This window comes from Hibiscus syriacus, unplaced genomic scaffold, assembly GCF_006381635.1.
Source record: "Hibiscus syriacus cultivar Baekdansim isolate YM2019G1 unplaced genomic scaffold, ASM638163v2 tig00110429_pilon, whole genome shotgun sequence".
Classification (NCBI taxonomy): domain Eukaryota; kingdom Viridiplantae; phylum Streptophyta; class Magnoliopsida; order Malvales; family Malvaceae; genus Hibiscus; species Hibiscus syriacus.
This window is the reverse complement of record NW_024062733.1, coordinates 11871784-11937975: the sequence shown is the minus strand read 5'-3', so window position 1 is coordinate 11937975 and position 66192 is coordinate 11871784. Positions and strand designations below refer to the sequence as shown.

At 35.0% G+C, this 66192-nt stretch overlaps 2 protein-coding genes and 1 pseudogene across 4 annotated transcripts; 1 reads left to right on the top strand and 2 right to left on the bottom strand.

The window, feature by feature from the left end:
• Positions 1-5913: 5913 nt before the first annotated feature.
• On the bottom strand, positions 5914-13079 carry LOC120124935 (annotated as a pseudogene).
• Positions 13080-22407: 9328 nt separating this feature from the next.
• Positions 22408-22794, bottom strand: LOC120125059. The gene has a single exon (XM_039143562.1). It carries the CDS (start codon positions 22792-22794, stop codon positions 22408-22410), a length of 387 nt encoding a protein of 128 aa, XP_038999493.1.
• An 11781-nt stretch (positions 22795-34575) lies between these two features.
• On the top strand, positions 34576-36586 carry LOC120124965 (heavy metal-associated isoprenylated plant protein 37-like). Of its 3 annotated transcripts, none has more exons than XM_039143508.1 (4): positions 34576-34706; positions 34801-34858; positions 34976-35051; positions 35390-36586. In XM_039143508.1, the coding sequence occupies exons 2-4, from the start codon at positions 34820-34822 to the stop codon at positions 36460-36462; spliced, it is 1188 nt and encodes a 395-aa protein (XP_038999439.1). In that variant the 5' UTR covers positions 34576-34706; positions 34801-34819; the 3' UTR covers positions 36463-36586. The 3 variants fall into 3 exon arrangements, with proteins under 3 accessions (XP_038999439.1, XP_038999438.1, XP_038999440.1); XM_039143509.1 differs by having other exon boundaries at positions 34578-34858; positions 35390-35755; positions 35846-36586; XM_039143507.1 differs by having other exon boundaries at positions 34577-34858.
• Positions 36587-66192: the final 29606 nt, after the last annotated feature.

Below are 66192 nucleotides of genomic sequence, written 5' to 3'. Positions count from 1 at the left end.
TTTTCAAAGATGAAAACTTTATTGGATTTTTACACAAGTCCAAACAAAGAAAGCTAATGTTATCAAAGACAAAAATGGGGAATCAATGTCATAATTCTGATTACGGCAAGAGTTCCATAAATGAAACATTTCTTCTGAGACTTTCATGAAACAAAGAATAAACAAATATGCTAGTTGATCAGATGGTTCTTCATAAATATAGCATAAGTTGCTACACTGATAACCGAAGGTAACCCTGGCAATAAATGATCAAGTGAAGGAAGATTGAGTTCACTACTTTGAAGTCAAATGAAGATTGCATCAACATTCATGCATTCATAAGAACATCATTGATACATTGATACATTTGATTGCATTCAAACATGAAGTTTAACAGATTTTCATATGGGAAAAAAGAAGATTCAAAATACCTTACAAGAATAAGGTAACATTTAAAACCTCAAATGTAAGAATCATACAAAACATCTGAAGAATATATGGATGCAATCCATAAAAGAAACATTATTTTGAAATGAGGCATGTTACCCAATCAACAAGTTATTTTGAACAATGAGAAAACGATTTCCAAAGTTTCTCATTTAATCTTTTCTGAAAATGAAATTTTTGAATAGTAAGAAAACGATTTCCAAAGTTTCTTACTTAGTAAACTATTTCCCACATCTGTAAGTCCTACAGTGCAGGATGTTTTCAAAAAGCCTTTGGGAGCTTTTTAATTCGGGTCATCTGTAAGCCCTTCAGTGCATTATGTTTTCAAAACCTTCAGGTCATCTGTAAGCCCTTCAGTGCATGATGTTTTCAAAACCTTCGGGTCATCTGTAAGCCCTTCAGTGCATGATGTTTTCAAAACCTTCGGGTCATCTGTAAGCCCTTTAGTGCATGATGTTTTCAAAACCTTTGGGTCATCTGTAAGCCATTCAGTGCATGATGTTTTCAAAACCTTTGGGTTATTTGTAAGCCCTTCAGTGCATGATATTTTCAAAACCTTCGGATCATCTGTAAGCCCTTCAGTGCATGATGTTTTCAAAACCTTCGGGTCATCTGTAAGCTCTTCAGTGATGTTTTCAAAACCTTCGGGTCATCTGTAAGCCCTTCAGTGCATGATGTTTTCAAAGTCTTCAGGTCATCTGTAAGCCCTTCAGTGCATGATGTTTTCAAAGCCTTCGGATCATCTGTAAGCCCTTCAGTGAATGATGTTTTCAAAGCCTTCGGGTCATCTGTAAGCCCTTCAGTGCATGATGTTTTCAAAACCTTCGGGTCATCTGTAAGACCTTCAGTGCATGATGTTTTTAAAGTCTTCGGGTCATCTGTAAGACCTACAGTGCAAGATGATAAGACCTCAGGGCCATTCATAAGACCTTTGGGCAGAATGTTTTCAACATTTCCATCATACTCAAAAGAAGCCAAATGAAAAAAATTATTGTCTTTTTCGTCTTTGCTCTATTCTTGTTAACACAAGAATGAGCAAAGAGGGGTAGCTGTAGACACTAATTTTTTCCTTTTTCTTTTATTATTATTAATAATATGTATTATTATTATTATTATTAAATAAATATTACAAAGGCTAAAATCGGGGCCCAATTATAATTCCAGGCCTAGATAGCCCAACAGAAGCCTAATCTGGCCCAATAGAACCCTAAACCCAATTTGAGTTTCATCATCTCAGTACCCAGTCGCCAGTATCAACAGCCGTTGGATCTGGCAAGATCCAACGGTCCAGAACCCTCTAGATAAAAACCCTAGGGTATGATACCCTAGGGCCACGTCGCCGCCGCCTCAAGCTTCCAGCCGCCTCTGCCACGCCCAACCCTCGCCAAAGTCTCCAAAAGCACTAGGTGGTTGTACACGTTACTACCCTATAGTGAGTCACCACCGTTAACTTCGGTGAATCACCTAGGGTCGCTCTTTTAAACTGGTCCGAGAGCAACGCTATGGTGGCCTATAAATATGGCCACTGAACCTGCAAAAGAGGGGACACGGACAGCAACCAAGAGCGAAACCAACAGAAAAAAAAACCGAAAGAAAAGTGAATGAGAGAGAACTTACCCTCGGAGAGCCCAACTGTCGCCGGAAACCTTCGGACTTCGAAGGTAATTTCCTAGATCTAGGAAATTCTAAGGGTTTTTAGGATAAATAGAGGTCGTATTCGGCCTTAGGAAGTGAAGATCTAAGTTGTGGTGTATTTTTAGTTTTTCGACCATCGTGGCGGTGATCTGAGCCGGAATACAGCGGTCGTCCTTCCTCCGGTTGGTGGAATTTAGAGAGAAGACAGAGCTTCTCTCTCTAAAAAGAGAGAAGCAAACCAGGAAAATGAAACTCTCGGCCTTTTTGGGCCGGTTTTAAGGTTTAAATACCCTCCACGAACGACATCGTTTCAGGGAAGGGGTGTCTCTATAATTTCCCTTTTGGGAAAACTATGCTCGCCAACCTTTAGGTTTTGTAAACCTTCATTTTGGTCACTGAAATCAACCTTTATGTATTTCAATTCGGTATTTGAATTTTATTTTATTTATAATTTAGTCATTATCAGTATTTATATATTTTGGGTAAATATTATGATTAGTCCCTTATAATTTTATTAAATTTATTTTAATCACGTGTTAATTATTATGGTTAAATTACACTGTTAATTATTATATTTCATAATATTTTAAATTAGAGCTTTTAATTTTAATATGTTACATTTTAATCACTAATTTTCATTTTTGACCCTGAATGTTTAATATTTTGCAATATAATATTATTGCTTGTAATTTCTTTTATTTTGATCATTATTATTTTTTACTTAATATTATATTAATAATAAAATACCATATAGTATTAATTTTATTTTTATCCTATACTTTAAATATAGTATTTTATTTATTTATTTATTATGTTTTATTCACTAATATTTACATGAAATACAATATTATTATTTTATAATTTGATTAGATAATAATATTTATTTATTTTTAAATACTAAGAAAGGGCAATCTTAAAGCAACTAGATGTCTTATTCTGGTATATAAAAAATAAACAAATATCCTGCTTATAAATATATATATATTTGCTTTGTTTTATTATTTTTAAGAAAAATCCTTATATTCTTCTAAATATTTATTTATTTTTTAATATTAAAGAAAATGACAGTCTTAATATAACTAGATGTCCTATTCTGGTATTTTAAAAATAAATAAATATCCTACTTATAAAAATCAGAAAACTCAAATATTGTTTTATTTAAATTATTTTCTTAGGAAAAAATTATTATTTTTAATATTTATTTAATTTTCAAATATTAAGAAAGTGCAGTCTTAAAGCAACTTGATGTCATTTTCTGATGTTTTAAATAAATAAATATTTTATTTATAATTTATAAAAATTATTTAATATCTTTTTCTTCCTTAGAATTATCCGATTAAAATACGAAATAATAGGATAATAAATTAAATTTATATCTGAATTCTTAAATTCTAATATTAGAGACAATTTATAATTGACAAGGACCAATTTTGGGCGTTGTGGGATGCTAATCCTTCCCCAAACCTAACCGACCTCGAATCCTTTTTTATTATTAAAAAGAATGAATTTTTGATTAAACGCAGACCAATTTATCTTTTAACTGATGTTTTCTTAAAATCTCTTTTAAAAGATGATTTTTAGGTATTCGACCTACCTAATCCAAAAGGTCGAAGACGACTCCCAAAACATTTTTTAAAATCAAAATCATTTTTTATCCACATTATTTTTCCCGTCAAGTAAAAATTCGTGCCGGGCGAAAACCGGTTACGACACACATTAAATGTGTAAGTCAATATGAAATTCAACAGATGCAACGGTTGGAGGATCAATAAAAGAAAATGTGCCATGTTTCATTGTGACACCCTTTCTTATTTTGGCTAAAAAACATGTCTGCATGTAGTTGGTCCTCTACTGTGGTTTCTCATTGAATGACCATTGTGCAGTAGCCAAAGACTAAATGATATTTTACTTAATAAAAACCCTCATTCTTGAAACATTACAATACTGTTGAAGTTGCATTTGAAGAATTTCAATTCTACCATAGCAAGCGATTGGATCCACTTGATGTCCACGATATTCCTGTTACTATAATATGTATGTTATTGCAGTTTTATGGTTGAATTGCCTGTTCAGCTCAATTGGTAGAGTGCAAGGTTTTTAACTTTGAGGTCGTGCGATTGAGTCTCACGGTAGACAATTCATAATTTTACTAGAGGTCTTTCACGGAAGTTGCTCTCAACCTAATATCGAGGGCAGCAACCTACTACCCTACCTCCCCTTTACCCCATTTCATATGGGAATAGAGTCAGCTAATTATTGCAGTTTTATGGCTTTTGGCTTTAAATAGATACTGTCAAACACACAGTGCTTGGGGTGAATCAACACTGTTCGATCAGGTTTCAGTAATGTTGATATTGATTCTAGACAACGATTTTTCTTTTTAACTTTATCGATGAATCAAAATATGTTAAAAAAAATGAATTAGCCTTTTAAAATCTTGGTAAAAGCAAGACAAAATAATAATAATAATTAAATTTATTGATCCTAGCACTGATGACGGGTGATAGATTGAACCTTTCATTGAACAATAAGATAAAAAAAATTAGAAACTGAAGCAAAGGTGGTAGAGAAATATGAATCCTTACTTGAGGAGATGACCAAAATTGAAGGGATGATTGCAAAGAGAGTGACGGTTTCTTCAAGGAAACCAAAGATGTTGGAGCTACGTTGGCATTTGTCTCAATTTTTTATTATTAGTTAGTATCTCTTTGAAAAAATTTCAATTATTTGATAGCGTACGCTCATACAATCCTGCAAATGTTGTGCACGAATTTGTGCAACTAAAGTACATTGAGCTCATCATGGGAGGATTAAATGGACGCGCCTTGGTGACAAGAATACTTTTCTTTCATCACCTCGCAGCTCTTCGACGCAAAGTGAAGTATATTGCATGCTTAGAGGACGATAATGATGATTTGATTTCTGATCTCTGTTTTGGCTTCACTGGCTACATCCATTTTGTTTGTGTCACGTTGTAAGAGGATTGATCCGCGAATTTTAGAAATAATTTAGCCATGTGTTATTGTTGGAAAATAATAAATACTTTTTTACTTTTATTTTTGAGGTATATTATTTATGGATAAAATTGAAGATTTATATAATAAAATTATGGTTTTATGTTCTACTCTTTAAGACCTTTAAAACAAAATATAATATACTTAAAATGATTAAGTGAAAAATGAGAAATTGATACTCAAAGAAATCTATAAGCAAATGTTGTTGAGGGAAACATGATGCTTAAAAACACTTCCATTCCACGTCTTTTGTCCTATCCCGTAATGTCTTGTATAAAATAAGTGCTGAAGGTCTTGGTAAATCACTTTATGGATGTGTTGGGTGACTGCATTCGACAGGGTTCAAAAGTGCTTTTGTTTTTGGTCTTTCTATTACTGATAATGTTTTGGTGGCTTGTGAAGTGCTTCATCTTTTGCGCTTGAACCGTACTCGTTGAACTTGCCTTTTATGCACTAAAGTTGGATATGAAATGTTCCCAATTGGTTTCTTCTATGGATTTTTTTAGGCCAACGCTATTGCATAGCTTATAGTTTGGATGTCACGTGGAACATGTTGCAAATGAGTAGAGAGCAGATTGCATCAAATTTTCTGGTTGTCTGTTGTTAAAATCATGGTTTATGAGACAGTGAGCTGAACCCCAATACTAATTCAGATATGTTTTGTACGAAAACAACAATGCCTTGTAATTTTACATGGAGGTTGGACTCCTTTATTTACTTCAATCTGTTCTGTAAAATATCCACTCTCAAATACCAGTTTAATAATTACAGATAATAGAAAATCTCTCCAAAAAAAAAAGGAAGCACCATCAACTATCATTCATACAAACCAGGGATGATGATAATTGGTAAACCAAACACTTGAAAGTTTCTTCTGCCTCTCAGAGCTCCAACACGAGGTCTACAAACACAAAGCATTTTACTGGATTAGGACATTTGTTTCTAAAACTCCAAATAATCTCACCGGTATACATCCGTAACAGTAACAAGCATGTCAAAAGTGTGGTATACTATTATACTTACAGTCTGCATCTGTTTTGATCCAGCACTCTCGGTTTCCGTTCGAATCGTAGCAGCTGAGCGTGAACTGAGGTGGTTTAGATAGGCTCTTGTAGCGCCATACGTTCTTCGAAAGGGATCTGTGAGGATATATAATTATGTCATCATCTGCAAGCATATGACCTACGTCATACACAATGCCTTCCTTGTTCTCATTCTTCTGTGGCTTTCCGTGATTATATGTGCTTATATTTCCTCCAGTAGCTGCAGTAGAGCACCTAAAAGCATTGGGCATTTTCTTCTTCATAATTTGCACTGCAGATTTATCTCCTTCCTTCTCCGAATGCTGTTCGTCGTCACAATCACTCCACAAACTCTCATCTGTTATTTTAGTCCTCTGAAACAGCTCACCAAGTGAGGTCCTGTGTTCCTTTTTGGCCACTGTAGTTGTTTCTGACAATTCAATTGCTGAGCCAGAAAGATAGCCTTGGAGGGGACAAAGTGTAGCATCATTACCATTGGTATCTGGACCTTCATTTGGCCTTCCACTAAGAGTACTTGTGCTGCAATGACTGCTTCTTCCAGTGCTCAAATAACTGTTTCTTGCAGATGAATCATTGCAGCCTTCTTCTTTAGCTTCTGCTCCAAGAAACTTCTCCAACTCTTTATTAATGAGCTTGAGCCTATTCTCAGTGACTATTAATTGTCGAGGGATCGGGAATGTTAGGGTCCGAATCAAGGGTGCCAATGGCAAGAAAGCCTTGAAATAGCTTAGACATTGCTGATGATGAATCGTCTTTGTAGTCTTCTTCGTCTACTTGTGCTGCGTCTACGCCACCTAATGACTTTCGAAGGTGGTCTCTATGGGATGGCCTGAATAACTTGGTACCATAGTTCGGCTTTGAGTATAATTGTTGGTCATCCAGAGATGGGTTCCCTGTAAGACAATAACAAGAAAGCCTTGAACAAAACATGCAATTCATTTTAATCTCTATGTATGTACCATCATGTAGTTCTTTTTTGGTTTAAACCTATATTCCAGTCATTATAGAGAGCAGCATGAAGATATGATGTTCATGTGCATGCAACCTAAACGTGCATTGCCATTACAGTTTGCAAAACAAGCTATATGACAGGATGACAATCTGTTATGATGACAGTAAAGTTAGAGTTTGATCGTGTTGATTTAGGAGAAATGATGAAGGGAAGAATTGGGAAGCAACATCAGAAATTGGGGAAGGATCGAAGGAATTTAGGGATTGACATGGGGGCTAGGGATTGAGTTCTTATCTGACGAATTGGGAATTGAAGTAAAAATGAAATGAAGAGTAAGAGACGGGTTGAAGACTTAGGCTGGGGAAGGTTAGTGGGCTTATTGTGACTTAAACCAATATAAGTTACAAGTGGGCCTAGACGTGGGCTTGAGGGTTATTATAATTTAGGAGAGAAGTTTGGAGGATGAGTCAGCTTAGGACGGTTATTTTGTTAGATTTGTTATGACAGCTGGTACGGTATATATATAATTTGTACTAATCCTTTAAGGGTTATCTTATGAATGAAGAACATTTTCTGTATCTAAGTCTTTCTAATTCTGAAATCTCTAATTTCTTCTATTTTCTCATCCTAATTCATAACAAATTGGTATCAGAGCTAAGTTTGGAGATCCAAAAATCCATTATTTTCATGTTGGGAAAGACAAGAAAGATGCAAAAGAAGGGAACCATTGAGGTAACGGAACAAGCAGTAGAAGTGAAGAAAGAGACCTTACCATCTTGGTGGGTTGAGCAGAAAGCAGAGCTGGAGGGAAGGATACAAACCTTGGAGGATGGGATGATTGAGAACAAGGGTTATTTACAGAGAATCCTACAGTTGGCCAATCAGGCAGCTGAGGAAAAAGACTCACCTCAATCAGCAAGAATTCAACCATCAGCAGTTGAAAAGCAAAACAAAGGTGAAGGTCAGCAACCATGTTTAGTTACGGTTTTGAGTGAGCATGAGAAGTATACTTTTAAACCGAATGAACCGGGGATATTAGCTGCTAAACCTATGGAGTTTTCTAGTCCTCTACCTTTTAATTCAAAAGTGCAAGAAGAAAATATTATGGGCAGTGCTGGTGAGTTTAAAGTAGACAGTAAGGGTTTGTTTGGGAGTTCTGGGCCTATGTTACCTCGACCTAAATTGGAGTTACAGATGTTTGATAGAAGTAATCCCAGAGGGTGGGTTCGAAAATGTCAAAAATATTTTAAACTTTTAGGAGTTGTTGAGGAGCAGAAACTGGATGTGGCTGCAATGTATTTGATGGGGAAGGCTGAGACTTGGTTTGATGGTTATATTATGCAGAAGCATAGAGTGACTTGGCATGAATTTGAGGCTGATTTGTGTCATAGATTTTGTGACAGGAACTGTTCAGATATCATTGAAGAATTTAATAAGTTAATGCAGAAGGGTAATGTAGAAGAGTATCAAGAAATGTTTGAGGAGTTAAGACCCTATTTGCTATAACAACATCTATATTTAGGGGAGGATTATTTTGTTTCCAGCATCATTAGTGGTCTTAAGGAGGAACTAAAACATAAGGTGAAAGTGTTGGAGCCTAAGAACCTATCTGAAGCTTATAGGCAAGCTAAACTATATGAGTTAGCTAATGAGATTGAAGGAAAGAAGTACAAATCTCATAGCAGAATTTTTTCTTATACTCCTTCAAACAGTCAACAGAACAGTGGTAATAGGAGTTTATTACCTAAGTCAGTTCCTCATAATACCAACCCAAAACAGAATCTGTTGGATTATAGAAGAGCCAACAATTTGTGTTTTAAATGTGGAGAAAAATTTGTTCCAGGGCATCAGTGCAAAGTCAGACAGCTGAATTGTATGGAGGAAGAGGAACCTACAGATTCTACTGAACAGGATTTAACAGAAGGAGAAAATAGAGAGGTGGAAGATCAAGCTAAAGAAGCCCTGGATCAATGCTATTATAGGGAATGTGGGACATACTACTTTGAGGATTCAAGGTTTTATCAAGGGAAAACCTATTAATGTACTAATTGATAGTGGCAGCACTCATAGTTTTGTAACTCCTCAATGGGCCAAGGAAGGGGTGGAATTGGTTCATACCCAGCCATTAGTTATTACAGTAGCTAATGGGGAGAAACTGTTCAGTACGGCTAGAAGTAACAAGGTGAGTTGGAAGATGCAGGGCTATGATTTCCAGCATGATTTCAGAGTGTTATCTCTGGGAGGAAGTGATATGGTATTGGGGGTAGATTGGATGGAAGTATTTAGCCCTATAATGATAAATTTTAAAACTAAAACCATCAGTTTTGAGAAAGATGGGGAAACTGTAGTTATAAAGGGGTCTCAAAAGCTGCCATTAATCAGATCAATCTCGGGAGAGAAATTACAAAAGTTAGCAGAAAAAGACACTGAATTAAGTGGGGAGATTTATTTGCTAAGTGCTGAAGTGGAAGACAATGTAGTTCCTTTACCATTACAAGAACTACTGGAAGAGTTTAAAGAGTTTTTTGAAGAACCAAGGGGAATGCCTCCTAGTAGGAAACATGATCATGCAATTGTCCTTAAGCAGGGAACACAACCAGTAAACCTTAGACCTTATCGATTTTCTCATCATCATAAGACTGAAGTAGAGAAACAGATTACTGAAATGCTGTCCTCATCTATTATGCAGGTGAGTAAAAGTCTTTTTGCTTCTCCATGTTTACTTATTAAAAAGAAAGATGGAAATTGGAGATTTTGTGTGGACTATAGGGCACTTAATTCTGCTACAGTTAAAAATAAGTTTCCTATTCCTATAGTGGAGGATTTGCTAGATGAGTTGAATGGGGATGTTTTCTTTTTAAAAATTAATTTGAGATATGTATATTGGCAGATTAGAATTAATGAGGAAGATATTCATAAAACTACTTTTAGGACTTATCAAGGATATTATGAGTTTAAAGTAATGTCTTTTGGTCTTACTAATGCTCCAGCTACTTTTCAAGCTTTGATGAATGATTTGTTTGGAGCATATCTAAGGAAGTTTGTTCTTGTATTTTTTGATGATATATTGATTTACAGTTCTAGCTTGGCAGAGCATAAACAGCACCTAAGAATTATGTTGGAGGTTTTGTTGAAAAACAAGTTATATGCTAAAAGGAGTATATGCTTCTTTGGACAGCAGTAAGTGGAATATTTAGGACACTTAATATCAGCTGGGGGAGTGGCAACAGATCCTAACAAAGTTAAAGTTATGCAACAGTGGCCTTTGCCTAAGAATCTGAAAGCTTTAAGAGGATTTTTTTGATTAACTGGATATTACAAGAAATTCATAAGAGGATATGGAGAACTGAGTAAGCCCTTAACTAATATGTTGAAAAATGATGGGTTTTTTTGGTCTGAAGAAGCCATAACAGCTTTTGAAAAGCTCAAGGAAGTTATGTGTAATACTCCAGTGTTGGCTTTGCCTAATTTTGACCAGAAATTTTTTTAGAAACTGATGCTAGTTCTAAAGGGATTGGAGCTGTTCTTTCTCAAGCAGGGAGACCTATAGCCTATTTGAGTAAAGCTTTGAGGCCTAAGCATACAAATCTTTCAATTTATGAGAAGGAGTATTTGGCCATTTTGATGGCAGTTTCTCATTGGAGGCATTATTTGGAGAGTGGTTCGTTTGTCATTAAAACAGACCATGAGTCCTTAAAACATTTACTTGATCAGAAGTTAATTACAACTATCCAGAAGAAGGGACTTACAAAGTTATTGGGGTTGGATTATATTATTCAGTATAGGAAGGGTAAGTCTAATAAAGCTGCAGATGCACTATCTAGACAACAACTGGATTCTGGTGAATTTATTCAAATGGGAGTTATTGTTATAACTCCTGCTTGGGTACAGGATATTGAAAAAAGTTATGAGGAAGATGTTATAGCCCAAGAGAAAATTCCTATTATGGTTATTAAGCCAGATGAGCTACAGGATTGGAAATTATTGAAATGAGTATTATATTTCAAAAATAGAATTTATGTGGGCAGAAAAGGGGATTTGAGGCAGAAAATAATTGTGGCTTTGCATGACTCACCACAAGGAGGTCACTCAGGTATTCAAGCTACTTATCAAAAAATTAAGTCTTATTTTCTCTGGCCAAGGATGAAAATGCAAATTCAAGAGATTATACAGCAGTGTGATGTGTGTCAAAGGACTAAAATAGAACATATTTCTAATCCAGGGTTGTTACAGTCTATTGCAGTCCCAAACAATGCTTGGGAAGTGATTACAATAGACTTTATTGAGGGTTTGCCATCTTCAACAAAATATAATTGCATTTTGGTGGTGATTGATAAATTCACTAAATATGCTCATTTTATACCACTATCTCATCCCTATACAATAGTGGAAGTTGCTAGAGTTTATCTTGATCAGGTTTACAAGTTACATGGTCCTCCTAAGGTGGCTATTTCTGACAGGGACAAGTCTTTTACTAGTCTATTTTGGCAGGAATTAATGAAGCAATTGGGTTCAACTACATTATTTAGTACTGCCTATCATCCTGAGACAGATGGCCAGACAGAGAGGTTGAATCAATGTTTGGAACAGTATTTGAGGTGTATATGTTTCTTGAAACCAAAGACTTGGTATAAATGGTTAGCTCAGACTAAATGGTGGTATAACACTAATTACCACTCTGCTCTACAAATGACACCATTTGAAGCTTTATATGGGTATAAAGCTCCTAATGTGACATGGACTACAGATTATAGGGTGGAGGCAGTGCAGAATGTCATGCAAAACAGGGAGCAGTTAAATTCATTACTACGAGAACAATTACTTAAAGCTACTAACAGAATGAAGCAGATAAGTGATAAACATCGAACAGACATGGAGTTTCAAATTGGGGATAAGGTTTACCTGAAGCTCCAACCATACAGACAAACATCACTGGCCCTAAGAAGAAACTTGAAGCTTGCTGCTCGTTATTTTGGACCCTACAAGATAAAAGACAGAATTGGTCAAGTTGCTTATAAACTTGATTTACCAGCAAATTCGAAGATACATCCAGTTTTCCATGTGAGTTTACTTAAGAAGAAAGTCGGGAAAAAGGGACTTATCTCGATCGATCCTCCAGAGGTCGCGTCGGATGGACACCTGAAGATTTACCCAGCCCTCGTTTTGGATCAGCGAGTGATTACAAGACAAAATCGAGCAGTCATTCAACTGCTCATTCAGTGGACAAATATGGGAGCAACAGAAGCAACTTGGGAAGATTATACCGTATTGAGACAACAATTTCCTCAGTTTGATCCTTGGGGCAAGAATCGTCTGGAGAAGGGGGTATTGTTATGATGATAGGAAAGTTAGGGTTTGATCGTGTTGATTTAGGAGAAATGATGAAGGGAAGAATTGGGAAGCAACATCAGAAATTGGGGAAGGATCGAAGGAATTTAGGGATTGACATGGGGGCTAGGGATTGAGTTCTTATCTGACGAATTGAGAATTGAAGTAAAAATGAAATGAAAAGTAAGAGACGGGTTGAAGACTTAGGTTGGGGAAGGTTAGTGGGCTTACTGTGACTTAAACCAATATAAGTTATAGATGGGCCTAGACGTGGGCTTGAGGTTATTATAATTTAGGAGAGAAGTTTGGAGGATGAGTCAACTTAGGACGGTTATTTTGTTAGATTTGTTATGACAGCTGGTACGGTATATATATAATTTGTACCAATCCTTTAAGGGTTATCTTATGAATGAAGAACATTTTCTGTATCTAAGTCTTTCTAATTCTGAAATCTCTAATTTCTTCTATTTTCTCATCCTAATTCATAACACAATCACCAATGGCGAAATCCTTGAGTGGTTCATTGGTATTTTGACCGAACTTACGGTGAATCCAACCTAATAACTGCATCAAAAAGAGAAAACTTCAGTCCATAGAATCGAGGAAGATCATCATCATCGGCATAACTGAAAAGTGTATACCTTCATCTCTGCTCTCAGGAGATCTCAACTTTGATCACCTGTGGTGAAGTGAATGGACTGATGATCTAATTAACCAAATGATGATGGACTATTTATGAATGTGAAATGAATTGGGTCCTGGAAGCCTACTAAACATGTGAGATAAAGACGGCTGGAGAGAAACACAGAGATGATTACAAGATTTGGGTAGCCTATTAATTGTCAAGATCACATCATATACTCAAATGGAAAGGGGGGTCCTTTTCATGGTCTGTATTTTTCTTCCTGGTTTGTCAGAGTGCAGTAGATATTATTATGGTGGCGTGTACGAATCACACATTAAATGTGTAAGTCAAGATGAAATTCAACCGATGCAACGGTTGGAGGATCAATAAAAGGAAATGTGCCATGTTTCATGTTGACACCTTTATTATTTTGGCTAAAAAAACATGTCTGCATGTAGTTGGTCCTCTACTTTGGTTTCTCATTGAATGAACCATTGTGCGGTAGTCAAAGACTAAATGATATTTTATTTAATAAATATCCTTATGCTTGAAACATTGCAATACCGTTGAAGTTGCATTTAAAAAATTTCAATTGTACATTAATTTTAGCAAGTGATTGGATCCACTTGATGTCTCCGATATTCTTGTTACTATTATTTTGAAGAAAAATCATTATATGAAGTCTCCTCACTACGTTATCTATGGTTTCAACTATTAAAAATCATTTGTTATTTTTCGCTCCATGTTTTTTTTATCAAAGATGAATCTTCTCATTTTTTCTATGTAATTATGAAAGTGGGTGGTTAGTTGGAAGTCCTATTCGTAGATGGGTATATTGGTAGATGTTGATTAGCAAATTCTGATACCCTCACCTTCTGGTGGATCTTTGCAAAAAAATAACTAATTAACAACTGCAGAAACATTATGTGAATATATGTTCCAGTAGGGGCTCTTTACCTATAGCCTCTAATTTTGTAAAGCTTGTCTATCGGTAGATTTTCTTACTGTGCTTTGACGGTTCTTGCTTCGGCTGTATTGCCTAACTGTGAACAAGAAACTAAGTCTTAATCTTGTTTTGCTCTACTGTGCTGGCTAGTGAATGTGAGATCTCACTTTATTAACTCGTGAATGTCGTTCCAGATTCCAGTTAGTGCTAGTGATTTTCTCTTTAATTAATGTGTTATATCAAAGAAAGAAAATTAACTATTATGATTCTTGGTATTAAATCAAATTTGAAGGTTGTCCGCCCTTTATTCGGTAGGATAACTATTATGTAATTTTCTTTTGTCGATGGATTTGTAGTCACCATTTTTCATCTATTACCTTACATTATTATTATTATTATTATAAACCCAAAATGCCCAAACTAATTCCAAAATCGGCTCCAAACCAAAGCCCTAACCCAAACATCTAACCTAAACCTAACCTTAACCCCTCTTTTAGCTGCTGCCGCCGCCGCCAAATATGAGCTCCACAGTCGCCGACCGAGCTTGTCCAAAGAAAGTTCGGAGAAAATGATCCTGTATTGGACATGGTTGAAGAGAAAATCCTCAAGCGCAAGCGAAAGCAAGTTGCCTCAGGGGCATGGTGCACTGGCGTGAAGAACTGGTGGAGCGGTGCTCGGTCACAGTGGGGTGATGTAAATGCCGTGAAGCCCGGACCTCAGGAAGTTCAGTGAAACCATAACGAACCTTCTCAACGACTGGAATTCAAAGTCCAATCAGTGCACTTGAAGAAGGTGAATATGACAGAGACTCACTGCAATGACCTTTGCATCCAAGTTTTCATGAAAGGTTCAAAAGAACAACATCAGATTAGGTACGTTCTTTTGGTCTGTATGTCTGTTTTTGGGGGTTTCCTCTCAATTATACAGTTGAGAGAGAAACGATTATAGATTTTTGTCGACAATGTTGGCTTCAGCTGTAGTGTTTTAATGGTGAAAAAGTCACCCAGAAGCCTTCATTTAGAGGACTATCCTCTTGAGCTGCCCATTTGCATGCTGTTGTTTGTTCTTCTATCCTCCTTTCATTTGGCACGTTGAATTGATGCTACGAGCACAAAACCCATTCACTAAAATCTCTTGTTCTTTATATATATATATATATAGATTTTTCATAAAGTTTTGGTTAGTCAGTTGAAAGTCTTATTTTACTGATGAATTGAATCGATTTGTTCAAATAAATGAAAATAATAATAAACAAGTTAAATTAAAATCTTCTTAATTTTATTAAATTTTAAGTTGAGGCATATAGATTTGAGAGTATATATAAATATACAAGCTAATTACAATGCAAAATGAGAGAATACTATATTTGACGTTATATTTATTTAACTTGTCAACCTGCAAATAATTATTATCACCCTAAGTCCGAGACTAGCCCAAAGAGTTGATTTATAAGTAGAGGGAATGGATATCGACATTCAGTATATTGTTTGTTCCCAATATTAAGTCTTATACGATTTTGCTGTTGGTTGTGGCAAAGAAAACAACTTGTTGAGGTTTAGCGAACGATGAAAGATGAGGGTTTGGAGTGTATTGTAAGGCTAGCAAGCATGATGCCGCCATTGAATTGTTTCATGAGATGGAGGCAAAGAGTTGTAAGCTAACACCTAATGTTTATTGTACTTCAATTAATGGTTTAGGTTCAGAGAAGAGGTTAAGTGAAGCTCTTGAGTTTTTTGAACGTTTCAAGAGTTGTGGATTCGCTGTTGAACGCAAGTCAAAAAAGAGGGGAGAGTTTTTCAACAAATTGGGCAGCAATCATGGGCTGCTAGATGATATTGTTGAAAAAATATTAGGCACCGAATGATGCATCATTTGTTGAAAATGGTAATGGATAAATCATACATTTAGCCATTGTATTTTTTAGGGTAATTACAAGATTAGTCCCTAAGCTTCAACTATAAATACCCTAGCCCATTTAGCTTCAAAATCATCCCAAAATCCCAAATCATTTTCTTTCTCCCAATACTAGAGAGTTTTCTTGTGAGTAATGAGTGTTTTGTAAACACTTGTAAATTTTCTCTCTTAGTAAAATATCTGCAGCAGTCCGGAGACGTAAGCAAAATTGGCTAAACTCTGTTATCAATTTCGGGTATTATTTTTCCGCTTTTATTTCACTTTCTCACTAATCTGGTTATAGGGAAATTACTCGTACTCGTTTATTTCCCAACAACTGGTAATCAGAGCTTTTGGTTGTCAATTTTGTCAATTTTTTGCGAGGTTACTATTCACGTGAATAGTGAATTTTGTGAATAGTAAAATTTTGTCGGCGATACGAATTTGTCGACGGAAGTGTTCTAATACACGGTGGTTCGCAAGAACTGTCAGAAACGATCCAAACGAAGCCAGATTCGAGTGGGAGCGATGGCTGCAGACGAATGGAATGTGAAAATTGAAAAGTTCGATGGTGTGGACTTTGGCTTTTGGAAGATGCAGATTGAAGATTTTATGTACCAGAAAAATCTATATCAACCTCTCTCAGGAAAACAACCAGAGGGTATGAAAAATGAAGACTAGACTCTTCTCGATAGACAAGCCCTCGGAGTTATCCGACTGACCTTCTCGACAGACAAGCCCTCGGAGTTATCAGACTGACGTTGTCCTGAAATGTTACTTTCAACATAGCAAAGGAAAAGACCACGGCGGGTCTTATGGCGGCTCTCTCTAGTATGTATGAGAAGCCATCGGCCTCAAACAAAGTTCATTTGATGAGGCGATTGTTCAATTTGCGAATGGCGGAAGGGGCATCAGTGGCTCAACACCTAATTGAACTCAACACAATCACAACCCAGTTGAGTTCCGTGGAAATTGAATTCGATGATGAAGTTCGAGCTTAATTCTCATCATCTCTACCAGACAGTTGGAATGCTACTGTTACAGCAGTCAGCAGCTAGTCGGGAAATAGCAAATTGAAATTCGACAATGTTCGGGATCTGGTATTGAGCGAAGAAATTCGACGGAGAGAATCGGGTGAAGCATCAACCTCCTCAGCCTTGCACACAGAGTCTAGAGGGAGAACTTCATAAAGAAATTCAAATCGTGGCAGATCCAAATCCAGAACATGAAAATCAAGAACGGGAAAGAAAGATTATACTTGTTATAATTGTGGCAAGAAGGGTCACTTTAAAAAAGATTGTCGATAACCAAAGAAAGATACCGACGCACATGAATCTGCCAACATGACAGAGGAGACATGTGATGCCATGATTCTAAGCGTCAACAGTCCGATTGAATCATGGATCCTGGATTCAGGGGCATCTTTCCACTCCACCCCATGCCAAGAAATCATGGAGAACTATGTCAGTGGTGATTTTGGGAAGGTTCATCTAGTTGATGATGAAACCTTGAAGATCGTCGGAAAATGAGACATCCGACTAAAGCTGCCAAACCAAACCACCTGGACGCTGAAGGGAGTGAGACATATCCCTGGCCTCAAAAGAAATTTGATTTCTATAGGACAGCTTGATGGAGAATGATATAGCATAACCTTTTCAGGCTGTGAATGAAAGATTACCAAATGAGCACTCGTCATTGCTCGTGGTAAGAAGATCGGTACTCTATATGTAACATCAAATTTAGAGAATATCATTGCTGCAGCAGATACTGATGGAAAATCAAACCTATGGCACCAAAGGCTTGGTCATATGAGCGAAAAAGAGATGAATACACTTTTGTCAAAAGGGAAGCTGTCAGATCTAAAGAATGTAGATGTCGAACTATGCGAGGATTGTATCTTTTGCAAACAAAAGAAAGTAAGCTTTGCAAAGATTGGCAAGACACCCAAGGTTGAAAAGTTAGAGTTGGTTCATACTGATGTATGGGGACCATCTCCAGTTCCATCTCTTGCAGGCTCATTATATTATGTCACCTTCATCGATGATTCTACAAGGAAGGTGTGGGTTTATTTTCTGAAGAAGAAATCATAAGTCTTTGATAGCTTTAGAAAATGGAAGGCCATGGTGGAAAATGAGAATGGTCTGAAAGTCAATCGATTGAGGTCTGACAATGGAGGATAGTACAGAAATAGGAGATTCAGAGATTTCTACGCAAACAATGGGATCAAGATGGAAAGAACAGTTCCCATGGCACCGCAGCAGAGTGGCGTAGCAGAACGCATGAACAGAACTCTGAATGAATGTGCCAGAAGCATGAGGATACATGCTGGATTGCTCAAATTTCTATAGGTTGAAGCTATCAACACTACGGCTTACCTGATCAACCGTGGGCCCTCAGTTCCTTTGGATAGCAGAATACCAGAGAAAGTTTGGAGCAAGAAAGAAATAAACCTTTCACACTTAAGAGTGTTTGGTTGTATTTCTTATATACATATAGACTCTGCTCAAAGAAGTAAACTTGATGCTAAGTCCAACAAATGTGTCTTTGTTGGTTATGGCGGTGATGAGTTCGGTTACCGGTTTTGGGACTACGAAAATCGAAAGATCATCAGAAGCAGAGATGTCATTTTCAATGAGAATGTGATGTACAAAGACAAGTCAACTGTAGAATCAAGTAGCTCCAATACGGATGCTGAAATAAAGGAATTTGCTAAGTTTGAGGAGATTTCTAAAAATGATGTTCAGATCAATCCAGAAGTAGTTCAAGAAGAACCAGGCACACCAGAACTGAGACGCTCCTCCAGAATTTCTAAACCAACCCAACGATATTCTCCTTGTTTGCACTACTTGTTCCTGACTGACAATGGTGAACCATAGTGTTATGATGAAGCAATGCAAGTGGAGGATTCAGTCAAGTGGGAGTCTTCCATGAAAGATGAGATGGACTCGCTTATGTCAAATCAGACATGAGAATTAGCTAAATTATCACCAGGCAAGAAAACGCTCCACAACAAGTGGATTTACAGGATCAAAGAAGAGCACGATGAGAGCAAACTCTACAAAGCAAGATTGGTTGTCAAATTTTTTCAGCAAAAGGAAGGTATTTACTACAATGAAATTTTCTCTCTAGCTGTAAAACTGTCTACAATCAGACTGGTGTTGAAAATTGTAGCTGTAGAAAATTTACATCTTGAGCAGTTAGATGTAAAGACAGCTTTCCTTCATGGTGATTTAGAGGAAGAAATCTATATGAGGCAGCCAGAAGGCTTCATAGAGGCAGGAAACAAAAACCTGGTATGCAGGTTGAAGAAGAGTTTGTATGGTTTAAAACAAGCTCCTAGACAGTGGTACAAGAAGTTCGATTGCTTCATGAGTAGCAGTGGTTTTACCAGATGGCAAGCAGATCATTGTTGCTACATCAAGAAGTTCGACAACAACTTCATTATTTTATTGTTGTATGTTGATGACATGCTTGTTGCAGGTTCAGACATGCAAGAGATTATAAAATTGAAGCAAAAATTGTCGAAGCAGCTTGCAATGAAAGATCTGGGTGCTGCAAAGCAGATTCTAGGGATGAGGATCAAGAGAGACACAAAGTCGGGGACATTGATGTTATCACAGACTGAGTACATCAACAAAGTACTCTCCAGGTTCAACATGCAAGATGTTAAATCAGTAAGTACACCTTTAGGTGTTCATTTTAGACTCTCCAAAGAACAGTACCAAAGACGGAGGAAGAACGTGCACACATGGTGAAGGTGTCGTATGCCTCAGCAATTGGAAGTCTAATGTATGCCATGGTTTGTACTAGACCATATATTACTCATACAGTGGGAGCTGTTAGCATGTACATGAATAATCCGGGCAAGGTACACTGGGAAGCAGTCAAATAGATCCTCAGATATCTGCGGGGGTACTACAAACAAAGCACTTTGTTTCAAAGGTGGAGATACGATACTAACAGTCTATGTGGATGCTGACTTAGCCGGAAACGTTGACATCAGAAGGAGCACTACAGGGTATGTTTATACTCTAGGAGGTACTGCAGTGACTTGGGTTTCTCAACTACAGAAGATAGTTGCTCTCTCCACAACTGAAGCAGAATATGTTGCTGTTATGGAAGAGTTAGGCAAGAAACAAGAAAACAATTTCTTGTATTGCGACAGTCAAAGTGTTATCCATCTAACAAAGAATCCGTCTTTTCATTCCAGGACGAAGCACATACAATTACGGTATCATTTTATTCGGTCTCTTCTGGAAGATGGGATTTTGAAACTTGAAAAGTTTAGTGGAGCTAAAAATCCGGCAGACATGTTGACAAAGACGGTGACCACGAACAAACTGAAGTTGTGTTCAGCTTCAGTTGGCATGCTAGAATAACATGACCAGAAATGCTGATGCATTGATCAAGGTGTGAAGAAAGATTAAAATTAGTTTTCAAGTGGGAGATTGTTGAACGCAAGTCAAAAAAGAGGGGAGAGTTTTTCAACAAATTGGGCAGCAATCATGGGCTGCTAGATGATATTGTTGAAAAAAATATTAGGCACCGAATGATGCATCATTTGTTGAAAATGGTAATGGATAAATCATACATTTAGTCATTGTATTTTTTAGGGTAATTACAAGATTAGTCCCTAAGCTTCAACTATAAATACCCTAGCCCATTTAGCTTCAAAATCATCCCAAAATCCCAAATAGTTTTCTTTCTCTCAATACTAGAGAGCTTTATTGTGAGTAGTGAGTGTTTTGTAAACACCTGTAAATTTTCTCTCTTAGTAAAAGATCTGCAGCAGTCCGGAGACGTAAGCAAAATTGGCTGAACTCCGTTATCAATTTCAGGTATTATTTTTCCGCTTTTATTTCGCTTTATCACTAATCTGGCTATAGGGAAATTACTCGTACTCGTTTATTTCCCAACAGCATGATGCCGCCATTGAATTGTTTCATGAGATGGAGGCAAAGAGTTGTAAGCTAACACCTAATGTTTATTGTACTTCAATTAATGGTTTAGGTTCAGAGAAGAGGTTAAGTGAAGCTCTTGAGTTTTTTGAACGTTTCAAGAGCTGTGGTTTTACTAGGCACCTGATTCGCTACTAGGGTTTAGGGTATAGGATTCGAGGTCTGATTCTGTGTTGTATATCCCTTTAGCCTTTTGAAATTGTTTCCTCCAATGGTTTGTGATCCGACTCTTTATAGGAGATCATGTGAATATCTACTGTCCTTTAGACATTTGATTGTATTTATCTGTATGTTTATGTATTCAATGCCAAAAGCCTATTCTTTATGTACAATAAGATGGGTCCTCTTGCCCATAGGCCTGTCGAGAAAGGAGAAGAAACTCCATTTTGTCTTCATAATTATTAACCCCTCAGTTGAGTTTTGACTTCATAATTTATAAATAATTATGATTAACCTTTTAATTTGGGCTAAGAATTTATGGTCTATAACAGAGCAAATATTATATGGGTTCATTTTTTTGGATAATTTTCATTTATAGATCCAAAGAGAAACGACCAAGCTGCTATAAGATAACAAAATTCTCTACACCCTTAGTCAAAATTCTAGACTAAACACATCTGCGTATATTTGATCTCTCTATACATTTTCAGTAAACTTCATACTAACAACGACACGAATGCATTGAACAACAGCATCTTCACCCCTCCTAAGTTTCCTGAACAAGCGAAAATTTCGTTTCTCTCAAACAAAGTAAATAAACGGACACCACACCACCTTCAAGACGAGAGTAAGGAGAGATCGACCTTTAAGAGCAGTACACGCCCAACCCACTTCCCTCGCTCAGTCATAAACTGTCATGCGCAATCCACGCAAGAGTAAGACATTTCTCCAAATGTCGAAGGAAAATGGGCAACCAAAAAAATGTGCTCCCTAGTTCAACCGCCCCATTACACAAGACACATACATCGTCCACATTCATCCCCATCCGGGATAACCTAACTTTTATCCCCAAAAGGGCTAACTAGACAATGATCGCATGTTTCGAAGTATGCATTGGGAACCAGACCAATTTGTGTCAATCCACTCTCTCCCTTTTCAATTTGATTTCCTCCCATGTTATCCTTGTCGAGGCACCACTAGGATATCTACCAGTCGCCCCAAAAATAGGAGTTCCCACCAACCTAAGGGCAAAGATTTTCCATAATCTCCAACTCATTGACATAGAAGTCTCCATAGTCCAAATGAATTTACCTTGAATAACATATTCATGAACCTATGCAATCCAAAGAGAACCTTCATTAGCGAGAATTTTTCTCAACTGCAAAACTCAAGCCTTATTCCAAACATTCAGGTTCCGTAGCCCAAGGGCCCCCAGCCTTCAAGAAACAAATCATATCCCACGCCACATTTGCTCTTGAAGTTCTCACATCCTGACCCTTCTAAAAAATCCTAGAAACTAATTACTTAATCCTTTTCTACAACACTCTTCGGAAGGATGAGCTGCATGCACCAATAATTCGATACACTACAAAGAATTACACGAATCGACTACAGTCTACCAACGTAACTAAGCTTATGATCAGCCCATTAATTAAGCATGGATCGAATCTTCTCAATCACACCCTGGTAATCTTTCTCACCAAGCTTTCTAATGACCAAAGGAACAACCAAATAACGAACTGGAAGCCTCCCCAATTTAAATCCATTACACTCACAAATCTTCGCAAGCTCTATCTCCGAAACCCCTGAAACAAACAAGTCACTCTTAGTCGCATTAAACCAAAACCCATACATCTCATGAAATATATCAAGAACACACTTAATCCCACAAACAGAGTCAAGAGACCCTCTAGAAATAATAATTAGATCATCCGCGAAGCAACGGTGGGTAAGACCAATCCTCTTGCATTTCGGGTGAAATATGAAGATCCCCTCCTTAACACCAAGGTCCAAAAGCTTGGAGAAAACATTCATAACCATCACAAAATTAAAAGGAGACAAGGGATCACCCTCTCGGATTCCTTTCCCCCCTTACAATATTCAACAAAACTATCATTAAAAGAAATAGAGAAGGGTATGTATGTGGTTTTCAACCAAACTCAAATCACATGTAATATGGTTTTGTATAAAAGAGGAGATCAAAACAGAGTATTTACAGTCTAAAATCAACTCCTTTAGATATAAAAAAATATTTCTCCCTATTCACAAAACTTGAAGAACAACTCCTCCAAACATCAATACCTTCACCAAATAGAAAAACACATGTTGATGGTAACATGTTAATTTTAATAATAAATATCATAACAATTTAAATTTCAAACCAACATAAAATAATTTAAATTATATTTTTAAAATTCTAAAAAAATAAAATTAAAAATGTGAAAAACCTAAAAAAATCGAGTTACAGAAAAACGATACATTGAACTCAAGGAAAATTATGGTGTACAACCGTCTAATTTAAGGTTAATGAAAGATGAGAAATGATTGCAACTAAAAATGTGATAAAAAAATATATTTTTCGGTTGAGTTCATCTTAAAATGTTGATTTTTTTCATAATATGTTTGATTTAAAGATATTTTTAACCATTTGATATTGATTAATATTACATCTCTAACATTTCAATTACTTAAATTTAAAATTTTAAATAATAACAACGATTCCTTTATTGTGAATATCGATTACTATTTTTGTGTGTGTTATTCTTAAATTAGACGGTGATTTTTTAGATTATTCCGAGAACTCGCACAACTCAAAATCCAAAGATAATGGAAGGGAGGTCCAACCTGAGAAAAAAGAATGAGATGAAATTAAACATACTATTCTGGTGATGTGATCTTCAGAGAATTTTTTTTATGTATTTTTTACCACTTTCTTGGGAACTGATCAAACTCCTTTTGGATCAAAAATAAAAAAGAAGTCAGTGGCAGTTATGGTAAAATAATGGGAATAAAAATCAACAAGACTTTATAAAGAAGCAAAGGGCAGTGAGATTTGAACAGACTAAAGAAATGAACGATAAGGGGGGAGTTTTTGAAAGCTTTTAGGGTTAGGGGCAGCATGCATGGCAGTGAAATTTGCAGCCAAGTAATGATGCCCCTAAACACAGTCTCACACACTAACCGAGCTTTGTGTGATTGCGTGCTGTCTTTATGTTTGAAAACTGAAAACAACAAAGACAAAAGGATCCATTAGGCACGAGGAGGACCCAATATGTCCTCAAAGCTGAATGCTCAAACCCACACAAGCTGGCTGCTGCTGGTTGAATGCGCGTTTTTGGCCTTTTTTGTGTTTTTCAATACACGAAACAGGTTAAAATAAGGGCATGCATGATTGGGAATTGTGACCCATAAAAGGTTCAAAATACAACTATAAAGTTCTTTTCTTTTGTTTCCTTTCTGATGTTTCATTTAGACTCGCCGGTCACCCCTCTATCACGTACTTTCTATGATCACTTAAAAAGAGAATTTTTTTGTAAGGGTAAAATACATAAATAGTTTATCGACTATAAGGTAATATTGTTTCGTTGAGTCAATTTATAACTAAAAGTTACGAAATGATCTTGTGTCTATAGGACATTATTTTATCGAATTCATCAACTTTTAAAAGTTACATAATGATTATATTACCATTTATATGTTTTAAAGTTATCTCTTTCTTTTAAAAATTTGACGACAATTTGAGTTTGATGATAACTTTTAACCGTGATATGATAAAATTTAATCCCAAAATCTTAAACGACTATCATATCTCAATAAACACATGAACCTTCAACTCAAACTATCATAAATTTATTAACGAAAAAAGACGAGTTTGTAACATATGGATAATTGAGTGATCGTTATGTAACTTGTAATAGTCGAGGGATTCGATAAAACAACATTATATAATTAATTATTATTTATAACTTTTAATAATTAAGAGACTCAACAAAACAATATTCTATAATCGAGAATCATTTTATACTTTACATTTTTTTAAACAGTCCTTATATTCAAATAGGCCTTGACTATGCGGTTCTTATAGTCTCGTATCCATGTCATAGAATGTCTAATTTTGTGTGTAGATTTCTTATTTTATCTCTTTGTTTCGATTTCTATCCGACTGTATTTAGTTTAGAATTTTAAAATAATATTAATTAAGATTGTTTTTTAGCTCGTGTTTATACTTATAGTTACTACATTGTACTACTACAGTTGGAGTTAATTAAATTTCAAAAAGAGAATAAAAAATATTTAAATTAATTAAATCAAAGTAAAAAGACTAATTTCATAATATAAAATTTATTTGTAATGATTTCTCGTTATTTAAAGTTGCTAGATCAAATAGTCCATCAATTTTGAATTCAACTAATTCCAACTTTGAAGTTTAATGAAAGTTATTTTGAACGGTTTTGGGCACTTTTAGTCTTGATTTTCTTTAGATTTAAGGGTAAAATATACAAATGGTTATTCAACTAAAAGATGTTATTTTCTTCATTCTCCACTATTAAAATTTATAAAATGAACTTCGATTGTGGGATATTGGTGTGTTGAGCCTCTTGACTATTAAATGTCATAAAATGATCATCCGACGATTCAGATGTTTTAGACTCGTCATTTTATGTTAAAAAGTTGACATTTATCTGTACATGAAGTTAACCTCTTGACTGAGATATAATAAAATCTTATCTCATAACTGTTTGAGTTATATAATCGTTTGAGATTTTGGATTCATTATTTATCATATGAATAGTTTGATGATAAATTTATAATTTTTAATAATCGATGGACTCAACAAAGCAACATCCTACAATCGAAAGACGATTTCGTAACTTTTAATAGGGGGTTGGTTCAAGTGGTAAGCGGCTTGATATCGCTTATGCATGTCTCATATTCTAGTCTTTGTGTATGCAGAAAATTCCCGCTGAGAGACTCATCCATCAATGTCAGGTGTGCGACACAGGTCAACCTAAATTAATCAAGACAATACCTTAAAATTAGAGATTAACCAACAAAAATAACTCAATAGAATAATACTCTATAATCTGATAACATTGATGTACTTTACCCTATTTTTAATTAGTTCCCCCCCTTAATTATACGTATTTCCTATATAGTGTTGATGGCAGAAGAGATTTGTTAGGCAGCATGGAATGGGTTGCAAATTTGATGAAACTCAATTTTGAGAGGCTGTCGAATGATTGACAGCAGGGATGGTAGCACGTGATAATCATGGAGAGATTTCTATCAGATGTCTGATCAGGTTATTGGTGACATGACCGACACAAAAGGCTTATCATTTGACCATTCAGTTTGGTCTTTATTAATTGTGTTTATATAGTGCGTACGTTTTTTATTAATTGATTAATTTTTTAAGTGAATTAATCAGTCTAAACTAATAAATATACATGTAAGCCTAATTACTAAAATGGTTGGCCCTACATTGATATTTTTGTCCATAAAAACCTTAGTATTAGACCAATACGTGATGAAATAAAAATGAAATAAAAATATAGAATGTAGTTGTGATATACTTACTCTTACATGTACCCGTTGAAGATATTAGAGCATTTGAAAAGCATTTCTTAAGTAGCCGTTTTTTTCTACAATTTATATCAATTTTATTCACCAATTCAACTATTTCTTTTTTAATTTTATTTAATCGGCGGCGACACCGATTTTGATGCTGATTATCGCCCATCGATTATATTTTTTCTTTGTTTTTAATTTTTTAATAAGAATGATTATGTCATTGTGACATGTTATTTGCCTTTATGACACGTTTATCTCTGTCTTTATGACACATGTTTATTTTCCTTTTGGTAGCTTACAGTTTTTTACCATTGTTTATGTTTATCTTTTTTTATATGGTTGGATTTGACATCGCCATGACTAATAAATATGGCGCTTATTTGTTATCATGCTGCCTCGGTTTGATTTGGATACATGTTTTGCGCTCGTGGATAGTTTTCTCACGTCGTTTGACTCTGATTTGCGATTTTATCGGTGGTCTTTCAGTAGTTCCATCATCTTTTATGGTTTGTTTACTGATGCATTCAAATTTATTCATATATTTATTTTATTCGAGCATTTGTTAGGGTTTTTCAACCTTTTTCATTCATGGTCCTTGTGTGATCTAGGTGGCTAGTTTTTGTGTTAATGGTTATAGGAAAATGTCCTAATTATAATTTAGTTTATGATTACGGTTATGTTCGTAAATCTTCATTGTAATTTTGAATACTTTCTATTTTTAATAAAACTAGTGACTTTCTATAAAAGAAAAGAAAAAAAAAACATTCTTTAGGAAGCGAACAATAGAACCTTCATTTTGTAGATAAAAGAAGGCATAATGCAACAAAATAACCCTAACGTTTGACAGTATCGTCAAATTTACCCGTATTGATTTTTTTACACATTTGATCACTTAATGTTTCATTTTGGGTCAAAAAAACACTATGTTGATGGAAACCGTTAGTTAACTGCCGATCAACACCTGATGCTAACCAAACTCGTACAGATGGACGTAGATGCTGATGGCTTATCCAACTCATGGTACATGATGATGTGGCAGGTCCTCGTGTGATGTCACATCAAAATTTTTTTGTAGATTAATTAATAATTATTTTTACTAAATTAAAAAAATTCAATCAGATATTTTCGCGTTAAACATGGTATTTTTTTAATTAAATTAGGAAAAATGGGATTAAACCCCCAAAATATGCAATCTCATGAGATTTAAACTTGGGTCTAGTGAATGAAAGGCTCAATGCCTAACCAACAAACCAACTCACTTGGATGTTATTGTTATATTAATAACAATATTTAAAGTGTATTGTAGCCATCAAAACCACAACACGAACACTTTATAAACTTTTATTTTAATTTTTTATTAAATTTAAACTACATACTCTCTAATTAAATTAATATTTTAAATAATAATAATAATAATTCAAAATTTATAATCTTTAAAAGAAAATAAAATGATTTAATATTTTATTTTAAATTTATTTATATTATTAAATTACATACTCTCTAATTATAAATAATTTTTTATATTTTTATAATTTGATATTTTAATTTTATTTAATTTAGTCTTGTGACTAAAATTATTTATTAATTTTTTAGTATTAATTATTTTGGACATAAGATTAAATAAAAAAGTTTATAAATTTAATAAAAAATTAAAATAAAATATTAAATCGTTTTATTTTTTATTTAAAATATGAATTTAATTAGAGAGTATGAAATTTAAATTCAATAAAAAATTTAAATTTTTTTATAAAGTACTTGTGTTGTGGTTTTGATCGATACAATGCACTTTAAATATTGTTATTAGCATAATAATAACATCCAAGTGAGTTGGTCTGGTGGTTAGACATTGAGTTTTTCTTTTCATTTACTTGACACAAGTTCAAATCCTATGGGATCTATATTTTGGAGGTTTAATCCCCCTTTGCTAATTTAATAAAAAAAATCATGTGTACCACATGACAATAACTGATTTGTTGTTATTAATTTTGTAAAAAAAATAATTATTAATTAATTTACAAAAAAATTGTTCGTGTGGCATCACATGTGGACGTGTCACATCAGCATTTAGTCCACGTGTACGTGCTTGGTCAGCAAGCATTGGACCATCAATTGACTAATGGTTTTTATCCAGGGATTTTTTTACGCAAAATTAAACATCGAGTGATCAAATGTGTTAAAAAATAGGGCAACGTATAGTAATGGTCACTGAACTTTTTTAAAGATTGCATTTAGGTCCCCTAACTTTTAAAACTTACAGTAAAGTCCTCTGACATTTAGTTCGTTTGCAATATGGTCCTCGACGTAACTGACCATTTGAAGCCGTTTATAATATGGTCACTGAACTTTTCAGGCACTTACATTTAGGTCCCCCAACTTTTAAAACTTGTAACATAGTCCTCAATTTCATTCTAAACCCTAAATTCTAAAATAATTCAATTACATTTTAAACCCCAAATTTTAAAATACTTTAATTTAGGGTTTAAAATGTAATTAAAGTATTTTAGAATTTGGGGTTTAGAATGTAATAAGTGTTTTGGAATTTTGAACATGCATTTGATATTTGACAGTGTTTACTTCAATATAAATTTGATGTTTATTACATGCACATCCAATGGCCGTCGCACTTTGAACATGAAAAGTGCACCTATCACGATTATTGCATAAACCGTTGAAGTAAAAGTAACAAGGCCAATTTGTCTTGTTCGTAGTTGCCGCACTTTGGTGTGACAATCCAATAAGTTTGGATGGAACTTGAGCATACACATCCAACGGCTACGAAAATAGTAAAGAGTTTTAATTCATAGGACTACAACATACAACCAAACCATGACTAAAATAAACCAAGAATATCAATTAATAACTCATTCAAAATGAGGACTTAATAAATAAAGGGAAAGAGGTTCGGTCATAGTCACTCCAAAAGCTAAGGCGTCAAATGGGTTGTTTAAGATAAACATTAGATGGTAAATACAACATTATCAGTTACAAATGCATTAATGACCTACCCTTTTAACATATAATTACTTCTAATGTTCCACGTTTAATGTTCCTCAATAGTCAAACATGATGAGAATCTAAAGTAAATAACGGAACTAAAATCATAAGACCCTATAATTCTTATAAATTCATGGCATGTCAGCAATAAAAGACATTGTAAAACATAGAGGACACTGCAACAAACATATATATGCCAGAAATGAAGGTGCAAATGTGCAATGACCAGGCAACATATCAAGTAGTTGCTCCAAATATACTACCCTGTCATGATGCTTTTCGATTTGTATGCATTCAGAATTGTCTTTTAAAGCTATAATTTAATACAGGTTCAACTGTAAAATTTCTAAAACATGTAAAAAAATTCAATTCGTTCACGATATATCAGTTCCATAATCAACTTTTAAAACTTATTAAAAAAAATACGAGCTCACAGGACGCCAAAAACCACATGTCAGATCAATACAATTCCCAGTAAACTAGTACCATCAGTCTCTCGGATTAAGTTTGGCTATTTCACTATGTCGATACTCACAACCAATTCCCTGATTTAAAGAAAACCCAAACAAGAAGATCAAAAAGCATTTAGCCTAGGACCCTATTTCACTTCTATTTTGATGGACATAATATTTTTCATAAGGAGTACTAAAAGTTTTGATTAAGAAGAAATAAATAAAATTAGATGGTTTTGGTTCAAAGTAACACTGAATATCCATATCCTTGACATGCAGTTCCAGAAACATAAAAATTTTAACAAAAAACACATAATGCGAGCTGAAAATAGGAAAGTGCGAAAGAGGAAAAACTTACTTCCGGATAGCCCAAAAGAGAAATTAAATACATTCTTGCAAGTGAGGGGATAGGCTAAGAAATAAACGCAATCGGTGTTGCGTTCCAGCAATTTTTGCTCCATTTTTTCTTTGTAAATAAAAAGCTGAAAGACATAGCACTGCTTGGGTTTACAATTTTACATGGCGGAAAACTGAAGAACAAAAACCAAACGAGATTGCATGTGAGCGAAAGAGACTGAGAGGTGAAGCGTTGTTTGGGATTTTATTATATTTGATCATATGTTAAAAATCTTTAACCATAAGGATTAAACGAAGAAATTATTATATGCCATTTATACAAAATAATTCCAGCTTTGTTTGTGACTTTCAACAATGATACTTAGTTCATCTTAGTAGTATTTGTTAACTATGCATTTCTAACCCCATTTTTTCTCACAAGCATTTCATCGAACATCTATGCTTCACCTGAGATGACATGTATATAACATTACACCTTGAATCGTTGATGGTCCCGATAGTCCCTTAGTCGGGTCTTTTCTCAATGGACCCTTATTCAAGTCAACACCTCCACAGAATTCAAAGTTAGATTAGAATTTCACATGCATCCCCGACTGAAAAGTTACGTTGAAAATGAGAAGATATAAGCAAAAAAGGAAATTCGAGATCGGAAATGAATTTGGAGTTTAGAATGAAATTGAGGACTGTGTTGCAAGTTTTAAAAGTTAGCGAACCTAAATACAAACGCCTAAAAAGTTCAGTGACCATATTACAGACGACATCAAATAGCCGGTTACGTCGGGGACTATATTGCAAATGGACTAAATGTTGGAGGACTGTGTTGTAAGTTTTAAAAGTTGAGGAACCTAAATGCAAACTTTAAAAAAATTCAATAACAATTACTATACTTTACCCTAAAAAATAATACGAGTAAGTTTGACAATACTATCAAACATTTTACGTTATGCCATAAAATAAATTGATTTATAAGTGTTGTTTTAAATTGAGATATATATAAAAGTTTTAATATAATATATATGTCACATCAAATGTTAATTTATTAGGGTTTACCACAAAAGAAAAAACCCTTTATAAAGGTGGAAAATGATAACACTTTCAAACTAAACAGCTGGACCACAAATGATCGAGGAAACCTTGGCTTTCCATTATTTTTAATGCAAAGCTTCAAAAGCTTCTGCCCATACGCCCTAGCAAACAAACATTTTGTTTGTACCTTTCTACGTCTTCTTTTACCACTTTTTTTCTTTAGAAAATTTTATATGCTGAAGCCGTTTATTTTAGGTCTAGATATTTAGGATTTATTTGGGTTTGAAGTTTAGATTTAAATAATAAAAAATTATGTAAAGTGGGTTTTCACTATTTATATATCAAAATAACCCCGCACTAAATAATCTCAGTAATAAAGGAATAATTGTTATTCCTTATGGTCTTGTATTCGAGCACTGGAAATGTCAAGGATGTAAGCGTTAAATGTCTCATGGCCAAAAATTATATTTGAACAAATACTGTTTTGTATTAACCCCAAATTAATAAAAGAAAATCAAAATAATATTTTTTTTCTTTTTTAAATAAATGTAATTGGATTGCATGAAGCTTAATTCTTTCTCATTTCGTAATTTAGTCTTCCCAAGTTGTAGAGTATGAAAAATAAAATTTAAAAAGTTGATTTTATAATTAAAATTTTATTCATTGTGAAAGGGAAACAAGCTTCGGGTTTCAACAAAGTAAATTGTAGAATAAAGTGTTACGGGTTCAAAACCAACACTTACAACGTAAAATAAGTAATTTAAAAATATTTTATTGATTTATTACACAATTTATTAAAGGACACATAAATACTGATCATTGTTTACAAGCAATTAAAATTTGATTAAGTTAGGTATTATATTTATAATCGTTTGCTAAATGAGTACAAGAGATTTAAATTTTGAGATATTTTTTAAAAAGTAAAAGAAATTTATTTTGAATTTTTTTATTAAAAATATTTAAATATTTAATATTTTTTTTTTGCTTTTTTAAATAATTACATCCATGATAGGATGGCAACGGGCCGGATTCGGGCCGGGTATTGTCCCCCGACCCTGTCTCCGTTTAAAAAACTCGTACTCGTCTCCGCTTAAAAAACCGCAGGAATTTAAACAGGAATCTCCATCGGGTAATCGGGGAAAACCGTGGGGAAACGGGTATTCCCGTTTAGCATAAACGGGTATTTAAACGGGTAACGGGTTAGGTATCGGGCCGGGTATATATATTTAAATTAAATATATAAATATATATATATATTAATTTAAATTAAATTTATTAATATTATATATATAATAATTATTTTTAATATTTATCAGGTCGGGTATCGGGCCGGGTAATCGGGTAATCGGGGCGGGATTACCAAACCCGTCCCCGTCCCCGTTTAGCATAAACGGTTTTTTCCCATCCTGTTTAATTCGGTTTTCCCCGTCGGATTCGAATTTTTTTGCCATCCCTAATCCATGATGACTTGATTATGAATAAATTTCAATCTAATTGTCAATTTTTTAAATTTTATTAATAAAATCACTTCATAAAGTTATAAAATAATCCGACCTCTTACACTATTTATTTTACATTAAATAAAGTATATATAATTTACCCCACCTTAAATGAGCCTACTTATTTTTACCACATTATCCAAAGAATTTTGCCATTCATTCATTAGTCTAGAATTTAAATATTAAAAGAATATAGTTAATAAATACGAATGCATTAAATATTAGAAGAATATAATTTGCCCTAGGAGTAATGATTACAATTGTTCAAAGGAGTAAATACATAAGATTCAACCTCTGTTCTGAAAACCGGACCGGATTGGCCGGTTTAATCGAGAACCGTTGCTTAGTTTGGTTTAATCTAAACCGGTTGAACCGTTATTAGTGAACCAGCCAGAACCGCTGAACCATTCGAATCGGACCTGCTGAAAATCGGAAAAAACCGGGAAAAACCGGAATTTTTATTTAAAAAAAAAATAAACCAAACAACGTCGTTTGTTAAACGAGCCAAGTCGAACTCGAGTATTGCTGAGCTCGACTCGAACTTGAAAACTTTAAAAGTAAGCTCAATTCAACTCAAACTCACAAGCTAAAAATTATCAAGTTAAACTCAAACTCGAAATATAATATTGAAACTTGAACTAAAAAAGGCTTGAACTCAAAAAAAATTAGAAGCTCAATTGAAGCCTAAAATTCGAGCTTGATTGAAGTGAAAGAATAGTTATATAATTATAGTTATATAATTTTGTTATGAATTTTTTAACCCCAAATTTATTTTTTAATTATAGTTATATAATTATATTTATTATTTAATATGTTTTACCTTAAATATTATGTTGTAGTTAATTTGAATCATTTTGTTTCACTTGATTTTATGGTTTTTAACTTATATATGTTATGACTTGCTTTGAATATGACTTGTGATATAAAAAATTATTTTTTATTAAATATTTTTAGTATTTTTATTTAATTTTTTAAATAATTATGACGTCGTCCGGTTCTTCCGACCGGTCGGACCGGTTCGACCGGTTGAACCAGTGAACGGGTAACATGACCGGTTCGTTAACCGGTTCAGTTATGAAAACCATGGATTCAACTGCAAAGAGAGACTTTAAAAAATTAAAGGAAGAAAAGGGCAGACGGAGAGATGCAAAAATTGTGTGTTACTCAAAGGAAACAAAAAGGAAAGTGAGTTTTGGAAGAAGAAAATGAGCACAAGTTATAAGATTGAAAGCAACCTTTGAAAGGAATTAGCCGCAGAGCAGAGTCAGGTGGGTTGGTTTAGGCCACCGGGTTCATTGCAGTGAGCTTGTGGACACCATGAAAATACATGCAACTATGCAAGTAAACGTTAGAATTTGGGGAGTGAAGAACAAAGGGACAATCTTCACAAGTCCCCAAGCCGAGTTAGATAAAGCCGTTGGTCCCAACTCTCAACCAACTCGCTTTCTCATTGAGTTTACCATTGATGGGTTTGTGAACTGAAACCACTCTATGAATTACTAAAATAATACTTTCGGGAACCATTCAGATTTCGATTCACGGAGTATCATATAACAGAAAGCTTTGATTTTTCAGCGAATTCTTACCATCATTTTCCCCCGATAATTATAAAAGTTTGAAAATTGTACATGTGACAAACAGGACAAGGATAGATGTCTGCTTGTCAAGTCGCTGTTCTTTTATTGTTTTCTCTTCGGTATTTAACGTTAAATCACATCACCCTCAGAATTCGAAACAGTCTGCAGCAATTCCCAAACCCCCACCTTTCCTCTCTCTCTCTCTCTCTATTATTATTATTATTATTATTATTATTATTATTATTATTATTATATTATCATCATATATCTTTCCTCTGACTTCCATTTCTCTCTCTCTCCTTCCTTACGGTGCTGGTGGGTTTAATTTTACTCTCCTTGTTTGCCTTAGTGTATAGGGTTTGCTTTTCTTTCTTGTTGGTATTAAAGGGAAGAAAAGGAACTAGCTTTCAAGCTTATAAAGTCCATGTGCTTTTCTTTTGTTGTCTTTTGAGTAGTGTTGAACAAGAATGTGTTGTTTAAATCTTCTCTAGCTTACCTGCCTTGTCCTCTTTTTATTTTTACTCCTGTGTTTGCTCTTACCGAGCTAGTGTTTTTCATTCATTCAAAAAACAGAGGTGAAGATATGACTAAAGAAGAAAACTTTAAGCTGCTCAAGATTCAGGTCTTTCTCTTGTTACCCTCCTTTTTGATTTGTTTACTATTAACAAATGTAGGTGATGCTGGTCTTTTGTTCTGAAGAATCTCTTTTCCCCCCTCTTGTTTTGTTTTTCTTATCCAGACTTGTGTTCTCAAAGTGAACATACACTGTGATGGTTGCAAGCAGAAAGTGAAGAAACTCCTCCAGAGAATTGAAGGTGCTCTTCTCACTTTTCTCAAATGTTTTCTCTCTTCCTATAATCTGTTTTGCTGCTTGGCTGCTGAGAAAATTAGGAAAAAAAGGAGACCAGAAGAATCATGAGTCTTATGCTTGTAGTTCCAAAAAAAAGTGTTCAGCTTTGGGATTTTTCAGTTGTAATGATTTATGATCTTGACTTGGACTTCACTGCAACTCATCTTCATTGGAGAAATGATTACACAACATGGACATTTCTTGAATTAGAGTTGAGATATTTGGAGTCATAATTGGTATCACATGGTTTGGCTGATCTGTTTCATGTAATTTTCTGTTTGTTGTTTTGTTCTTTGTTCCCAGGTGTTTACCAAGTAAGCATAGATGCTGAGCAGCAGAAAGTTACAGTCTCAGGGAGTTTTGATTCTGCAACTTTGATCAAGAAACTGTTCAGGGCTGGTAAATATGCTGAGGTTTGGTCCCAGAAGTCCAACCAGAACCAGAATCAAAACCAAAAGCAGAAGAACAACTGCATCAAAGATGACAACAAGAGCAACAACAACAACAAAGGCCAAAAGAAAGGTATACTGAAAGGGATTGATGCATTCAAGAACCAGCATCAGCAGAAGTTTCCCACTTCCATTCCTGAGGAAGATGATTATATGGATGATTATGACGAAGAAGAGGATGAAGAAGAGGAGATGCAGTTTCTCAAACCGAACCAGATCGGTCAGTTGGGTCAGCTCGGTGGTTTGCTTGGACAACAAGCACTCGATGCTGCAAATAATGCTAAAAAATATGTTGAGAACAATTCTGCAGGTTCCAGCAATAATAATATTAACAACAATGTTGGGAAGAAAGGGAACCCCAACCAGAATATGGGGGTGAAGGTCAACCCTGGTTTGCTTGATCAGAAAACATTGGCAGCTCTGAAGATGAATAATGCTCAGTTAGGCGGCTTAAATGCCGGTGCCGAGGCCAAGAGGGGAAACGAAATGAACTCCATCGCCGGTCTTTCCGGTTTTCATGGAAACAATGCTGCTAATGTTTTTCCTAATGCTTCTGTTTTAGGAGCCAATCCCAATGGTTTGGGAGGATATCATCAAGTTCAATCCAACAATTGCTTGCAGGGGCCATCCCCAACGAGTTTCCCGAACGGTGGATTCACTACCGGTCAATATCCATCACCGATGCTCCTGAACCACAACGGCTACAACCACCCATCGTCGTCTATGATGAACATGCAGAACAGGCAACTACCTCAGATGATGCATCATAGATCCGCTTTAATCCCCCCTAGCACCGGCTACTATTACAATTACAGCATTCCACCATACACATTCCCTGAAGTCCCCAATTATGCTAATCATCATCAATCTATTGCAACAGCCCATATGTTCAGTGATGAAAACACAAGCAGCTGTTCAATAATGTAATGAGAGGATGTAATTCTACTGTGTACCGTAGGACATGTTGGAGTCAAAATCTTGTCTGTTTATGGTGTAGATGGTTAAGTCCATGTTATCTTTTATCTTATTTAAGTATTCAACTTCAGCTCCGCATGCTTGTGTTTAATCTTTATAATTAATTGAATAATTGTTTGAGAATTATTGTCAAATTAAATAGTGGAGTCTTATTTTATTCCAATTGGAGACAAGGTGACATCGGTTACTGCAAACTTCACAGAGAATAATGACAGTAGGTAGGGCCAAGCTAGGTTGACACCATGTGTCACGTTAGTGTTGCAAAGTCTGTGCTTTTTTGGTAGATGGGGTGCACGTGCCCCTATCGTGCGACTGCCATTGGTTGAGTTACGGTGTCGGTCAGCCTCAGCCTCAGCCCCGGCCAATGGGAAAAGCACAGGGACCACCTTAAACCAACCAATCTTGTTCAACTGCAATACAAGCAAAGCTTTGCCAATGGCAGAAACAGAGAGACGATTACAATGTTTTTTTTTTTAATAATGGATCTCATGTGATGATAGTTTGAATCTTCTTCCATTAGTTGACTTAAAGCTGTGCAGTTTTAATTCTCACAAAAGAATCTCAGTCCATCAGACGCAGATGAATATGATAGCCGTTGAAAGGGAGATGTCTAAGATACTCTGAGAAGAATTTAAAGATGGCATTTAATAATTTGCATGAAAAGTAAAAGGAAGAATTAGAAAATAGAGAGAGAGAGAGAGAGAAGTGTGGGAAATAATGTTAAGTTTGATTGTTGGTTGGTTAGTTGTAAAGAGGTTGTAATGAAAGCGGGGGAGCCTGCATGAATAAGAATTCATAATCATAGCCAGAAATATTAATGGAGCAGCCTCTTTTGCAGAATCCCATTTATGTCTGCATAATTCACATCAGCATTTCCTCATAAAAAAAAGTAATGAGAGGTGAAATTGTTGTTTGCACAGTAGGTATAGCAAATTTGTGCAAAGGGTAACCAATAAAAACTCCAAGCTTTGCTGTTTGATCAAAATCTGGGCTTTCAAGAAGCAGTTCAAGCAATTTCCCAAAAGAAAATTAGCTTCAAATTCATGAGCAGTGAAGATACTAATTTTTTTATCCATTTTTTATTATTGTTATTATTTTTATTTTATAATTATATTATAATTATATTATTATTATTAATATTATTTTATTACACTTCAGGCCCAGAGGCCCATTTACAGACCCAACAATAACCGGCCCAGTTACAACAGCCCAATAGAAACTCTAAACTCAACTAGGGTTTCAACATCTTCATCCAGCCGCCTCTCTCTTTCCACCGTTGGATCTGATTTGATCCAACGGCCAAGATGGCTCCAGACAAAACCCTAGGGTATCATACCCTAGGGACCACGCGGCGCCGCCTCTGTCTCCAGCCGCCCCACGTCAACGTTCCAGCTGCCGTCGCCCTCAAAGAAGCCTCCAGAAGCGCCACCGAGCCATCCACATTGCTACCCTATGGTGAGTCACCACCATAGTTCGGTGACTCACCGAGGGCCATTCCATTACCCGGTTCGATGAACGTCTCGACGAGGTTATAAAACCTTGGTTCACCTGCAAACAAAGAAAAAACACACGGCAAAGGGAGAACAAGCAAGACCAGAAAGCAACCAAAGAAACCAAAAAAAAAAGGGAGAAGAAGTTGAGAGTCTTACCACCAAGAAAAGCAACTGTCGCCGGAAACAACCAAAACCCGAAGGTATTTTCGTAGATTTGCTCCGATCGGGAGCTTTTTAAGAAAAATGGTCACCAGAACCGTCATTAGGACGGTCCGATCTACGTTTTGGTGTAAAATAAAATTTTCCGACCACCGGATGTAGTGGCCGGCGGTGGGGACGGCGACGGCTGATAACTGATTTCCCTCCGGTGAGGGAAGCTAGAGAGAAGCGAGATAGTTTTCTTCTCTCTCAGTTAAAGAGAGAAGAAGAAGAAGAGAAACGAGGATGCTAACCCTTCGGGCCAACCGTTTCGGGAAATATATACCCCTTCCCAAACGACGTCGTTTTAGGAAGGGGTATATCCGTAATTTCGCGTTTGGCTAAACCATTTCCGCAACCATCTTAGTTTTGTAACATTCCATTTTAGTCACTGAAATCAAATTCTAAATGTTTTAATTTGGTCTTCTAATTTCATTTACTTTATAATTTAGTCACTAATATGTTTATATAAATATTTTAGTTAAAATAACCGATTTAGCCCTCGTAACTTTATTAATTAATATTTTAATCCCGGAAGCATGTTTTAATTTATTTTAATTTAACATTCGAATTTGGTATAAATTTATTTTGGTCACTATTTATTTATATTTTATATTTTAATTTAATTTATTATTTTAATTTTATATGTTTATTTGTAATATATTTAATTATTATTATTAAGTATTATTATTTATTCATATAAATATATATTAAATAATATGTTTTTTATATATATATTAAATAAATATCCTATTTTTATAAATTATATATTAATCTATTTTTTAGAAAATTGTTTTATTAATATTTATTTTTTTAATATCAAAGAAAAGAGTTGTCTTAAGGCACCTAGAAGTCCTTTTATGATATTTCTTAATAAATAAATATCTTATTTATATATAAATTAATAGATTTTATTAAAGATACTAATAAATTTGAAATAATAAGATTATAAATTAAATATATTTTGAATTTTTAAAATTTCTAATAATAGAGACAATTTATAATTAATAAAGTACCAATTTTGGGCGTTATAGGGTTGTTAATCCTTCCCTAAACGTAATCGACCACGAATCCTGTTTTACTAAAATTTTTTGTTATACGCATACCAATTTTATCTTTTAAATTATGTTTTATTCAAAACTATTTTAAAAGAATTTTTTTAGGTATTTGACCTACCTAACCCCAAAAGGTCAATGGCGACTCCCAAAATATTTATTTTAAATCAAAATCATTTTTATCCACATTAATTTTCTCCATCAAGTAAAAATTCGTGCCCGGACGAAAACCGGTTACGACAGCTTGGCGACTCCGCTGGGGACTGGTCAAGCTTTTAAAATCAATTATAAATTGTCTCTATTAATTATAAATTAAAAATTCATATATTTAATTTATAATTCTTTCTTTTCAAAATTTTTATATATACTTATTATTTTCATAGTATTTATATATATATTATTTTATTAATATTTCATTTTATTTGCAAGTATTTTATTTCATTATTTATTTTTCTGTCAGAGGTTTAAACATTTCTCCTCACACACAACACTTGCATTGCATAACATAAAGCTCTATAATTGAGTTTGTCCCTTTTAAGTGGGAGTGAAAGCGACGTCTTCGTGAGAATTTATTCTCCGTGTCAGACCTAGCAAGTAACTTTCGGGGTTCATATGCTATATGTCTTTGTGAGAATTTATTCTCCGTTTCAGGCATAGAGAAGTGTATCCCCTCGAATTGAACTCAATCCACTTTCGTCTGTGATGGACTAGGATTGAGGGTTAGCAGCCCAAGGGGGCACTAACAAGGACAATTCGGGTACCTTTATTCTTAGATCTAAAACCCTGCATATAATAAACCCTAGAAATTCTTCCGATCTGAAGCCATGCCGAAATTTTGTCCAAAATAGGTGTACACACAGGAGAAATGAATTCTAACTTTTCCTTTTAATTAATTAATTTATTTTCTTACTGAATAAATTGCATGTGAATTTAAATTATTTAAAGTATGAAGAAAGCATGTTTAAATAAAGATATTTAGGTAGACATTATTATTAAATTATTTTTTCCTTTATTATGTAAACTAATTCATTTTTTTTGTGTTCTTTATTTCTTCTGTTTGCATAGCATCATACATGATAAAAGGCATTGATCCTCGTGTTAATTGTCTCATTGGAAAACCTTCATCCATGGATAAAAAGTGTTCAAATCAAATAGTTCTAAACTCAGAAGTAAGACAGTGGGCTGAGGACTTACAAAGACAAGGGGGAGACAGACTGCAGGATGACTATATATCTGAGTTAGCCAATTATGCTCCAGTTTCGCTAAAAAGAAATGATATGCAAGATTTGCGAGGCATTTGGGAGAGTTGGGACTCAAACAAAAAGTTGCAGTTTTATCAGACTTACGGAGACATCCCATATTTGCTCTATGTCGAAGTTGATGATGACTTACTTCGAGCCCTAATTCAATTCTGGAATCCAGGGTACAATTGCTTCACTCTCAATAAGGAGGACTTGGTTCCTACTATTGAAGAGTACACAACTTTGCTACATATAGAAGGGGCTTTGGAGAATCGAATTTATTCAAGGTCAATTAAAACTCAACTTTTTCGAGTTAAATTAGCAAAGATTGCCGGAGTACGAGAGGAATGGGTGGTATCCCGTACAAAACAAAAGGGCGAAAGCGAAGGCATTGCTTGGACCAATATTAAAGAACTTATTCAGAGTCATCCAGACACTAAAGTATGATTCAATCTCTTTGCTTTGGGTATGTATGGTATGATCATCTTCCTAAAAGTAATGGGATATATTGAAGCTGCAGTAGTAGATTTGTTTGAGCAGCTACCGAAAAGGGTTAATCCTGCTCTGTAATTCTAGCAGAGACTTTCAGATCGTTAAACGCTTGTAGAAAGCTAGGAGGTGGATGATTCTCAGGGTGTGTCCAATTGTTATATGTCTGGATCCGTAGCCATTTTTGGAGGACAGAAAAGGTTTCATATCGGCGCTTTAATACATACTACTCACCATTGAAAGAATTTCTGGAGCAAGAATGGCCGAAAGAAATTACGAAAGATATGTGGATTAATGCCTTTCGAAATCTGTAAAGCAATTACATTGTTTGGCGAGCCCCGTGGCAAATCCAAAGGGAATTCTTTTACAAATGTGGTGATTACAACTGGGTAATGCTGCTCGGAATATGGGGAGGAATTAGATATGCACCACTTCTGGTCATAAGACAGTATGAAGGTCGTCAATTTGTTCCTGTCACTGCTGGATTACATTCGTCTGAGTTCGCATTCCACATCAAAAATTATAAAAGAAATATCATGGAGGCCTTTATAGCTTGGAAAACAACTTTTTGTATCTGAGCTAAAGCAGCAAAAGAAATGTTAACTCCTGATTATGAGGAATGGAGATTTGTTAGGAAAAATGAAAACATCCCTCTACCAGACCAAAATGAGGATATCTCTATGGAAGATCGCATTAAGGTGGTTCCATCAGAGATTGAAATCCTGAGAGCTGAGTTTGAAGTAGAAAGAGAAGGTTGGTCGAGAGAATTAGAGCAAATGAGACGAGATAAAGCTATGTTGGGTGTTGACATTGACTTTCATTCATCACAATGTGCAATGTTGAGAGAAAACAAAGAAAAAGTTGATGGTGAATTCAGAACGTTAAAGAAAAATTACCAGGAGCTATACAAATCCCGGAGAGCATCAGGACCGAGCGGATCAACAGTACAGATGACCAAAGAATTGAACATCGAGAAAAGTCGAGTTGAAGATTTGAAAGGAAAGAATAGCCGTCTACTCAAAAGCCTTGACAAAGGAAAACAGAAAATGGAAAATTTTGAGGTTGACAGAAGAGAGCGAATTATAAAACACAAAGCTGAACACTGCGAGATCATGAATGAAATGCAGAGAGAAAGGGATCGAGCCAAAGATTTTGAAGAGATAAAGAACGACATGCTTGAGAAATTTGAAGGTGAGAAAAATACCATGTTCAAGGGATTTGAATCTGAAATGAACCATCTGATTGCCGAACTTGAAGTTAGGAGCCAAAGGATTGAAGAGTTCGATGTTGAAAAAGAAAAATGGGAGCTGGAAAAAAAGAATTTCAACACCAAACTTGAGGTAGAGCAAGAAGTGGCTAGCAATTGGATGCAAAGATGCAGAAACAAGAATGTTCAAATCCAGAAGCTTAATCAAAGGATGCAAGAAGCACGAACAGAACTTGAAGAAGATCTGGATCAGTCTAGAAACAAAAACTCAGAGTTTAATGCTTACATTTTGCAACTTCAAGAGTCATTATTTCAAGAAAAGGTTCGTCTAGGACCTAGTGATCTTAAAGAAAGTAATGAGGAGAGTGCTTCACTGCGTAGACGCATTAGAGATCTTGAAAAAACTCTGCACAATTGTCAAGTCAGAATCACTGAGTTAGAGCAAACTCTCGAAGGAACTAATGAACAATGGCAAAAATCGACTGATTTCTATGTAGAAAGAAGTGAAGAAAGAAGCAATATGGTATTCGAGGACATGGTACAAATGAGCGAAGTTGCTAGATATGTTGGGGAGCTAGCTGTTGAAGCAAAAATAATTGAGCATCACGTTGATCCAGTTTCTAAGTTCGGAAAGAAGATGTCATGGCTAATGAAAGAAATTATAGAGCTTAATACGAAAGCTACACCTTATCTGTAGTTATGAACTATTATAAAGACTTTTGTATGCCGATGAAAGTTGTTCTATGACAGTTAACTTTTTGGGATCAATACCTTTTGCATACATGCATTTTGCATACATTCATTATTCATTGCATTATTTTCTTTATGTATAGTTTTTATTATTAAGATAACATTCATTAATTAAAATTTGAAAAAGTAATATCAAAAGAATTTCCAATCGCAGTTATTCTGGCCAAACGAGAAATACAACATCACTACGGTACTAGACAAGCTACTAAGAAAATTATGGAAGATAAAATACAACGTATTGAGGAACAACATAATAAAAAACAAGCAGAGATGAGAATGAAGCTAGAGAAAATTGAAGCCAGTATTGCAAACTCACAAGACAGTATGATGCAGAAAATAGAAGACATGTTTAAAAAGCAGACTATCATTGGAAAAATACATGAAAATCCTATATCTTTCGACCAAGAACCTATGTATCCTCTAGGTTTCCCACCAGAACCAATTTATCACTATGGTACTACACCTATACAAATCAATGCCCGCACATCAGCACTTCAAGAGGCCAAACCACATGAAAATCAACAAGTGGATCCTGTATCTTCAAGCAAAAATCCACTTATATCAGATGTGAAAATAGGGGATTTTAATGCTGAGCATCTAATCCCAGATTTGAATGAGCTGAATGAGAAAGAAAAAGTAAATGAAGAATTGACCAGACAGATCAGGAGCTTAGAAGAACGGATGAAATCCGTGGAAATAACTGAATCATTCTATGGGTTTGACGCTAGTGAGTTGAGTTTGGTTCCAGACCTAATCCTCCCCATCAAGTTCAAAGTTCCCGAATTTGATAGATATGACGGTACCACATGCCCTTCATCCTACATTACTATGTTTTGTCGCAGAATGGCATGATATGTGAAAGACGAGAAATTGTTAATTCACTGCTTTCAAGATAGTTTGACATGATCAGCCTTAAAATGGTATACTCAACTGACCAAAGCCAACATTAGATCCTGGAAGGATCTGGCTAAGGCATTCCTAGAGCAGTACTGCCACATGACAGACATGGTCCCTGATAGATGGACTCTCCAAAATTTGGAGAAAAAGAATAATGAAACATTCAGACAGTATGCTCAGAGATGGCGTAACACAGCAACCCAAGTTCAGCCACCTCTATCAGAAAAAGAGGCCACAATAATGTTTGTCCATACGTTAAAAGCTCCTTATTTAAGTCATCTAATGGGGAATGCAACCAGAAATTTTGCAGATTTGGTCATTTATGGAGAACTCATTGAAAATGTCTTGAAAAGTGGTAAAATTGAATCAAATGAGGGGTCTATTTCCAAAAGACCTATGTACCGAAAAAAAGAGAACGAAGTAAACAATGCAAACTCTTACAACAAGGATTCTTCGAAAAGTGTTACAATAACCCAACCAAGGGTTAAGAAAGAAGAAACAAACACTAATCGAGTAGAGTCCAGAGGATCTCGAAAGGAAAGTGAAAGGTTATCTTTTACACCTTTACCAGTACCCTATGCTGAGATCTATGATTCGCTATTAAAAGTAGATGTCATACGGCCCTATCCGTTGGTTCCCATGCAACCACCATTCTCTCCATAGTATGATGTAAAAGCGCACTGTGTTTACCATGAAGGAATTACGGGTCATTCTATTGAAAACTGTTTGGCATTCAAAAGGGTGGTTCAAAATTTGATCAACATTGGAAAGTTGGAATTCAATTCACCATCTACATCAAATCATCCGCTGCCAAATCATGGAGATAAAAACGTGAACACAATTCAGGAAGAGAATAGAAAGAAAGCAAAAACTGACGTTTCTGAGATTAAATCTCCTTTTGGTTGGATATTTCAACAACTTTCCTTATCCGGTATGATTCCACAAGAATTCAGGCCAAAGCATAATGAAGGCAAGAATTATTGTGAATATCATCAAGAGAAGGGACATGAAATTCAACTATGTCCTGAATTTAGGGATTTGGTGCAAAAATTGATGAATAACAAAGAGATAGAATTCTTTGAAGAAGAACCAGGGAAAAGAGAAGATGATGTTTGCTCATCAGAAGATTCTAAACATAATCAGAGAACAAGTGATCCCGTGATTATTAATGTGAAATCATCTACAGTGATTCCTGCACCAACAAAGTCAAAAGTAGTTATCACAACTCCTTTACCATTTCCATATAAGGATACCCGCAGGGTACCTTGGAATTATACTACCAATGTTTCAATGGTAGGAGGATCTGTTTCTCTGGAAAAATCAGAAGAGAAAATACAGAGTGTGGATTCTACGTCTGAAGCAGTGAGTAAAGTCGGATTCTTTACAAGAAGTGGGAGATGTTACTCTCCCGAAACATCAAATACATCAGAATAGATGAAAGCAAAAGGAAAAGCCATGGTAATACCCTAAAAGGTATTTGATGATGAATCCCCTCCAACATTCAATGAGCCTGTAACAGAAAAACAAGCGCAAGAATTTTTGAAATTCCTGAAACATAGTGAATATAGTGTGGTTGAACAACTACATAAACAACAAGCGCGAATTTCTATTCTTGATCTATTGATGAATTCAGAAGCATACAAAAATGCCTTGATGAAAATACTTAATCAAACCTTTATCCCTGAAGATATATCCCTCAATAAGCTTGACAGAATTGTGGGACATATAGCCGCTGACAATTACATAACATTCACGGATGATGAAATACCTGAAGACGGAATGGGGTCAGTAAAAGCTTTGAATATTACCACAAATTGTCATGGTCATGTTTTGCCATGAGTATTGATTGACAATGGATCCGCTCTTAACTTGATACCTCTGGTCACACTTCAAAGAATGCCGGTGGATAAGTCGCACATGAAAAGTTATCAGAATGTAGTGCGAGCTTTTGATGGCACTCAAAAAGAGGTGCTTGGGAAAATGGTAATACCGTTGTTGATCGGACCAGTCGTGTACAATATTGAATTTGTGGTGATGGATATCCACCCTACATATAATTTTTTATTAGGGAGGCCATGGATTCATTCTGTAGGAGCTGTTCCTTCTTCATTACATCATAAATTGAAATTCGTTGTTGATGGACAACTAATATGCGTAGGAGCTGAAGAAGAAATCATTACGTCTATAACAAGTGATGTTCCGTATATTGAAACCAATGATGTTGCTCTCGAATGCTCTTTCCGAGCTTTTGAATTTGTCAATGCAACCTTTATTGGAGAGGGAAGCAAAATTCCACATCCCAGATTGTCTGATTGCACCAAGATGACTGTACGACAGACTTTAGGCATCGGAGCTAAAACTGGGAAAGGTTTGGGAAAGAATCTTCAAGGGAGTTCAGTTCCTGTAAGTATGAAGATGAAGAAAGATCGTTTTGGGCTTGGATTCAAGCCCAATTTTCAGCAAAAGAACAAAGAGATGAAAAGAAGATGCGAAGATAGAAAGGCAAGGTTGAAAGGAGAAGAAATCCCTTGGGAACACATGTTTTTCCCGCAGTTGAAGACCACATTCAGATCAGGAGGAATAGTTAATGTAGAACAACAACTTGTTGAGGCCTTTAAAGAAGAAAAGTTGACAAAAGATCAAAGCATAGTTGAAGAAGCTATGGAAGGATTATTTATCAACATGATCATGAATGACAACAAGAATGTCAAATACTTGGCTAAGATTCGTCCTTGTTTTCCTGGAGAAACACTCAACAATTAGATTGTTGAAGACCTCCCTGTAGTTTTTAATATTAACACAGAGTAATATTCAGAACTAATCTTTATGTTTAGCCCAAGAATATGAAAACTTTTTGTTATCTTGTAAAGGAAATTATGTTAAGTTCACCTAATACAAATATAATAAATTTTCTTTAAAATTCTAAAATGGCAATCATTCTTTACATTCTTTACATTTTTTATATTCATTATTTTTCATTTATTTACTATATCCTTTCGGAAATATGTCCGACTTAAATTTGCAGGTGTCACAATGTTAATAGCATGTTTATTCCTAAATTTAATCGAGAGATAAATTTAGAGCAGCCCATATGTCTGGAGAAAATCAATGAGTGTGAGGATGAACTAGAATGTGATGTTCCTACTGAATTATTAAGACTGGTAAAAAAAGAAGATAAACAGATTTTACCTCACAAAGAATAGATTGAGACTGTAAATCTGGGAACAGATGAAGAAATGAAAGAGGTGAAAATTGGTACTACTTTGACAATCCAAATAAAACAAGAATTGATAAATCTCCTTCAAGAGTTCAAAGATATCTTCGCCTGGTCTTATCAAGATATGCTTGGTTTGAGTACAGATATAGTGATGCACAAACTTCCAATTAGTCCAGAATATAAACCGGTCCAACAAAAGCTCAGGCGAATGAGGCCAGAAATGTTGTTGCAGATCAAAGAGGAAGTGATGAAGCAGATTAATGCAGGTTTCCTACAGGCAGCCAAATACCCAGAATGGGTAGCCAATATTGTTCCAGTACCAAAGAAAAATGGGAAAGTTCGAATGTGTGTGGATTACAGAGATCTCAACAAAGCTAGTCCGAAAGATAGCTTTCCATTACCCCACATAGATACCTTGGTGGACAATACTGCAGGACATGCATGGTTTTCATTCATGGATGGCTTTTCAGGATATAATCAGATAAAAATGAACCCTGAAGACATGGAAAAAATAATATTTGTAACCATTTGGGGCACATTCTGCTATAAAGTAATGCCATTTGGATTGAAAAATGCAGGGGCAACGTATCAAAGCCATGGTAACTCTGTTTCATGACATGATGCACAAAGAGATTGAAGTATATGTGGATGACATGATTGCCAAATCCCGAACCGAAGAAGAACATATTCAAAATTTGAGAAAGCTTTTCCAGAGATTGAGGAAGTATCAATTAAAGCTCAACCCTGCTAAATGCACTTTTGGGGTAACTTTCGGAAAGCTTTTGGGATTTGTGGTCAGCAAAAAAAGAATCGAGATTGATCCAGATAAAGTAAAAGCAATTCAAGATCTTCCACCACCCAATACAAAAAAAGAAGTTCGAGGCTTTTTGGGAAGATTAAATTATATATCTCAGTTCATTTCTCAATTAACTGACAAATGTGATCCAGTGTTCAAATACTTCGAAAGAACAATCCTGAAGTCTGGAATGATGAATGTCAAGAAACTTTGGATATTATTAAGAAATATTTATCCAATGCCCCCATTTTAGTATCACCAATGCCTGATAGACCGTTAATTCTCTACTTGACAGTCTTTGAAAATTCGATGGGATGTGTACTGGGACAGCATGATGAATCTGGAAGAAAGGAAAAAGCCATTTATTATCTGAGCAAGAAATTTACTGATTGTGAAATTCGATATCCACCAATACAAAAATTATGTTGTGCCTTGGTGTGGGCTACTCGAAGACTCAGACAATACATGTTATATCATACTACTTGGTTGATATCCAAACTTGATCCTTTGAAATTCTTAATGGAATCACCAGCTTTGATAGGCAGAATGGCTAGATGGCAGATGTTATTATCCGAGTTTGATATTGTATATGTCAACCAAAAAGCGATAAAAGGAAGTGTCATAGCTGATTTTCTGGCCAGTCGTGTATCAGATGATTATCAGCCTTTGAGTTTTAATTTTCCAGATGAAGATTTGTTGTTCATATCCAAGAATGAAGAAGTCAGAACAAATGATGAATCTTGGAAGCTTTACTTTGATGGAGCATCCAACGCCTTGGGACGAGGAATCGGGGCAGTATTAATTTCTCCAGAAAATATTTATTATCCCTTTACAAGCAGACTGAAGTTCTTTTGCACCAATAACACGGCGGAATATGAAGCTTGTGTCATGGGATTGAAAGCAGCCATAGAAAGAAAAATTAAATATCTCAAGATATATGGAGATCCATCGTTAGTGGTGTATCAATTACGAGGTGAATGGGAAACAAAAGATCCTAAATTGTTGGAATACCGAAATTTTACCCTCGAATTAGTGAAAGAATTTGAGATAGTCACCTTCAATTATCTCCCTCGAGAGGAAAATCAAATGGCAGATGCTTTGGCTACATTAGCTGCTATGTTTTAGGCAACTAATAAAGTTGATATAATGCCAATCAAAATGCAAGTATATGAAATTCTTGCATATTGCTACAGTGTGGAAGAAGAGGCAGATGATAAACCATGGTATTATGATATCTTGCAATATATCAAGTATCAAAGTTATCCACAAAATGCATCTGCAATTGATAAAATAACATTGAGAAGAATGACTACTGGATACTTTCTTGATGGTGAGATTTTGTACAGAAGAAGCAATGATCAAATGCTATTGAGATGTGTAAATAATAGCGAAGCCAGAAGCATCATTGAGGAAGTACACAGTGGAATATGTGGAACACATGCAAATGGTCTTTCCATGGCTAGAAAAATAATGAGATATGGATATTATTGGGCTACCATGCACACAGATTGCATTGATTATGCAAGGAAATGTCATAAATGCCAGTTATATGCAGATAAGATTCATGTACCCCCATCTCCTTTACATGTAATGACAGTACCCTGGCCATTTTCTATGTGGGGAATAGACGTCATTGGGGCAATCACACCAAAAGCATCGAATGGACATTGTTTCATCCTTGTGGCAATTGACTATTTTACCAAGTGGGTTGAAGCTGCTTCATATGCCAATATTAAGAGGTCCACAGTCTGCAAATTCATAAAGAAAGAAATAATTTGCCGGTATGGCCTACCAGAAAGGATCATTACAGATAATGCTCTGAACCTGAACAACAAAATGATGACCGAACTTTGTGCACAGTTTAAGATCAAACATGCAAACTCAGTGGCATATCGTCCAAAGATGAATGAGGCAGTTGAAGCGGCAAATAAGAACATCAAGAGAATCATTACAAAGACCACTGAAACTTACAAAGATTGGCACGAGAAGTTACCTTTTGCTTTATATGCATACTGAACTACTGTTCGAACATCTACTGGGGCAACGCCTTTTTCTTTAGTCTATGGGATAGAAGCAGTCTTACCAATTGAAGTTGAGATTCCATCACTTCAAATTTTGAGAGAAGTAAAATTGGATGAATCTGAATGGATCCAAGCTTGATTTGATCAATTGAACCTTATTGAGGAGAAAAGATTTAAAGTTATTTGCCATACACAGATGTATCAAAAACGGATGATGAAGTCTCATGACAAGAAAGTACATCCAAGAGAATTCCAAGAGGGTGATCTAGTACTAAAAAATATCTTGCCTATATATAAATATTTCTGTGGGAAATGGATGCCTAATTAGGAAGGGCCATACGTTGTAAAAAAAGGCCTTTTCCGGAGGAGCGTTGATCTTGGCAGAAATGGATGGAAAAGTTCTGAGAAACCCAATAAACTCAGATTATGTCAAGAAATATTATGCTTGAAAAAAAAATGAAATGAAAAAAGAAAGAAAAAAAATAAAAAAAATAAAAAAGGAGGGTCAAGATGAAAACCCGCAAAGGGCGTCTTGCAACCAAAGGAAGGATTTGAGTTGAAAACCTGAAAGGGCGGCTCAAATGCATATTGATATTAGGCATCTGGCAATTGAACCCTCTTAAGAGTTTGATAATTTGGGAGGAACTTTACATCTACAAGCATTCTGGCAACGCTTGAAATCTTACAGACATTAGCTTACATCAGTGCTCTAAATTGTATCAATTTGATTAATTTAGAAATACTTATGCTAATAATTTGTTGAGTCATTTGAATTTTTATCATTCCTATGCTTGCCATAACTTTGAATATAATTCTATCTATTTATTAATAATTTCTAAGTTTATTTTCTCTAAATTCAATTTATTTTTTTGAGATTTAATTTATTTTCGAAATTTAATTTATTTTCGAAATTCAATTTATTCTTTTATTTTGTAAATGGATTAACATAATTTTGAAATAAGCTAAAGATTTATGAATATCAATTTATGTTAATACTTTTAAGTGCATGGAATACAAAGTAAGTCTTATCAACGTTTGCAATCACTGTTGAAAAGCAAACAAATTATTACCATCATAGAGTTATTTGGAAACGGAACAAGAAGAAATTTGTTCTCAATTGACAGATTATGAATATAGCCCTTTTCCATACAGCAGTACAAAAATGCTTCGAATTTACAAATTCTGGCTCTACATCGTATAAGTACTGTGATGTTTTGGTCCAAACACCAACTGGAGCAACCGCCACGTTATCATGGTAGAAATAAGAAGGCACAATAGCATCTTCTGGAAGTGTTCTTTGAGTTATCTGATCTGGTTCGGTAGGAACTCCAAAACCAATCATTGGATTAGGAAGATGAACTGCATGATTGTCTTCATCAAGAAGCTTCTTTCCAAGCTACCTCTGCTTCTTCTTTTTCTAAGAAAATCATAGCCCAAGTTTCGCCTTTTCTTATACTTGGGATCATTGGATAATGGCTTCCTATCTTTTACCGGAAAAAGTGCGTCAACAATCTTAGTCATTTGAGCAGCACATATAAAATCTGTCAACTCTGCAATTGATGAATCAGGACCACATCTCTATGACTATTGAAGACTTAGCATTTGAGTATCCCATTTTCGTCAAGTATAACAGTTTACTCTCCTCATCAGAATCAGAATTCAGGATTTCCTCGGTATCAGAAGAACTATCAATATATGTGAAATCACCCTGAAAGATAGCTTCATAGTCAGATGAGTAGTTATCAGAATCAACATGTTGCATGAGTGCGGGCTTTTCAAGAGCCTATACTATTGAGTTTTATTCTCAAGTGGTTTTGTGACATCATGCAAAAATTCAGGCATATCTACATCTACACTCTTCAAAGATGATAGATTCTCCGTTCGAAGAGGAAATATTTATTGGATTTCTACACAATTGAAGAAAGACTAAGTTCACCTCTTTGAAATTAAATAAAGATGAAATTAACATTCATGCATCATTTTTAGACATTTGTAAAATAGGTGCATTTTCATCCATTTTATCCATGTTAAATATTTGATAGGAAATTCAAAGAATTTAGAAAAGATTTGAATTCATCATTCGATGGATCAACTTTCCAGAAATAGTTCATAATAAGAAGAACTCATCTGAAGAAGGAAGAAGAAATTCATAATAAGAAGAATTTGGTCAAACCTTTTGTTTGAATTCATCATTCGATGGATCAACTTTTCCAGAAGAAGTTCATAATGAGAAGAACCCATCTGAAGAAAGAAGAAGAAGTTCATAATGAGAAGAGCTTGTTCAACTTTTTGCTCGAATTCATCATTCGATGGTTCAGCATTTCCAGAGAAGTTCATAACGAGAAGAACTTATCTGAAGAGGAAGAAGAAGTTCATAATGAGAAGAATTTATTCAACCTTTTGCTCGATTCTATCACAGAATGAGATAGATCAGCATCAACATTTCCAGAAAGTTAATAATGAGAAGAACTTATCTGAAGAGGAAGAATAAGTTCATAATGAGAAGAACTTGTTCAACTTTTTGTATGATTCTATCACAGGAGATAGATCAACATCAACATTTCCAGAAGAAGCTCATAATGAGAAGAACTTATCTGAAGAGGAAGAATAAGTTCATAATGAGAAGAGCTTGTTCAACCTTTTTTGTGACTCTATCACAGAAGGAGATAGATCAACATCAACTTTTCCAGAAAGAGTTCATAATAAGAAGAACTCATCTGAAGAAGGAAGAAGAAATTCATAATGAGAAGAATTTGGTCAAACCTTTTGTTTGAATTCATCATTCGATGGATCAACTTTTCCAGAGAAGTTCATAATGAGAAGAACTTATCTGAAGAGGAAGAAGAAGTTCATAATGAGAAGAGCTTGTTCAACCTTTTGCATGACTCTATCACAGAAGGAGATAGACCAGCATCAACATTTTCAGAAGTGTTCATAATGAGAAGAACTCATCTGAAGAATAAGGAGCAGAACTTATTCAACCTTTACATGATTATAACACAGAAGGAGATAAATTGTCATCCCTAGTGGAAAAATTCATAATAAGAAGAACTAATCCCAAAGAAGAATTTGTTCAACATTTCCATCATAATCAAGTGAAGTCAAATGGATAAAAAAAATTAACTTTTCGTCTTTTCCCTATTCTTGTTAACAAAAGAATGAGCAAAGAGGGGCAGCTGAAGATACTAATTTTTTTACCCATTTGTTTTTAATATTATTATTAATATATTATTATAATTTTATTTATTATTATATATTATTATTAAATAATTACAAATAACATTGCAGGCCCAACAGACTGGCCCGAACCTAACAAAAACCCTAAAACCCATTTATGGTTTGATCTCAGCTTCAGCCGCCGTTCTTCTCTCAGCCGTTGGATCAGACCTTGATCCAACGGTCCAAGGACCTCCAGATGCAAACCCTAGGGTATGATACCCTAGGGCCACGTCCCAGCCGCCGCTTTTGTTGTCTCCACCGCCACGTTCAACGCCGCTCAGCCGCTGCCACGAAGCCTCCAGAAGAATTGAAGAGAACCGTCCACGTTGAGGGCTACGGTGAGTCACCACTATAGTTTGGTGACTCACCAAACTACAACCCTTTTACCCGGTCCGAGACAAGCGCCGGTGATGGCTATAAAGCCATCAACCGAACCTGCAAAGAAAGAGGAAAAAAGGAAGAAGCCAGAGAAAAATAACACAACAACCACCAAAATCCATAAAACAGAAAGAAAGAAAAAGGAGAGAAGCTTACCAATAGAGACACGCGATCATCGGAGCCTTCACATCTTGCTGGAGAACCGAAAATACCAAAGGTATTTTCTTAGATTTAAGAAAATCTAAGGGGTTTTAGGATAAAAGGAGGCTAGATTCGGGTTCATGGCAGGTAGATCTTTAAGATTAGGGTATTTTTGCATATTCCGGCCACCACCCATGGTGGCCGGCGGTGGTGTTGGTGTCGGAGTATGGCTATCAGCCGGTGGCCGGCCAACCTCCGTTTGGAGGTTTGAAGAGAGAGGCAAGAGAGTTTAAAACTCTCTCAGTCTAGAGAGAAAGAGAGGAAGAAGGAAAAAAAAAAGAAAATGGCCTTAAGGCCATTCGGTTCAGGGTTAAATACCCCTCCCCGAACGACGTCGTTTTGGGGAGGGGTCTGTGTGTAATTAATTAAAAGACAAACCCTGTCCGCAACCCAATAGCTTTTTAATTTTCCATTATAGTCACTGAAATCAAATTATGAACTTTTTAATTTGATCTCTTAATTTTATTTAATTTATAAATTAGTCATTAACATTAATATATATATTAGGTAAAATAACGGATTTAGCCCTCTTAATTTTAATTTTAATTTCGAAAGCATGTTTTAAATTGTTTTAATTTAGTATATAAATTTGACATAATTTTAATTTAGTCACTAAATTAATAAATATGTAAAATAGCATAATTAGACACTGAAATTTTAATTACGAATTAGATATTTATTTTTAATATATTCTAATTTAGTCATTAGCTTTAAAATCATTAGCTTTTTATTATATAATTTTAATTTCATTTATTTTAGTAGTTGATTTAATTTTATATATTTATTTGCAATATATTATTATTATTAATATATGTATATAGTAAATAATATTTATTTATTTTATTTTTTTATAAATTATTTTTATAGAAAAAATATATAAAATAATGATCCTATTTTAATAATATTAAAGAAAATGATTGTCTTAAAGCACTTAGAAGTCTGTTTTCTGATATTTTTTATCTTATAAAATATATATTAATTTTTAAAAGAAATATTTTATTAATATTTATTTATTTTTTAATATAGAAGAAAAGAGTTGTCTTAAAGCACCTGAAAGCCCTTTTCTGATATTTCTAAATAAATAAATATCTTATTTATATACATAAATTAATATATTTTCTTAAAATTATAAAAATAACAGAATTATGAATTAAATATATTTTTGAACTTTTAAATTTTCAATAATAGAGACAATTTATAATTAATAAGTACCAATTTTGGGCGTTGTAGGGGTGCTAATCCTTCCCTAAACGTAACCGACCACGAATCCCTTTTTATTTCTAAAAAGAATGAATTTTTGGTTAAACGCAGACCAGTTTATCTTTTAACTGATGTTTTTTTTAAACTCTTTTAAAAGGTAATCTTTAGGTATTCGACCTACCTGACCTAAAAGGCCGATGATGACTCCCAAAACATTTTAAAACTATTTATTCACATCACTTTTCCCGTCAAATAAAAAAAATTCATACTCGGGCGAAAACCGGTTACGACAAGCAGTATCTTCCATTCTTCTTCTCCTTCAAGTAGGCAACGATAAAATTTCTAACAACAAATGTTTTTTCTGAAATAATAATAGTTTTACTCTACCATCTATTCAACTTTACTACATATGTTCTGTGACCAATGCATATCACAAAAATTTCCAGCATCAATTGCAAAAGGAAATACAGGGTGCCATGACTGACACAGGTGGATGCGCCAAGTCTCCCAAACGAGCAAATTACATTTAAGTTTGATACATTTTTATTCACTGAATTCAACAAACATAATATCTAGTCACTTTCATTTTTATTTAATTAATATTTAATCATTTTATTTTTATTTAATTAAGATGTAGTCACTAAAGATTAACTGTAGTTAGATCTTTGACAGATGGGTGACATGATACAATGAATTTATAAAATTAGAGTAAATTACATAAATGATCACTAATGTTTATGTAAGTTTTCATTTTTCCATTAAAGTTTCAAAAATAACAATTTGGTCCCGAAAATATCAAATATGTTTTTGAACAATGATTTTATATCTAATCTATTCCAAAAACTTTTTAATCTTTTATTTATCATTCAAAATATTCGATTGCTTCATGTCCAAAAATTCAAGTTTATTTTTTATTTCTAAAATTTAAAAATCATATATATAAAAATTAGATAAAAATTAAAAAAATTATATCTAACCCGAGAAAGCACCTCCACCACCAACTCAGAGGAAACCCTTACACCACATTATTCAAGCTTATTCTTAAAAATCAAACTGATATGAAGAAATATTTTTTATTAAAATCTAACAATTCCTAAATACTAAATGTGTGTATGCTTGTGATACGAATATTGTAAAGCTTGTTTGCATCAGAAGCATGAGGAACACTACCATGGAGTTTGAAGATTTCTCTACAAAAACAAAGAGTTCTTGTAGTACCTCCGGAACCCTCGAAAACACAATTTCTCTTCTGATTTTCTTACACAGCCTATTGATCTTCTTGCTTATAATGCCCTAAATTTCGGGTTAGTAATATCGGACTAATCCTATAGGGTTTTGGAGGCTACATCCAACCGTTATTTGTGTTATCTTTTACAAAAAATGAACTCAATATAGGTTGGGAGCTATCTCGGTAGCCACAGCTCCACCTGCCAACCCATCAAACGCACCAGCGCCGCCTTTTCTTGTGAGTTTGTAATCCAATATCGTAAAATCTTTGGACAATCTTTGCTTCATAATGTTTTGTGCCGCCCTTTTATCTTTAGTACTAAAACCAACAACCTCTCTACTCCTTCCTTCCACATTCTATTGAGCCCAAAACTCAAATTTCAGCGCCTCCACACCAGTGATGGATTCATAAATTTAAAAATGGGAGTCGTTTTTTTAGAAATAATGAGTATGCAATATTTTTATTTTTTTAGCTTTTCTTTAACTCGTTAAACTATTTTTAATTATTTTTTCAAAATAATGGGGATGTACTTAGACCCTACGAAGCTTAGTGCATCCACCCCTGCACCACACCCTCTTCAACCTTTGTCCGTTGCACATCTCCTTATATGCCCCATCTCAAACTGATATACCCTATCGTTGTCCAACTTGAGATAAATGTTAACCTGTTGTGGTTGTTTTGGTAATCTATGGTTAGCCACGATGACAACGACAACAAGGATGAAGGTTAGAATTAGAGAAGAAGATATTTTCTATAGATAAGGGTTTAGATTTTTTGAAGATGGTGAAAAGCTTTCGTTCAGGTATCAAATTTGAAATTAATATTTTTTTATTAACACGTAATATCATCAAACTAACATGAGTTAATGATCTGGCGATTAAATATAATAAATCAATATATTAGAAACAGAAACATTTCTTTTCTCGGTAATCCAGAAAAATGTCACCTTCAACTTCGCATCTCAATTAAAGAGAAGTTTAAGGTAAAGGGTAGAGAAAAGAAAAACAAGTATGTCACTAATGTTAGATTTGGCTTGAAATTAAGTTGGCAAATTGGAAATTTCATCTTGGTTGGTGGCCAAACTTTGAACATGGGAATTTTATATTTGATCCCTAAAATAATAGGTTATTTATAAGTTTAGTCCTTAAAACTCAACTATAAATAAGCCTAAGTATTTCCATTAGAAATCATCCCAAAAACAAGTTCTCTCTTCCTCTTGTTTTCTTCATTCTCTCACTTTGAGAATTCTAAAGAATTCCATTTGTTGTAATATTTGTTGATAGTGAAGTTATCATCCGGTGTGGTGCCCGAGGAGTAGACGACATTCTTGTCGAACCTTGTAAATTTGGTGTGTTCTCTCCTTTATTGTTTTTTATTCGATTTTTCCATTGTGTTTCAATATTCAATAGTTTGACAGATTTATACGTTGTGCAACCTTTGGTGGTTTTGATCTTGATATTTTAGGTCAATTTTGAAACTACGTTCGTGTGGGAAATAACCCGATTTCCCCAACAATTGGTATCAGAGCTTCGATTGAGGTTATCCTGGTGGTTTCGTTGTTGAAAAGATACAGTTCGTGATATTGAATATTGTTCGTTAGAATTAAAATGCCAAAATACGGTTCAGTTGAAACATCAAGCTCTTCATCTGGACCGATGAGGAGGGTGATGTCAAATGCAAATTTCTCGGTGGAGTTGTTCGATGGATCCGGTCATTTTGGTATGTGGCAAGGCGAGGTGTTAGACGCTTTATTCTAACAATGTCTAGACATCACCATTGAGGAAGAAAAACCCGAATATATGGAGGAGAAAGAATGGGGAACAATAAATCATTTGGCGTGCAACATGATTCGATCTTGTCTTTCCAGGGAGCATAAGTATGGTTACAAGAACGAGACTTCTGCAAGTAAGATGTGGAAAGCATTGGAGGAAAAATTCCTAAAGAAAAGCTCTCAGAATTGTCTCCACATGAAGAAACGATTGTTCAGATTTGATTATCAACCAGGCACCAGTATGAATGAACACATCACTGCGTTCAATGAGCTAGTGGCAGACTTATTGGGCATGGATGAAACCTTTAAAGATGAAGATTTGACCTTGATGTTGTTGTCATCTCTTCCAGATGAATTTGAGCACCTTGAGACAATGTTACTTCATGGTAAGGATAATGTTGCCCTTAAAGATGTAACTATTGCTTTGTATAGTTATGAGCTCAGGAAGAAACCAAGAAGGAGAGCAAGTACGAAGCAGCGGAGGCCATAGTGGCAAGAGGTCACTCGAAAAGTCAAAAGCCAAAGTGGAGAGGGAGATCAAAGTCGAAGTCCAGACTGGGAAAAGATGAATGTACCTTTTGTCATGAGAAAAGCCATTAGAAGAAAGATTGTCTGAAACTGAAGAAGAAAGGAAAAGCTGCTCCAGATGCATGTGTTGCAGAGCATGATGCAAATGACTCTGACATATCATTGGTTGATTCATCAACAACATTCCATTTAGATGAATGAATATTAGATTCGGGTTGCACCTATCATATGTCCCCTAATCGGGAGTGGTTCTCCGATTTAGTAGAACTAAATGCAGGAGTTGTTTATATGGGCAATGACAATGCCTGTAAAATTATTGGGATAAGTTCAATTCGATTGAAGAATCAAGATGGATCAACCAGAGTTTTGACGGATGTCCGATACGTGCCCAGTTTGAAGAAAAATATCATCTCGTTGGGAGCCTTGGAATCCAAGGCTCAGTAGTCACTATCAGAGATGGAGTTTTAAAAGTCACTTATAGCGCACTTGTGATGATGAAGGGCATCAGAAAAAATAATTTGAATTACTACCAATGTAGTACAATTATTGGAGCAGTTGCAGCAGCTTCCAGAGGTGATGATTTGGACATAACCCAGTTGTGGCATATGCGGTTGGGACATGCTAGAGAAAAATCCTTGCAAATTCTGGCAAAGAAAAGATTGTTGAAAGGTGCAAAGGCTTGCAAATTGAACTTTTGCGAGCATTGTGATCTGGGAAAGCAGAAGAGAGTAAAGTTTGGCACCACTATACATAATACAAAAGGTATTATGGATTATAGTCACTCAGATGTATGGGGTCCTTCAAAGACATCTTCTTTGGGAGGAAACCATTATTTTGTAACTTTTGTAGATGACTTTTCTAGAAGAGTTTAGGTGTATCCGATGAAGTCTAAAGATGAAGTGCTTCAAATTTTCTTGAAATAGAAAAATATGATCGAGAACCAGACTGGTAGAAAGATCAAACGTCTTAGGACGCAAAATTGAGGGGAATATAAAAGTGACCCATTCTTTGACGTTTGCCATGAATATGGTATTGTTCGACACTTCACTGTTAGAAATACACCACAATAGAATGGGGTGGTAGAGCGTATGAATCGAACACTATTGGAGAAAGTTCGATATATGTTATCTAATGTTGGGTTAGGCAAGGCATTTAGGGTTGAGGCTGTGACATACGCTGGTCATCTCATCAATCGTCTGTCGTCATCAGCGATAGGAGGAAAAACACCATTGGAGGTATGGTCTGGAAAACCTGCTACTGATTATGATTCCTTACATGTATTTGGATCCACTACTTATTATCATGTGAAGGAATCCAAGCTTGATCCGAGAGCAAAGAAGGCTCTCTTTATGGGAATCACCCATGGAGTGAAGGGATTCCGCCTTTGGTGTTTAGACACCAAGAAGATAATTTGTAGCAGATATGTTACCTTTGATGAATCTTCCCTAGTAAAGAATGTAACAAATGAAGTTGTCCAGACAAGTAGTACTCCGCAGCAGGTGGAGCATACTCCAAAACAGGTGGAGTTTCAGCAGACGATGATCCTAGAAGTTGATGCAGTTGATTCTTCAACTCCAATAGAAGAATCAAAATATGAAGAGGTTCAAACCCAAGAACCATTTGAGACACCAGAACCACTTGCAGTTATAAGGCCAAGGAGAGAAATTCGTAGACCTGCTCGATTTGTTGATATGGTGGCCTATGCTCTTCCAGTTGTTGATGGTGATATCCCTATCACTTACCAAGAAGCAATACAAAGCTTGGAAAGTGATAAGTGGAAAAGTGTCATGGATGAAGAAATGCAATCTCTCCAAAAGAACAACACTTGGAAACTGACACAATTACCGAAAGGTAAAAGAGCAATTGGATGCAAGTGGGTATTTGCAAAGAAAGATGGATCTCATAGCAAGAAAGATGTTCTCTACAAGGCACGGTTGGTAGCTAAAGGCTACGCTCAAAAGGAGGGAATCGACTACAATGAAGTATTTTCCCCTGTTGTGAAGCATTCCTCCATTAGAATATTGTCGGCCTTGGTAGCACAGTTGAATTTGGAGCTAGCTCAACTTGATGTAAAGACGACTTTCTTGCACGGTGATTTAGAAGAGGAGATCTATATGACTCAGCCAGAAGGATACAAAGATGGTGGTTGTGAGAAATGGGTTTGTAAACTGAACAAATTGCTATATGGATTGAAACAATCTCCGAGGCAGTGGGACAAGCGATTTGATAGCTTTATGAGGAGGAAAAAGTACACTAGAAGCAAATATGATCATTGCGTGTATTTGTAAAAGCTCAAAGATGGATCTTTCATTTATCTTCTCTTGTACTTTGATGATATGTTGATCGCTTCGAAGAGTCAAAAGGAGATAGACAAATTAAAGGCTCAGTTGAATCAAGAGTTTGAGATGAAAGATCTAGGTAAGACCAAAAAGATTCTTGGTATGAAGATAAGCAGAGATAGACAGAGAGGGGAGCTTTGTTTAACACATAAGCAATATCTAAGAAAGGTATTACAATGTTTTGGCATGAATGAAAATACCAAACATGTAAGTATCCCACTGGCTTCTCATTTGAAACTTAGTTCTCAATTATCTCCTAAAACTAACGAAGAACGAGAGTATATGGCAAAAGTTCCATATGCTAATGCAGTTGGGAGCTTAATGTATGCAATGGTGTGTACGTGTCCTGACATTTCACAAGCAGTTGGAGTTGTGAGCAGGTACATGCATGATCTTGAAGATGGACATTGGCAAGTTGTGAAATGGATTCTACGGTATCTCCAACAAACCGTAGATGTTGGTTTAGTTTTTGAACATAATGAAACACTTGAACAGTGTGTGGTTAGATATGCTGATTTCGATTATACTGGTGATTTGGATAAGCGTCGATCAACTACTGGGTATTTGTTTACTCTTGCTAAAGCCCCAGTAAGTTGGAAGTCTACATTGCAATCTACAGTGGCCTTGTCTACTACAGAGGCAGAATACATGGCAGTTTCAGAGGTTGTAAAGGAAGCAATTTGGCTTAACGGGTTGATGCAAGACTTGGGAGTTGTTCAAAGTTACATTAGTCTCTTTTGTGACAGTTAGAGTGCTATTCACTTAGCGAAAAATCAAGTCTACCATTCAAGGACTAAGCATATCGACGTGAGGTATCACTTTGTGCGGGAAATCTTTAAAGAAGGAAAGATTCTACTTCAGAAAATTGCGACATCAGAAAATCTTGCAGATATGATGACCAAGGTGGTAACAATAATCAAGTTCAATCATTGTTTGAACTTGATTAACATCCTGAAAGTATGAACACCTTCGGGTGTGTGGCGCTTGTGAGCGCAATTAGAGGCACTATAAATTTGGGGAGTTGAAGAAGTTGAGTATGCTTGGTAATTTCAAGCCAATGTGGAGATTTGTTATATTTGGCTTGAAATTAAGTTGGCAAGTTGGAAATTTCATCTTGGTTGGTGGCCAAACTTTGAACATGGGAATTTCATATTTTATCCCTAAAATAATAGGTTATTTATAAGTTTAGTCCTTAAAACTTAACTATAAATAGGCCTAAGTATTTCCATTAGAAATCATCCCAAAAACAAGTTAGCTCTTCCTCTTGTTTTCTTCATTCTCTCACTTGGGGAATTCTAAAGATTTCCATTTGTTGTAATATTTGTTGATAGTGAAGTTATCATCCGGTGTGGTACCCGAGGAGTAGACAACATTCTTGTCGAATCTCGTAAATTTGGTTTGTTCTCTCCTTTATTTTTTTATTCGGTTTTTCCATTGTGTTTTAATATTCAATAGTTTGACAGGTTTATCCGCTGTGCAACCTTTGGTGGTTTTGATCTTGACATTTTAGGTCAATTTTAAAACTACATTCGTGTGGAAATAACCCGATTTCCCCAACAACTAATTCATTGATTTGGAATAAATTCTTTTGCTCATTCCATTGGGTAAGAACAAAATATATGGTCCTGACTTATTTGATTTCTTTTATTTAAAACGAAAATATAACATTCAAATCCTAACTTTAAAAAGTTTTTATCAAGTATTTTATAAACCGTAATCCTGAGAAATGATATTTCCATATACGTAATGTAAAAAGGAACAAGTTTTAATGTTAAAAAGTTGAAACTCTAATGAAGGGAGCGAAATCAATGAATTCTTTTCCTCTTCGCCGGAGCCGGCAGGGTGGATTTTCGAACTTATCTTCCACCCGAATAATACAAGGTACTCTTTTCTGATAATAACAAAGACTGTGCATTGTAACATCATAAATGGAATTTAGCTATGGTTTCCTCTTATTATTAATTTATTTACTTTTAAGCATGCAGTGAATAATGACAACGTAAAAATGCACATCCTATAGAAAAATATTAGGGTAAACTACATATTCAGTCCCCCATTATTTCTACGGTTCTGTGAGTTGTTGGTTACTTCGAGGAAGAAACCATTTTCTTCATCAGTTTTCGAGATTGCAGAGATTCCACAGCGACTTGCCTCCAACGCTTTCAAGGCGCACTGCGACGGTCCTTGGCCATCGAGGCACTTCACGGTGTCGACATTTACGTGACGTGGACAAACCATCTCCCTCCGAAGCACATACTGCCATGGGATCTGACAATCCCCACTGCCATACCTGCCAACAAGACTGGAATCCCCACCGTAGTGCACTGCACCTACATGGAGGCATCCATGAACCGCCAATGATGGGAACGCGAACTCGTGGTTCACTGCTGGATTCAAAGAGAAGGGTCCCACCTGGACTAAGAGGACTTACCACTACAACAATAATCAACAGCCTGGAAATCTATGGTACCATGAAGTTGGCATTAAAACTCATTGGATCGGCTCTGTTTCTGGACGAGATAATAATTTTATGCTCCTATATTTGTACCGTATAATAGACAAAACATAAATTTAAAAAAAATTATTTATGTTTTGTCTATTATACGGTACAAATATAGGGGCATAAAATTATTATCTCGTCCAGTGCATTAAAACTCATTAGACCGGCCCTGACCCTGGGTGAGATAATAATTTTACGCCTCTATACTTGTATCGTATAATAGACAAAACATAAATAATTTTTTTAAAACAAAAATGTAATAAAAATTATAGTCAAACAATATCAATACTAATACAAACCAAAACCTACAAAGCTACAAATATCACCTAAAATTATGCATTCGTGCATTTTTTGAAGCAAAAACCTCTATTATTTTACGATAATCAAGACTTTGTAAAAATTGACTTTCGATGCTTAGAATTGTTAATCTGTTTAATCTATCTTGAGTCATCTATTACATTTTAGGTGATATTTGAAAATATGTATCCTAATAAAAAGGTAACTAATATGAAAATACCAAAATTTATATGCATTCTAAGTAAAAGGTAACTACCAATATCCATAACACTAATTTGTTCAACACATTGAATAAAATAAAGCAAAACACAAAACTTATCCTATATCAATTAGTATATGCACATATATTCATACAAAGAAACAAAATTGAAAGAAATTTTGGTTTCGTATCTTATTAATAATAATCTTCTTTCCTATTAATTTTTTTTTGATATATGTGCATATAAAAATTTTGGTAATAAAAATTTGTCTATGCTCGTTTGTGTTGCATCAGTAGACCTGGTTTTCGTTGTTGGCCAATTTGTATGAATATTAGTATATAAAAATTTTGGCCAAGAGGGGGTGAATTGGCAATAAAAATTTTGGTGGAAGCTTTTGCAGAAAATTGAAAGAAATTGCACAACGATTTAGAGTGGTTCGACTTTCTCAACCAAAGCCTACGTCCACTACCTTAGCTATCCACACTAAGGATTTTCCACAAATTCACTAATTTGTCTTTCTTTTGAGGACAAAGAGTAACCTTACAAACCCTCAAGAATTATACCACAAATTCTTGAGATCACTCTCTCCCAAAGAGAACAATACAAATTTGCAAACTTACAAGGAAATCCTCACAAGGTAGATTGTTTGCACAATTCTAGAACAAAGAAAAGAACACTCAGGAATGAATACAATTGAGCACAATAAGTGTTCTTGAAAGCAAAATGAATATTGAATGAAAAATAGGCTTGAAATGCTCAAACTTGAGGTTTGATGCTTTCTCTTTGATTCTCTCTTGATTCTAATTGCTTGATGTTTCTTGTTATTGATCAATGGCTTCTAAGCTTGCTTAAATACACATTGAATCACTTGTGAACGTTGGGGATCATTAATGAAGATAATATAGCCGTTTTAGTGTGAAATCAATTAATAAAACAGTTTGGAGCGTGGGGGGAATCAGTACCCCTTAGGGGGAATCGATTCCCTAAGTATAAATTTCAAATATTTCGACCGTTACACAGGGGGGAATCGGTACCCCCTAGGGGGGAATCGGTTCCCTCCAAGCATACTGGAATTCTCGGAGCCAAACCATTCAGGGGGAATCGGTTCCCTCTGAGCAATCTAGAATTTTTGGCTTTGAGATGGTTCGAAATATTTTGTAAAATCGTTTTGAAATTATTTTAAGATTAAAACTTAATTTTACACTTGAGTAAGGATTAAAAATAACATTTGAAAGATTTGGAGTAATATTTTGATATTCGAATAATTATATCGAATATACTTAGAAAATCTTTTTGGAAAATCTTAAAATTCATTTAACTTAATTTGTTATATCAAAATATCAAAATGTTTTCAACAATCTCCCCCTTTTTGATATAACAAAACATTTTAGTAATTTTAAGATTTTGAAATCAAAAATGACGTTTTTGAAAAATTACTCCCCCTTACTTTAACACTTCTCCCATTTAAAATATTTAACACTTCTCTCCCTTTTTGTTAAATCAAAAAGATTCGTAAAAGATTTTAAACAAGGTTTTTGAAATCATTTAGCCAATTTGATTATAGTTTAAGCTGCTAAGATAACAATCAAGAGAAACTTTAGCCATTAGTTTCATAATCAATATTCATAAACAATGTGATATGGCAAAATTGGTCATATATCTAACATGCTGTAAATGATGCAATAAATTTAATTAAACCAAATATATAAATTCAAACATCCAAACAAATCCAAAGTCTAACAATCCACAAAATCAAAAAATCCAAAATATTCAAAATGTTGAAACAATAATCTTTTAGTTCAAAGTTTTAAAGTTAAACACAGAATTAAACATCCGGATCGGGAGGAGGAAAACGAGCTCGCATAGCGGCCATATCGTGTGAGAGTGCATCAATACGTTCATTCATCGAAGCGTTGTTTGTGCGCATCTCTTAGAGGATTTCTAATTGTTGAGCTCCCATTGTGGATAAATGGGACTCTATAGAAGTAAAGCGTGAATCCATGGTAGCATGTCGGAAATCGAATGTCTCCATAAAGGATTGAAAATATGGAGGCATTTGATGCGTTTGTTATGCTTGCTCCTCGGGTTGTTCAGGCTCATCTTCGGCTTCATCGATGTCTTGCATTAATTGTTGAAGCTCGGGATCGTCGTCAGCTTCTGGTTGAGCTCGTGAAGAACTAGCTCCCGGAGTATGTTCAGACGATCGAACCCATTCACCGGTTTCCTTATCCTTTATCCATCCCGCTCTCGTTAAAGAAAGAAGATTAATTTGTTTCTTTAGAGGAAAGGAGACATCTAGACCTACTCTAAGCCCGGATTTCGAAAAAAGATTACTCAAAATGCAACCGTAAACTAGAGATGAACAGACTTTCTTGTTAGGAACAAGATTTACGGTTTCAATAATTTCAGCAAAGATGATCTAAGGTAGGTTTATTTTAATACTGTTTTCGAAACAAT

Excerpts from the sequence above, each read along its gene's own strand:
- LOC120125059 (XM_039143562.1), bottom strand. The coding sequence starts at position 22,794 with ATGAATGTTTTCTCCAAGCTTTTGGACCTTGGTGTTAAGGAGGGGATC.
- LOC120124965 (XM_039143508.1), top strand. The coding sequence starts at position 34,820 with ATGACTAAAGAAGAAAACTTTAAGCTGCTCAAGATTCAG. Across the intron at positions 34,859-34,975 it reads TTAAGCTGCTCAAGATTCAG|ACTTGTGTTCTCAAAGTGAA; the intron begins GTCTTTCTCTTG and ends TTTCTTATCCAG. Across the intron at positions 35,052-35,389 it reads ACTCCTCCAGAGAATTGAAG|GTGTTTACCAAGTAAGCATA; the intron begins GTGCTCTTCTCA and ends CTTTGTTCCCAG.